General features: G+C 33.0%; 10 protein-coding genes across 12 annotated transcripts in view; 5 read left to right on the forward strand and 5 right to left on the reverse strand.

Moving 5' to 3' along the window:
- The window catches only part of LOC119638058, a 16,012-nt gene extending 8,432 nt beyond the window's left edge, over window positions 1-7,580 (reverse strand). Inside the window, exon 1 of the mRNA XM_038034653.1 lies at window positions 7,261-7,580. Within this exon, the coding sequence (XP_037890581.1) occupies window positions 7,261-7,333 (73 nt within the window). The 5' untranslated portion in view covers window positions 7,334-7,580. The remainder of the gene's footprint in view (window positions 1-7,260) is intronic.
- Window positions 7,581-34,148: 26,568 nt separating this feature from the next.
- Window positions 34,149-35,419, reverse strand: LOC119638052 (THO complex subunit 3). The gene is made up of 4 exons (XM_038034647.1): window positions 35,249-35,419; window positions 35,085-35,180; window positions 34,742-35,026; window positions 34,149-34,672 (listed from the first exon to the last, which is right to left on the reverse strand). Exons 1-4 carry the CDS (start codon window positions 35,336-35,338, stop codon window positions 34,178-34,180), a joined length of 966 nt encoding a protein of 321 aa, XP_037890575.1. The 5' UTR covers window positions 35,339-35,419; the 3' UTR covers window positions 34,149-34,177.
- Window positions 35,420-37,796: 2,377 nt separating this feature from the next.
- LOC119638047 (vesicle transport protein SEC20) lies at window positions 37,797-39,008 on the forward strand. The gene is made up of 2 exons (XM_038034637.1): window positions 37,797-38,073; window positions 38,136-39,008. Exons 1-2 carry the CDS (start codon window positions 37,993-37,995, stop codon window positions 38,733-38,735), a joined length of 681 nt encoding a protein of 226 aa, XP_037890565.1. The 5' UTR covers window positions 37,797-37,992; the 3' UTR covers window positions 38,736-39,008.
- A 2,952-nt stretch (window positions 39,009-41,960) lies between these two features.
- On the forward strand, window positions 41,961-46,561 carry LOC119638039 (N-acetyl-D-glucosamine kinase). Of its 2 annotated transcripts, none has more exons than XM_038034624.1 (5): window positions 41,961-42,034; window positions 45,030-45,095; window positions 45,174-45,384; window positions 45,459-45,684; window positions 45,757-46,561. In XM_038034624.1, the coding sequence occupies exons 2-5, from the start codon at window positions 45,070-45,072 to the stop codon at window positions 46,323-46,325; spliced, it is 1,032 nt and encodes a 343-aa protein (XP_037890552.1). In that variant the 5' UTR covers window positions 41,961-42,034; window positions 45,030-45,069; the 3' UTR covers window positions 46,326-46,561. The 2 variants fall into 2 exon arrangements, with proteins under 2 accessions (XP_037890552.1, XP_037890551.1); XM_038034623.1 differs by lacking the exon at window positions 41,961-42,034 and adding an exon at window positions 42,712-43,005.
- Window positions 46,562-48,671: 2,110 nt separating this feature from the next.
- LOC119638046 (cytoplasmic FMR1-interacting protein) lies at window positions 48,672-54,256 on the reverse strand. The gene is made up of 11 exons (XM_038034636.1): window positions 53,739-54,256; window positions 52,518-53,681; window positions 51,789-52,456; window positions 51,552-51,725; window positions 50,971-51,089; window positions 50,803-50,915; window positions 50,456-50,655; window positions 49,846-50,381; window positions 49,694-49,788; window positions 49,240-49,626; window positions 48,672-49,155 (listed from the first exon to the last, which is right to left on the reverse strand). The coding sequence occupies exons 1-11, from the start codon at window positions 53,943-53,945 to the stop codon at window positions 48,949-48,951; spliced, it is 3,870 nt and encodes a 1,289-aa protein (XP_037890564.1). The 5' UTR covers window positions 53,946-54,256; the 3' UTR covers window positions 48,672-48,948.
- A 557-nt stretch (window positions 54,257-54,813) lies between these two features.
- LOC119638042 (programmed cell death protein 2-like) lies at window positions 54,814-56,769 on the forward strand. Its single transcript, XM_038034630.1, has 3 exons — window positions 54,814-55,061; window positions 55,166-56,274; window positions 56,329-56,769. The coding sequence occupies exons 1-3, from the start codon at window positions 54,954-54,956 to the stop codon at window positions 56,582-56,584; spliced, it is 1,473 nt and encodes a 490-aa protein (XP_037890558.1). The 5' UTR covers window positions 54,814-54,953; the 3' UTR covers window positions 56,585-56,769.
- A 547-nt stretch (window positions 56,770-57,316) lies between these two features.
- On the reverse strand, window positions 57,317-60,371 carry LOC119638043 (F-box only protein 9). The gene is made up of 2 exons (XM_038034631.1): window positions 59,357-60,371; window positions 57,317-59,295 (listed from the first exon to the last, which is right to left on the reverse strand). Exons 1-2 carry the CDS (start codon window positions 60,067-60,069, stop codon window positions 58,560-58,562), a joined length of 1,449 nt encoding a protein of 482 aa, XP_037890559.1. The 5' UTR covers window positions 60,070-60,371; the 3' UTR covers window positions 57,317-58,559.
- An 873-nt stretch (window positions 60,372-61,244) lies between these two features.
- LOC119638056 (histone H1-like) lies at window positions 61,245-62,194 on the forward strand. Its single transcript, XM_038034650.1, has 2 exons — window positions 61,245-61,487; window positions 61,549-62,194. The coding sequence occupies exons 1-2, from the start codon at window positions 61,412-61,414 to the stop codon at window positions 61,974-61,976; spliced, it is 504 nt and encodes a 167-aa protein (XP_037890578.1). The 5' UTR covers window positions 61,245-61,411; the 3' UTR covers window positions 61,977-62,194.
- Window positions 62,195-62,531: 337 nt separating this feature from the next.
- Window positions 62,532-63,807, forward strand: LOC119638045 (ubiquitin-like domain-containing CTD phosphatase 1). Its single transcript, XM_038034634.1, has 2 exons — window positions 62,532-62,780; window positions 62,835-63,807. The coding sequence occupies exons 1-2, from the start codon at window positions 62,615-62,617 to the stop codon at window positions 63,632-63,634; spliced, it is 966 nt and encodes a 321-aa protein (XP_037890562.1). The 5' UTR covers window positions 62,532-62,614; the 3' UTR covers window positions 63,635-63,807.
- Window positions 63,808-63,827: 20 nt separating this feature from the next.
- Window positions 63,828-70,801, reverse strand: part of LOC119638044 — a 17,917-nt gene continuing 10,943 nt past the window's right edge. For both annotated transcript variants that reach the window (XM_038034633.1, XM_038034632.1), the window contains exons 2-9: window positions 70,202-70,642; window positions 69,898-70,087; window positions 68,495-68,738; window positions 66,357-66,537; window positions 66,038-66,251; window positions 65,742-65,966; window positions 64,201-64,961; window positions 63,828-64,135 (exon numbers count right to left, since the gene is read on the reverse strand). In XM_038034633.1, the coding sequence (XP_037890561.1) occupies window positions 63,906-64,135; window positions 64,201-64,961; window positions 65,742-65,966; window positions 66,038-66,251; window positions 66,357-66,537; window positions 68,495-68,738; window positions 69,898-70,087; window positions 70,202-70,610 (2,454 nt within the window). In that variant the 5' untranslated portion in view covers window positions 70,611-70,642 and the 3' untranslated portion in view covers window positions 63,828-63,905. The remainder of the gene's footprint in view (window positions 64,136-64,200; window positions 64,962-65,741; window positions 65,967-66,037; window positions 66,252-66,356; window positions 66,538-68,494; window positions 68,739-69,897; window positions 70,088-70,201; window positions 70,643-70,801) is intronic.

The following is a 70,801-nucleotide window of genomic DNA, read 5'->3' on the forward strand; positions in this document are numbered from 1 at the left end:
TGGCCGATTTAGCTTATTTTCAATATCAACATTCATGCAAGAATTTCCAATGCTTAATCGACATTTAAATTTATGCGACCAAGAGCAAGGCACAATGGCATATATCACAGACAGACAGACAGACAGACAGACATGAGTAGATCAATTTAGCGATCTGATCAACAATATCTGTACTCTTTGAAGTTTCCTTTTTGAGTGTTGCAAACATTACAACAAAATGAGTATATATCTCATTATGCTGGGATGGGTATAAACAAATTTTTATTTAATTTAAAAGAGAATATTATTTGAAATGCTTCGAAAGAGAAAGAGTGAGTTAGAAGAGGAATAAGTGAGAAGGCGAACAACATATACGAATGATAAAATGGTGCTGCACCTAGTCGCAAATACAAGCAGGTGTATTAAGCAAGTGAATTTGTGTGTGCGTGTGCGTGTGCGAGAGCGTGTGCATGTGCATATGCATGTGCTTGACTTGTGTAGCTATTCACGACAATGCCAATAACAATAAAGTTATTCACAAAATTTTGCAACAATTGCTTTTCACTAAAATTGAGCAGAGAGGCATAAAATCAGCAGAAAACGTGAAATCCACTTACTTTATATAAATTTATATATAAATGTATATATATATATATGTGTCAATGTATCTATATCATATATACATATATAATGTATAAATGGATTATCAAGTTATGTACAGAGATTTGTTTGTATGGATTGGCGTATGTGTGCGCCTATGTGTATACATGTGCATATATTTGTGTGAGGACAGGAGGAAACTCTTAAGTTTCTTGTAAATTTATGCATGTGCATGAATGTGATTGCATTGCATATATAGTGGTATCCCGACGAGATTTTGGATAGTTGAAGAAGTAGCATTTTTGTGTGAAAAAGAACGAAGCAAGACACACACACACACCACAAAAACAAAAAAAAAGAAGATATATATTTTGCATTTGCATAGAAGAGAGCTTTGAGAATAATAACACATAAATCTTAAGATAATGTCAGTGTGACTGATTAACATTGATTTACAATGCATTTGGTAAGCATTAGAAAAAAGAAAAAAAAACTAAACGATACAAAATAGATTTACAACTGTTCTCCCACTCAGGTCTAGCATGTAAGGCATCGTATCGTATCGTATCGTATCGTATCGTATCGTATTTATTATAAAAAACTCCAATAAAAAAGCAGAAATCTTTACCGTTATTCTCACACTTAATTAAAAACCATTTGGTTTCTTTACACATTGACTGACTGTCGGAGGATAAGATGTAACAACTACTAACCAGCAGACATATGTACCTTAGAAAATATATATTTTCTCGACTGGTGTTAGATTCCTTGTGGCCCATTGACCTTTTCATCTATCTGAAATTAAACGCAGCAACAAACTGTGACAAGGCACACAAAATGAGCTTAGCTTCGAACGATGATGATTCCCTTCAAAAGTGACCCGCTTAGGCTTGTTTTCTAAATCGTTTCGTGCTGATTGATTGCAATGCTTGCTTGCTCTTAGACCAAATCATCAATGGACAATGGAAAAGAGGAAATTTTTTTTTTGGCGTCGATAGCAGCAAATCTAAGGAACGTGTTATACCTTAGCAAGAGAACAATGCCCGAATAGAACATATACACCGATGCCTCTATATCGTTTGGGTGGTGATGTCTTCTTCAAAGATTCATTGTAAAGCAATGACTTTACCTTTGTATCATTGATCTGCTGTCGAAAACTTTTAACTTTTGTACGTTCGTTGCTTGAGATGATATCGGGAATGGGTAATCCCGTATCCTCCTACTACGACTCTTTTAAAAATTTACTGATGAGAGATGTGTCTACAGCCAATTTAACGCTCATGTACGCAAAACTGCTGCCAAAACAAGTGCTTACAAATTTTCCCACTTAATGTTAGTAATGTATGCTTCAGGTTTCGTGTTATTATCACTTGGCAATCATTTATGACCATTGTTCACTTTAATAGGCATATGCACGATGCTGACCGTATTGCAACGAATTCGTCTATCGCCAAAGTTGCAATGTCGCGAAAACCATACACATGTATATATGCATGTATGTATGTGCGTATGTGTGTATGTATGTATATATGAGACCGAACTAGAGTCAATACTCGCAGCATTTGGAAGAAAGTTTTCAATTTGCCGACACGCTAGCCAAAGATTTGATAACATATTGGCTGGCAAACGTCCCTGAAGGGCACTGATCTACTTGGCAATTGACCTGAATTCTAACTAAGTTTGTGGCCATGACTTATGCGGAAATTGAGACAGAAAGGTGAAATCTAACGCAATTACGTTATTGTTGAGTTAATACAAGTTCTAAAACTATAATAAAACTCGGGCGATAGCCAAAAAATTCGAAAATCATATAAAAAAAAAAAAAAATTTAAAAACTTTATCAATATTTAGTAGAAAAATTTATGCGAAATTTATCTATAAGTTTGATGGAGAAATTATAGGAATGCGAGCAATTAAGGACAATATACATACATACATACGTAACCACGATACAGTGGCTGTAAGGTGTATTTTTTTCTGTTTTATATATTCATTAACATGCAAACTATTAATTTATTAATTACAAAAAAAAAAAAAAAAAAATTATTGATGCCACAGCATAATTGCAAAGAGAAGAGAATGCATGTGTTTGTGCTTGTGTATTGGTATGAATAAAAGAATATATTTTCTATAGAAATTTAAGGGAAAATATTTTTTTCAATTCTTTTTAAAATGACGAGCTTTGCAAATGCACTAGTGCTGCTCTTTAAAACAAGAACAACAACGACAACAACGACAACAACGACAACAACGACGACAACAGCAACATCAATATGCATGAATCGCATTGCATGCCATTAGCAATTGAATGAATTGCTTGCTCTGCTCATGTTTTACTTCGCCATCGAATGAACGAAGTCTTCTACCCTTCATATCTGAAATCAGCGAAAACTAACGTTGGTTGGCCATGCCAGGCTTTTGTGTGTGTAATCTCTATCGCACAGGAGTCCACATATTTAAAGCTATGTCTATGTGTATGCTACTGTGTGACTAAGATTACACATATATATATATATATATATATTTGTATATATATGTGTGTGTGTGGATACATATATATATATATATTTATACTTTATATATATATATAATACATGTATACAAAGATTTGTGTATATGCATATGTGTGCAAGTATTACGCTGCTGCTATATAAAATTCCATATGCGACAGACAGATTAAAAGTGTCGCTGTCGCATTTAATAGAAAAAGCTACATGAAGGACATAGAGCTTGTATATGGATATATGTGGAAGTATGTATAGATATATAGAAGGCAACGCTTTTCTTTACTTTGCCACATATACTTGTATATGTGGAGATCATCATCATCATCATCATCATCATCATCATTATCATTATTCTCCTCCTCATCAAACCCTCTACAGTATGTAACAAAAAAAAAAAAAAAAAACAAAAAACAAAAAAAAAAAAGATAGCAAAACCCACCGAAATACGAGAGATAGAGAAGAAGAAGACGAAGAAAACCAAATTAAATTGAAACTAAAACATCAAATCGTGACTCTTATCTTCTATGCATTCAACTAAATACATATATTGTTTTTATTATTGTTGTTGTTATATTCATCTTGTGGTTATTCTGACAAAAAAAAGGCAAAAAAAAAAAATGTAAAAAGTAGAAAATTATTACATTGCATACTTAATTATCATTGCAGTGCTACTACTTACTATATCTAAGTATTTGGTTTGATTTTACGATCGTAATAAAATAATTTAATTTATGATAAATGTAGAATTATTCATGTCAAAAAGTTAAGTAAAATCGTACTTTCTCCCTTCAATCGGATTTATATTGTTAAGATTTATGTTCAATACGCATAAATAATGTGGAGTAAAGGAAAGTGACAGAATGTGTGTTCAACTTTTCAACTAAAAAAATGTTGTTTAACATATTGAATTCTTTTTTTCAATAAATTATTTAAAACGACATTCCATTGACATCGATATTTTCATCAAATAAATTCTTAAAACTAACAGAGTTTGTTAGTTTTAAAGACATCTCTCTTGCTCCTCGCAACTCTACTACTCAAATTTAAAATCACTTCTAAGGCAGAAGATGAAGAAGAAGAAGAAGAAGAGGAAGAACAAGAAGAAAGAGGAGGAACAATTTTCATATCAGACATAGAACAACATCAATACGATCTAAATTAAGTTGAATTAGGTGAGGATAGGAGCCCGAGTTATGGATAATCATTCCAAAGCCTGCTGGGGTATGGTAAGAAAGAATCCCTAGTCTTTAGCGACAATATCGAGGCACATCTTTTCTTCAATTATTAAGGAACTCATTGCCTTGGAGTCCATAGCAATTTCTCTGTGACGCGGGAAGAAGACTTCAAAGTATTGTGATCCAGGAGTCCATAGCAGTGGGAAAACACAATAAAATATTTCCCTCCCTAGTCCTTTAAATCTGTTCGAGTTAAAGAGTCGACTTTGCTTTATTTTATTACTGTCTCAACTTTTGTATGAGTAGGAAAGTAAAGGATAACGATAAATACCTTGCCCTATGAACACACTTGAGTTTTACACACACTACCGAAAGTCGGAGGCATTTTCAATTCAATATAATTTTTAACACGAAATTGGTAAAAACTATGCCCATGGCAAAATTTAATTTTTTTTTGCTTTTTGTTTTTTTAGTATTTTTTTTCTTTTTGTAGTTATTGTTAAGATGAAAGAGTCGAAGAGAGTGTGATGTGATTTGAGTTGCGACCACAGCTGCGAATTTCTTTTCCTTACTTATTGTTGCTAAAGCTGAGAACTGAGCTCAGAGGGCTTTGTAAAAAATGCCATTTTTTTTAATTTTTAAAAATTATTTCTAAAGTGCTGCCAAACCATATAAAAACATGACTTCAAATATTGTATTTTAGAACGCCGTACATTGCTTATATGAATACCGTTTTTCACACAATAGTTCGGTCAGCTCGCTTATACTACTTGTTCTTCATGGTAACGATTGAAGATTCTATCCCGTAATTGATTAAAAATTCTATCCCTTTCAATACAGTTTAATAGAGAATTCTTTGCCTTAAAAGCCTTTGACAATTCTAATGTAGCCCCATAGAAGGATTAAAAAGAATACGGTTGTGGCTGAATCATTTCTAACCATAAGTTTATCTTAAAGCAAAAGATATGAATTATCAATATTCTATAATATTGGACGAGCGATAATGAGTGATTTTTTCCTTTGATCCTTATAGAGTTTCTTCAAGAGGGTCTCTATAGAATGTACAGGCAAATATATACAGCGTTAGTCAGGCCAACATTGTCTATGTCGGTTGTCTATGGTTGCCATATCGAGCTGATTGAATCCGTGCGAAAAAGTTTTTCAGTATCCGCCTTACGAGGTTTAGGATGAGAACCTGACCGCAGTCTTTCTCCCTCTAAACATAGATTAAAGTTAATTACTTTTCCCGTGTTAGGGACAAAGACATGTTTGTCTTGGTATTCTTTTCTTTATTAACTTAATAAGGGGTGATATTTGATGCCCCGAAATTGCTAAGCAATAGTGCTTTTAATGTTCTCAATATTTATTTATTTATTTATTCAGTATTATGTGCCCATGCGGCTATCGCATTGCAGGACAACGTCTTATGAACTTCATAATCTACTTCGTTCCCCCCGTTGCCGAAGGTGCAATGATATCTGGATTTTATTTGAAAGGGTAAAAAATCGCTTGTTAAGACACTAATATCTTATCTTGGCTTTTATACTGGGTATCATTGCACCTGAGGTAAATTGTTTGTTATTTAAGCAGATTATATTTAGAATCCAAATTATTATTGGATATATATTGTTGTTAATTTTCTATTAGTGTTCATTTACATTTTTTGCAAGCTTATGTTGCTTGTCATTTTATATTTGTAGCAAACACTAAATAAATAAATAAATAAATTTGAGACATTTTCAACACCAACCTGGGCCTATGAAATGGAATGGAACGGGTGTAGGCCGTGTCCTAATTTTTCCGGCGGAGAGAGTGTTTACCATACTATACTATACAGGCAAACACAACAAACTGGTAAACAGACAAATACATGAAAAGACATATAGACAGACGCAGGGATAAACATACATGTTATTGATACATAGACATATGGACGGATAGACGGATGTGCTTACGTAAAGACGTAAATCGATCGAGAATTTGATAGTGATCAAGAAGATATATTTGTAGGATCTTTGAAGTTTCTTTCTGTGTGATGGAAAGATACACCCATAATGTTCGGCAGTGGGTGTAAAAAATTTGGTGAAATGGTATTGTTGTTGTTGTTGACAATAAAAAAATTATTTCAAATTCAAAAAGTCGTTGACTTTAATACTTAAGCGTAAAGGACAACTCAATTTAGAAAGTTATATATAAGAGTCATACACATGTGTGCTTACCTGTATGCATTACGTGTTCATTTTCATCTGTATGTAAATCTGTAATTCACTTTCGCTTGTACTTGATCTGAAACCTTAAAAACACTTTCAAACACACATTCACGCACAAACGTTAACGTTATAATAACGTTGGGGTCGCGTTAATATTAATCTAATGTAAGCACTTGTGTATACTTGAAACTGTGTTAGTGTTTTAAGATGATGATGATACATCCCTCTGATGTTTCGCCTTTTGATAAGCATGTGCAAATAATAACAACAAGAAGAACGACAGTACAAGACGCCTCATGAGAGCGCCTTAATAGTCCCAAACGAACAGTAATACAATCGTAAAGGTTTATATGCATATATATATATATATATATATATATATATATATACATCATTTTTACATATTCTCATTTGCAAAAAGAAGGCTGAAAATGACTGGGTTGCTTTTCTGCTGAGAGATTGGTGTGATGATGTTTTCATTGAGAAAAATCATGAGCCCGCCATTAACAAGTTTTCCTCTACTTTGTTACTGTATGGGTGCTTTTTTCACAATGTATACAAAGACATAAATATGTTGTGTATGCTATTTTTCCCGTTTTCTTTTTTTCTTTCCGTTTTTCGCTTTTACATATCTCTATCTTTTTGTATTCATGCGATATTATGACTTATTTAAGTTGTTGTTGTCGACAATGCAGCTGTTGTTGTCGTCGTTGTGGTTATTGTTGTTGTTGTTGTTATTGTTGTTGTTAGTGTTTTTATTTGTAAATAAAAAAATTTTGTTACACTTACCCGTTGGCTGCTGCTGCTGCTGTTGTGTATTCATTGAGTTTTGTGGTTTGACTTTGGAGCACATGGAAAACATGATGGCAGCTTGCTTTACTGTTTTTCTTAAGTTTCTCTCTTACTTTATGAAAATGAAGCTTGAAAGTTTTTTTTTTTTTTGCTTGCTTTACCTAATGAGTTTTAAGTGTCTAAGCGTAAAGTGTCTGTCGCGGCTGCTTTTTCGTTTACAGAGATTTAGACAATTTCGTATAATTTTCAGAGTGTGAGTCAGGAAGGATGATGCGATGATTACAAGTTTCTACTTTTTTTTTTTTTTTTGGTTTTCCTGGTTTTTTTTTTTTTTTTTTTTTTAACGTTGAAGATTTAAATAAGGTAGGCAAGATCTATACTTTTTTTTTTTTTTTTTTTTTTTTTTTTTTTTTTTTTGTAAAAGTTCTCATGCACGGGTGAGTATGAATGAATATAAGAATGTACGCATACAAGTCATAAAAGTAAAATTTTCAAATATTTGCAAATTTTTTGTAGTATAGTTTTGGGCTTGGGAATATTAAAGTTTACTTTTCGGATCTTTGATGATTTAGAAAATCAAAATTCAATTGATTATAATTTAAGAAAAAAAATTATATCGCTTTTAATTAATTCTGCTAATGATGGGAAATGTTTTTCATCGTCTTTTTTTTTTTTTTTTTTTTTTTTTTTATATGAAAGTTTTACTGCAAATTTATGGCCTTTTGTTAGACACTTAATTTCTTATCCTTCCTGAGTTTTGGTTTCTACTTGGCTGTTATATTTTTAAAAAATTGTAACGTCTCGCTTTTAAACTTAAGAGAGTTAAGTGCCTTATAAAATGTAATGAATTGTTCGTGTCTCAAGAGTAAAGATAAAGGATAGTTGGCACAAGACTAGTAAAGCAAAGTTTTAATTGATTTTCTTTTAATAAAATCTTCTATGCTATAGTTAAAGTTTGTCACTCGTCACATGTAAATAAAAATGATTTGTTTTTTTTTTGTGTTTTTCGTTCTTTTCTTCTGTTTTTGTTTTTATAATTCGAATAAAATTTTTTTTTTTAATTTCTCTATAAACTCAATTTTTACAATGATTTAATAAAATTTTTGTTTTCAAGTCTACTGGGTGTTGGTTGGTTGTTTCTGTGTTTGTTGTCTTTAATTGGAGAGAGATTAAAAACTCTTTTAAGTTTATTGTTCTAATATTTTATTGTAGTAAACGATATTGGACACTTGAAAATTAAATTGTTGATTTTAATAGAAAATTTATTCGCAAAAATTCTATTTAGCGGGTTGTAGGTTATAAAGAAAGAATTTTTCGGTTTTCAGTTATAATTTTAAGTTTAATTTATACAAATTCAAATTATTTTGTTTTATTATATCTTTCTTTATACATATACATATATATTTATTTATTTATTTATTTAAAAAGCAATATTGCGTTCCGCACGTTTGGCACACCTCAGTATAAGTTAACAGCCAAGACTCAACTGATGACTGCTGTTAGATTGTCAGACTAACTGAGCTCAGTAGTGATGGTGTCTGCACTCCTACTATTACTGAAAGCAGCAGCAACAGTAGTTTCACTTTCAACAACAACGGCTGCCTGACGCGGACTGAGCAGTTAAGCTTAACTAAAACGAAATGTTTAGCAGCTGATTGGGAAGGGAACGTAACCTTAGTCAAATAAGTTGAAAATTGCGAATATCTTCTCCAATAAGTTTTAAAGGTTTATCTAGAAATAATAGAAAAACCTAAATGACTAAGAAAGTCTGTCTGCGAGTATCTTCTCTAACATAGTTTAGGGCTCTTTTATATCAAAATAATACGAAAAAATTATTGAAGCATAAGATTGGCTGCTAATGGTGTTTAGTGTTGCCTCGATTTAATTTTCCTTTGGAAAGGAATCAAAATTGGATCGCTTCTCTAAATTCAGTGTTGTTGATAACAAGAAAGAAATCGCTCAAGCTTCTGGGGAATACTTATTTACAATCTGATGGTAACAAGAAGAGAACTGCCAAACTTTACTAGATTGAAAGCTTCTCTCCATCCGTCCATCCGTCCACTTTATATAGCATTTGCACGATCGCCATCTCGTCGTAATAAATTTGAATTATTTGAAAATTGTTCAGCTAGTAAAGTAGAAGTCAAACGTTTACAGGAAAATAGTGGACGAATGTAAAGAGTAAACCCATTAATACATATATGTGTATAGTATTATATGATTCTCGTTAGGTGTTGATGCTAAACTGCGGAAGCAAAACAAAAACAACAATAATGACATCCTTAAAATCATCCAGTGTCAACCTGCATACACATACATACACGCACACGCACACACGCTCATACTGATAATAAAACTTTTAAGGCTTTTTGTTTTGCATAACGTGCCAACAACAGACTAACTAAGGCGTCCTTGAACGGCGCTGTTGTCAAGCAGGTTAACGACGCAGTCGCTGACAGTTTGCTCTTGCTGTAGTCCCTGTGAACATAATCCGATGCGTACGTTACGTGCGACAGCACAGCAGCGCTGCTTTGGCGGCAACGACCCGAAAACATATGTGGCAAGAAAGACAGACAATTTTTTATACATACATATATAGATATATATATATATATATATATATATATATATATACAACTTGGCCATCATATTGTTGTCTTATTGACTTTGCCTACCGCCTCATTGCATTTTATAAAAATCTTAATTTCTCTCTCTTTTTCTCTCTCTCTTTTTCTCTCTCTCTTAGCATATATTTCTCTCTTCCTCCCTCGCTTTCTCTCAAATATATGCAATTGTTGTTGTTAATTGTTCACCAAATCTCTTCAAAGCTTCTCTTGTGTTCACAAAGATTTCAGTTATACTCATATTGTTCATATCCTCCAAAGTAGTTTTTGTCACTTGTATCGTATATCGTTGCCTTGCGTTAGAGTTATTACTTCGTTGCCTGAATGTCCTAAAAAAATAGAAGCTTTTAAGGTTATATTACTCTTATTTTTTTTATTTTATTTTATTTTATTTTATTTTTTTTTTTTTTTGTTATAGGAAACCACGAGAAAAGCTTCAGTCCTTTGTCTGGGTATTGCAGATGATATTGTTGTTCTTGATTGTTATTCTTTTTTCTTATTCAATGTTTATCGTTTTCATACAAGATTTCTTTTCTCCGTATAATTTTTTATGATTTCTCTTTTATATATATATATATATATGTATATGTATGTATATTCCATTCGGTTAATTGATTCTTTATGTACGGTGTGTGTGGTCAATGAAATATTTAATATAATAAATGTTATTGGTCATGCAAATATAAATCCGACTACCAAATACTCCGATGCTTATATCCCACGATCTGTTTATAGTTATAACAAAATTTCCACTGCATTTGGGTAAAACACCAATAATGTCCTGTAGTTCTGCAGTTTATTTCCTTTTTTTTTTTTTACACTTCTCTTAGTGGATGTTGTTAGTGTTTTTGCTTCTCTAGTTACGTTCATTCATTTACAAATATGTTTCACAACTCTTTACAATATATCCCTGCAGTTAGCTACGACACATGCTCTGGGAACATTAATCCTAATAATAATAGCACTAAAGAAGTTAGGTAACGTATTTTCAAATCAATCGAAACATCTTTACGAACATAACAGACAACTACATTGATCGGAATTATAAGCCATTGTGAATTTACTGCAACTTATTTTGGGGAGTGATTAATAAAAATAATTCGCTAATTGCTCCAATGATACTAAACTATTTCCCTTTATTGCTATCACAAATAACTTCATTTTCCAGCTACTTTTTCATTTTGTAATTTGGATTCAATTCCCCCTAATTTCTGTCCTAAAGTTTTCATTACAATTACTTATCATCACATTGTAGATAAACTTTCCTCATTAATTAGAGGAAAGATCTCTTACTCATTATTAGCTTTGAAAAAGTGCTTCATTCGAAGCATACCACAGTTGTTTTAATGAAAGATTTGAACAATTTCTGCCGAAAAAATATCACAACATAAGTATGTTGCATATATATATATCGAAAAGGGATTTATCATGAATTTATTACTAAAGTTGTTGAATAATAATTTTTTAAATTTATGATTAATGATATTTGCCATCGTTGTACCATGTTTCTGTTAAATTTTTGAAACAATCGTTCTCTCAACAATCTGGGGATAATGTGATAATTTTATGTGAATATAGTCTCGTTTATTACATTTCGGCGCACATACAAAAGCAAAAGTGCAAATTGATACAAGGAAAGGGAAGAGGAGTTTTCAAGAAATTCTTCAAATAGTTGCATTTATTGCGGAATGATTGCTGGCGTCGTAAAACCAATCACCTTGATTTCACATTCTTTTTATAAGTTTTCCCTCCCAGTTTCATTTGTTCTAATGGATCATATTGATAAGTCTTCGCAGTTTTTTCGGCGGGTTAGAGTTCTTTACTGTTCCAAACTGTCATATAGTTGATGCTTAGTACCTCCGCTATCAGGGCTTGCATGCCGGTCTTGCTCCACCAATTGCAAAATTTCATTCGACTTTTCCATTAGGTGCGAGGTGCATCTTTGACATTGAAATTTGCGGAACGGTATCGAGCAAACTATTACTGGGTCCTTCGCTCACTTGTTCAGCATGCTCACCGTACACTTCATGAATTTTGTTTTCCAACTTTTCTATTCTCTTTATAGTAAAAAACCGGTCACATGGCGTATTTTTTCAAATATTTCTCTCATTTTCAAATCAATGTAACTTTTTACACGAGCAGAGAATTTGAAAACTATCTTTACAAAAAATGTAAACTGAAATGTCGACTTTTAAGCACATGTTCGTTTGAGACAACCAGAGGAATTTTGACCCATATATAGGCATCAATACCATCTCGCGGAAAAAAACCGCAAAGACTTTTTATATCAACCACTATGTTCTAGATCGAAAAATTCGTCTTATACACCTATAGGGTAATAACTTTGTTAAATAATAAGCAATTTCGAATTTTCGGAACACCTGTTACTGCTCTACTATTGCGTGCGTCAGTTTAATCTCTTTCAGTAAGGCAAGTAATATTCGAAATTTATTTATAGGAAAAGGCGTTGACGCTCGATTTGCGAACGTTTTGTAAATAACTATTTTTACGCGTCAACTTGACGAATAACTTTTGTGAATATGTCACTGTCGCGATAATGAAGATTGAAAGCCAAAATTTTGCCCAAACAATTCCCTAATCGATTAGGAATATATGGTCAGAAAATGGACGTGATCTGGTCACATAGACTGTAGGAAAAACTAAAGCTACGAAACCCATGGACAATTTTCTTAAACTTTCGTCTATAAATTACGATACCGTGAATATATTTTTGAAAAACAGATACCCAAGTATTCGGGAGACTCGCCTGCATGTTCGGTGCAAAAATGATCGCAATCGGTTTAACAACACTTGCCCAAGCGGAAATTTTCCAAGAACATTTCTGGATCGATTGCGTGCCCAGGGTTGACCAATGATCATGAGTTGTCCTTAACACATCCACAGGAAGATAAGAAATTCAAAGGAAATCGACAATTTTTCAAAACTTTTATTGATAACAATTGATCGTATGAGGATATTTCTACAAACCTATTACACAGACATTACACCGGCATCACCTTCATATTCATTCTAAAACTAGTCCCGATCGAATTATTGATGCCTTCACAATTAATGATAAAATTTTAATTCCAACTAATTTCCAATTCTTTCTAATGGACGTTAGCATATTCTTGATCCAATCCTATCTTCATATTTCCGATTATGGTAATTCCCGGGAAAAGGCCGATCAAAGTAATTGCTTCTGGGGGGAATAGAAGAGTGTCGGTAGTTCTAGTGTAAAATAATTTTTTTTTTTTTTTAGTCTTTGCAATGTTATAGTGAAAAGCTTACAAAAAACAGGCAACATTTTCAATTTGTTGCACAGTGCAAACGCATTTAGTGGTACTGTCATGATAACTACAAATAAATTCTACTAAACTTTAATTGAAGAACATACAAAAGAAAAAAACATAAATGCATTGTTTACTGAGCATACTTATGCTCATATTAAGCTTGTCTTTTTTTTATATATATATAATATTTTATTTGGCGTTGGTTCGTACTGATTTGTTATTTTCACGTAAGGCTGATGGGATGGAAACATAACGTATCAATCTTGACCAGGTTGCCAAACACAAGTTTAATTTCATTGAAAACCATTTAGTTAAACAGAGATAACAACTTTTGCGGAAGCTAAGTACACAAGCAATGATTCCGAGTAATTGAACTACGAGATTCGATGCCGTTGCAACTGACATCACAACTTAAACCGAATTAAATAAAAAAAAAAAAAAATTGAAGAATTAAAGAATTAGGCGTTTGCCTCTTGTTTATTAGGTATTCGTGTGTTCCACGTCCGGTGTCCATTCCTGTTTCCGTCCTCTGCAATGCGTATGTCGAACATGTATGAATGCTTCTTTAACCTCCACCTAGTCTGCTATTTATTCTCCCGCCGTGTATCTACCATCAGCTTTCCTAACTTCACCTTGCCCTGCTTTAGTAAATTCATTACACTCTTGTCTATCGCATTCGAAAGCTTTCAGTGAATCACCAATTAATGATTTTTACAGCCTTGTTCTTCAAATTGAGCAAACACTTGGCTTATTTTCAAATTTGTTCACTGTGACCACGATTAGTAATATAAAACCCATGGATCGCCGATATCTACATCTTCGTAGTATAAAAACTAAGAAGAAATCTTTTGCCTGCGTCTTAATCGTTGAATGGAAAGTATAAAAGAATAAAAATGATGATAATAACGATTCGCAAAAACATTGACGAGATGATGACATTGTTGCTTCCCTCTAACGGTATACATTTGCAATATGTTGGGGGGGGGTCTAGGTCTAGGAAAATATGCATCTAAATGGCATTAGGTTTTATATTAAAGAAAATAAATATTTTTCTACAATTTTTGAAAACAAAAACCTTAACCTATAATATATAACTTATGGGATTTTATGGTAATATTATGTATAATAAAAAATTGCTATAAATAATAATAATTGCGATTGTGACTTGACGGGGAAATCAATTAAGAAACTGGGAAAAGAAATTTTTATTGCAACAGGCCTCCTATAAAAGCCTTATTTTTTTACCTTTTTGCATTTGATTTTTGTGCAAAGGAAAAACTTTATTTGCAACAAAAGCTTTAATATATAGAAATAAGACGGAGCCTTTCATTAGCAACATTTACATAAGGATATCGTGATTACAAGTTCATAGAATGTTTTAATCACAACAAATATGCTCAAGGATGTTAAGCGACTTGCACTCAAACGCAATTGAAATTCCGAAATGAGAAGATATTTCTTTTTCAATACTTCGATGACGGTTCACCAAAAGAGAAAGATAGGAAGCTTGCGTAGTCGCGGGGAAAATAAAAGAAAATTTTTGCTAAAAATTATTAAAACGAGAAGAATCACAAAGTTTCTGAGATGTTATATATATGCGTAAAAATTTAGAAATATTTCTCCGTCACTAAGGCAATAAACAATTTCGACTAAGACTTTTGTAGAGGGAATATTTTTTATACTTTATAACTCTATCAAGACTTTCTAAGAAGATGTATCCAACGAACAGAAGGATAGGCATGCCCATGATTATGTTCATCGATTCATCTCTACCGATTCATAATACCTCTTATTAACTTCATCAAGAAGAAAACACCAAGAATAAATCTTGGTAAGGAGAGCAGAAGCAAGCACTTATCATGAGGTTGGCACTCCTAAGGGCAAACAGCAAGAATTGCTTTTGAATGGATTCAATTGAAGCTACACAACATCTATAGGAAGGAGACCACACAACAGAAGCAGCATACTCCAGCAGTAGTCTAACTAAACTCTTTAGAAATCTAACGCCGACCCAGCTTCGCTTAAAGAAAGCTTAATGTGCCGAATAGAACCCCACATCGATGAACGAACCTACGTTTGTTCAACTTGCGTGAATCAACGAAACACTCAGTCGCTCGTGACTTCAGTTTATAGTATACGTAACAGAGTATGTGTAATTATATTTCAAACCGTAGCTCAGCTTACAATACAAGACTTACAGATAGTCGTTAATTGCACATAAGCTAGAAACTATATTTACAAATTTTCTTTTATATATACATATATATATATATATATGGAGTTTTTTTGCTAATTGTTGACGATTAGTTTTCATTAATTTCTTGGACTAAAGATTTTTATTATGGCAAAAGCGATCGAACAAAATTTGCAAATACAAGCAACTTACGGACGTACCGTGAACGGACGCGAGGACATACTTAAGTCAATTTAGGTATTCGTACACATTTTGGCATCGCCAAAACAAAGTGGAATGATTTGCAAACACTTCTCATTGCGTTATATATACAGGCACTTCATCTCCAAGCACCAATGATTTTGAATTTGCCAGAGTGAATTGAAAGACTTTTATCATTATTTATTTAAAGTTAAAACTGATGCTAATGCATCCTTAAACATCTGGTTACTGGTTTCACAAGCATTTACTTAAGTAATTGCAAATATTACGGGATGATGGTTACTTAACAACGATGTCCAATCTGATGTCCAAAGTTGGTGTTGTGTGTGCTTGTAATCAGGTCAGAGGCCAGACAAGTTAAACAATCAGACATTTAATTGTTTATTTGCTTAAGTCAGATTAAAATTATTATTAACTTTGCTTTGTTAACGAATCACAGACTATTGTCCAAATTTGTTTACAAAAGTGTTTAACTTTCTTCTAAGAGACAATGAATGAGTTTTTGAACCTGTTAAAAGGAATGATTTTATTCATTATTCATCATGTTCTTCGATGTAATTTTCTCACATTTACTAACTGCTAACTGCTGTACTACAAATGAGTAAAAATAGTTATTCAACTGATAATTAAATTTTAAAGTTCTATAAGACCACCTGACACCATCACATAATTTAGAGTTGAAAAGCAGTAAATAGCAAGCATGAAATATATTTCCATTTACAGTCAACATTGCAACGCTTCATTTAAACGTACACAACGAACGTACAATTCATCTGTTTACATTGAGAACAGCGAGGAATACAGCAGCTCAACTTCTTGCTTCTGAAGGTATACGAAAGCAATCAAAAAACATTTTTTTAAATTGTTTTCATTTGAAATGTTTTCAAATTTTAAACCCTATGTGGCAGCTAGCACCGATTTTCCAGATCGCGGTGCAGCCAGCAAGTGTAATAAAGGCAATAATAATAAATTCCACACGCAAGGATTGGGTTTGATTACAATCTTGGACTATGTAAGCAGTCTATACGTTTAACCTTTTCCGATGGACTATGGAAAAAATCTATATATTTAACGTTTGTCGAATCTAAACAATGAAGTATTACCGCTTTCGTGACAGCGGAGGCTTGGAACGAAACTGCTTTCCCCTTTTGACAGAGAAACTTCCCATTGATATTTCGAATCATTCCAAATGTCTGATCAAGTCGAAATTTCGTACACATGTTTAGCTAGATTTTGTATATATATATATTACACCTGCATATTATTATATGTTTATATGTCATTTGGAGATACTTATTAGTCAGCGTGAGATTCTAAGTCAACATAGACATTGATTTAAAATTAGTAACTGGAATCTCCGAAATACTGAGAAAAAACATCGAATTTACTCTGAGTCTAATATTAAAATGCTTGAAATATAATATATAATCTTGTATACATAAATGTATAAAAAAAAGTGCATTTATCTCCCCTTGTACGTCTCCTGAATAGTTTTATGCAATTTTTATAGACCTGGCTTTCGATTTTCCCCTATTTTGAAAAATTTTCTGTTCATTCTTACCATATATTCGTACAAGTGCTTGAAGTGCTTGAAATATAATATATATTTATCTTATTTTATTTTATTCAATTTTTATTCATTTTTTATATATAATATATAATATATAATATATTATAAAAATAATAATAATATATAATATATAAGATGATATAGTGACATAGCTTTCCTGTGTATTCAAAATGGCGATCGCTACCACATGACGGATTAGTTATCTTTCTCCTAACAATCCATTTGATCTTAGTATTAAGTAAAAGAGCCGGGGGAACAGAATACAAGAAGCCAAAAAGGTGTTAAGTCCAAACGGTATATTTGGCAGATGTCACGACATAATGAATTAATTTTTTCTTAACATTCCCGATTAGTGTTAAAGAAAGGAACACGAAGAGTCATTTAAAAGTAATAGATAATAGGGAGACTAAGTAGTATAAAATAAATTATGTAAAATGTTTTATTTTAAAAATGTTAGGAAATACGCTTTATTTCTAGCCACTTTTATGTGACTATATATATGTTACATATTAAAATATTAAATGCTCTCAAGTTCTTATGTCTAGTAACATAACATGGGTTGAAACTTATTTTCCACCTTTTTGAAGCACTTAAAAGAAAACTTTTTTTTTAAAACAAAATTTTCATATAATTTTTTCTAATTTAGTTGAACGAAAGTGCCCAAGATCTTATTTATGATTAAATATCAATTGAACCTAATTGATAATAATGAAGATAAATGCTCTTTTCAGAAAGAGAGAAGAAGATGTGACATTGACCTGTGATAAGAAACTGTTGCGTCCCATACATGTGTGTAGTGAACGACTTAAGATTGCGCGAATCCTTTGGAAGACATTGTTAAATTATGATTTTAAGAGGAAATACAAATTGTTTGTGTTGTCATGCTGATCGGAAGTTAATAGGTGGACACGCCCGCTATTTGTATGCGTTGCGAATACTTGATAAATACCATATATCCGCATATAATGCTGTATTCGTTAACTTGATAGCAAATCTTTTAAAAATCCTTTCACCCTTCCATCGTCCAACCGAGGACAAACTTTTCAATCTTTATGTATTCAGTCCATATATCCCAGATAAAATTTTTCTGTTTACACAATAGTGTCCACAAGAATAATTGTATTGACTCGAAGAAGATCGTATATTAATGATCAGTTCTTACCAATTATTTCTTTTAATTGATTTATCGTAATCAGCAACGAATTAAAAGGTATACGAAGAAGAGGAAGCAGCGTATGCGTAATCGTAAATACCTCTAAAGTGTCTCAAGTTTCTCAAGTTGAAAACAAGTCTCGCCCTTCCTTCTCAGTTTAATTTCCCTTTTTATACTAAACTAGTAACAGATTCTTTCGACGAAATTTAATAAAAAAAAATTATTACAGAGCCCGAAATAGGCAAAACCAATGTCCTGATACTTGGTGCTATTCTAATGAAATAACATAAATGAGTACAAATAAAATATTGCACAACATGCAATAAATTGATTCATTAAATCTTTAGTGAATTACAGGTTTCTAGTTGCCGCACTTTAAACATTTCAATTAATTTTAATACCCAAGCAATGCTGGGAACTGTAATTTCATTAGTTTTTCACACCTTTCTCTCATTCTTTATTTTTTTTTTTGCTTTTTTCTCTTTTACTTTGCACACTTGTAGACATTTCAGCCTGTGACATACCGAAAGAAGAGCTTTGCGGATAGACCTTTTGAAAAAGGTCTGCAGAGAGAAAAGAATGCAAATGCAAGAAAAGAAAAATGTATAAAATTTAAATGCTACCGTCATTTTACATTCATGATGGGCTAGCACGCAACAATTTCCCTTCTCTTTATTGCTATACTTGTTTAAGATTAGTATGTATATGTGTATGTTTTTTGTTTTTACCCTATCCGGATTTATTACTGCATGCAGTATTATGGTTAAGACCATTTGCCATTCGAAAAATTTCAATTTTTTTAATTTAATTTTTTTCTCTTCTTTTTTTTTATTCTTTCAGCTAAAACCAGCCTCCTCGTTCCATTCATCCTGAGTTTAATATTAAGGTAAGTGATAAAAAAAATTCTATATACGCATCACTTGCTTCTTCTTAATCATTATCAATGCATTTTGCGTAAATATAGCACTTTAAGAATAAAATGTTAATGCGTGAGCATAACATGAACGGCAAGCGTAAGCAAAGCTCACAAGTAATCCTTAAATCAGGGAAATGCCAGAACAGTTCATTTAAAGTTGCTTTTCTGTTATGACTTTTTCTTATAACCGCCTTGTCACGGAAATTGAAATTAAAACAATTTCACGAATTGTGGGAAGGTGTCTGTCCGTAGGCTTGGTTCCATTCATAATAATATTTTTGGCAAATTAATTTCAAAATGGGTTAAAGGAAAAGACGGGTCATCTCATTAACAATATTTCCATAATGGAGATATGTGAGTGCGGGAGGTAAACGCGCGATTTTGTTCAGAGATATAGTTTTGTACAAATTGACAAATACTTACTCAATCTTTCACTTCTAACATAGCAAAGCAGAACGTACAAGGGTGAACGCATTCTTTTTTTTTTGTAGAAATAAAATGTGCGTGTGTGTGTGTGTGTGTGTGGTACACAAACACACCTTTTATCTACACACGACGCGTCAATGTGAATTTCAAACTGAAATGCACGTCTATTTACTGTAGACTCAATACCGATTTTCCTTTAGTTTATAATGTTAGTATGCATAGTTTTTGATGGTTTACATTTACTTATGTCAAGCTCACGTTCCAGTATTTACCCTTTATATTCATGCATTTGCCATAAATAGAAAATGAAGAAAAAAAGTTAATATGATTTTTTTGCTAAAATTATTAACAAATGGTTATTGTCTATTTGACGGCATAGTCGAGTGTCATACTATATCCTAATAAAATCTAGCGCAATACTATGTTGTTGGACAAGTTTTCTTCAAATCTTCACCGGGCGTGTTAACCAAGATTATTTATATTCAATTTCCAGAATTCAATTTAAGCGAAAATAGATCGCGGATTGGCTCTCAATGACATATGCCCTTACTATGCCACCAAAAGCATTTAACTGATTCTTAACTTAATTCTTTCATCATTTTCCTACACATTCATCAATATATTAATACATTCATCATTAATTATTATTATTGTCTTTCATAGTTTCGACTGTTTCTGAAAAGGATGTAATGAATAAAATTTATTTAATATTCGTATTATTTATACACTAGGCCTAGCCGAAAGTTCTGACTGTTTTTAAAATCCTAGTTTCCGAATATAAACCGAAATGGTTTCCTGAGCTGAATAAAGCCTTTCCGCAAACTTTGACAATTGTCAAAAAAGAATTTTGCTCTAACGTAATCTTGACAGTATCGTCGTCGATCAACGATGATCGCCCAAAGGCTGGCTTATCAGCAATCCTCCTCAGAATGCTCTATCACAGGCTGTACTTTCACCAAACCCTTTCAATAAATTTCTACAACCCTTTGTAGCGTTTCTTCATAAATGGAATTCGTACAAAGTACAATGGCGTAAAATGAGCATTATCACTAGTCATGGGTAAGCGATTGTCTTCGTGATACTGCGTTTGCCAGGTCGGTATGTGTATACATTCAGCGATAAAAAGAGAGGGACAAATATTGGATATCCGCATACCTGATTAAATTTGTTACAACCGGAACGGACAGAATATTTCGATAGACCTGTTATTTATTATAAAATCTTCCCCAATACAACGCTTTTTGATCCTTTTGCTTGATTTCTTCAAGAAAAATTTATTTCTGATATTAATCGCATATGGCAGAAAATACCAAACCAAAAAGAATCTCATGCTATAAAAAAGTTTGTGTTCATGTAATTTGCAAATACAGCGACAGCAGTGTTAATAGAAATGTTTCTCTTAAATGTTATTCATTCACTATTCTCGCTCTCATTTTGCTGAATGTGCAGAAATGTTAATATTTTTGCGCTTTCCTTACAGAAAATGCGAATTAAAGGTCCTGCAATTGAATATTTAAAATTTAGCAATTTAATTAACTTTATCATATTTAGGATTAAGCAGAACTCAATGCACATAATTATTACATATTAGAGTTATAATATCATACATGATAATTACATTCTCTTGAATAGTAAAAATGAATTTTAACGAATGGATTTCATTGATTGGCAAACCCTTAAAACGATACGAACGAGTCAAATCATTTCAAGCGACAATTCACAAAAACTAATTATTTAGTAAAATAGTTTACTTTGCTACTGAGTGTGACGTAGAACGTAGATTGCAAAGAATTTATATTATCAGAATTTAATTTCGATTTCATATATGATTAGTTTTCGATTTCATATATGATTAGTAAATGGAAATCCTTCATGTACAATATTTCAGGATTGCCTTTGATTAATAAAAAATTCAATAACTAAATTCAAATGAAAAAAGTTTAAGAAGAAAATGAAATATTTTACTCCTTGTTTTCCACCCCATTTCCAATACCCCAGAACCATCTCAAGTAACAAGGTGCTTTCTTCTGTGTGATTTGTTGCGAGGCTTAACGAGCATGTTTTATACAACAAGAATGTACGTCTTTTATGACTAGCGACCGATAACAACGCTAGAATGCAACCGTAGGATCAAAGGCACACTTCTGCTCAATTCTGGACAGCACGAATCCGTTATGCTAGTTTCAGTAAAAAAGCATTAGCAATAGTTTTCATATTCTAGGTAATCGTCTTTTGCTTTCAATGACAGAAAATCGATATCCATTGTTAAGACAATAAAAAAAGTTATCTTGGGAGCAGAATGATATTCTGACGTTATTGGCTCGAAATTTTCTATTATCTCTAATTTGTTATAAAACTCTTATAAAGACGACTCTGCTTTCTTACCTATGCTTCTAATATCTGGTATCTATGTTTGTCGCCACAACGATCTGAATCGCTTATAACTGTCGACAATTGTACTTTCACCGTAAATTTCAAGCAACCCTTTACAATCCTCAGCTTTTTACGGAAGTAAAATAACAAACCACGTTAAACATAATAACAAAACAATACGAGTCAGCAAGGATGTATGGATGTGAAGTATGCATACATGTGCGCAAGTTTCCAAATATAAATATTTACGACTTAAAATGTTTGTATAAGCACATTTTCCTAAATATTGTATCCCTTTTTATCGCAAACAAAGACATATTTGGTGAAGATATTCAATATTGAATAAGGAATTTTTCTTCAAAAGAAAGTACAACTTGAGTAACCTAATTGCACTTACGGTGTGAATAAAACCATACAGAATGTAAGAAGAATAAACATGCTTTTACAGAGATGTATATAGGTATTTCTATTTTCACGCGATACATGCATTCCGAAAAAATAATCGTGTAAAAAAAATCGTGCAAAAAAAAAATCATGTAAAAAGAGGTTTATGTGTAAACTCGTGTAAAAGGAAGAAAATTTGGTGTTATGTTGATATTTTAGATAAATTATCGTATGCTTATGTGCAGTATGGTTTACGCGAAACTTGGCTGTGTATATCGATGAACACTCTAATTATATGTAAGCAAGACAGAATACGTTACTCTTGTTCTTCTACAGATTTTGTGAATCCACGGTAGATGACTTGACGTGCCAAATGGGAAAGATTGAGTGTAAACACGAAGTCACCGGTCTGGATCTGTGTCTGAATCTTAGAGATTAGTTTTGGTTATAGTTTTTTTCTTTGTTAGTGTTACTCAAATCCATAAACGCCCATCACGTCTGCATTTCCCTGTACTAGAACCACAATATCATAATTACGTACTGACTGCGGCCAAATCGAATCCAAATATTTTTTAAAACACGATATGTGCGATAGTATATATGATCGAAATATCGAAAGAATATTTGGTCTGTGTATCTTACGATGGAATTTTAAGCTCTTGGCAAGTAATTCAGAGTTCAGTCATGCAATTACTGTACTATTGTATGCATGCATAAAATTAGGTCTTAAGCCCAATGAAGTGTAAATGAAACTACGTACTAAGTATTAAACTTTTACTACCTTGATCTAGGTAATCATTCCGTCATTTCCCTTTTTCTACCTTCGCTTCCCGCTCATCTTTTAGATGTATATAAGCCGACGGTGTGCGGCTAAAGCCGAACATAACATCTTTATTGCTATGTATGTATTACTCATTACACTTCTACTCCATTTAGTTTGTTTTTACTATTTTCACTTACCGTACCTTACCTTACCTTATTTCGTGGCACGTTCAATTTCAAAACCGAATGCAGCACTTTTCCTTCCAGATGAATGACAGGAAATTATGATGAGAAGTTGGACAAATTTGCATAAACTCTCTTGAATTTATTTATGGTCTTTAAAGAGGATTCGATTGAATTTTTAATAAAGAAAAGTTCAGATCAAAATAAAGCTGCTGGTATACTAGAAAAATATTCGCTCAGAGAATTTTGGACTATAACCTTTGTAATATCTTTATTCTGTATGTCACTTAGAGTATCTGCTTCAAACTCACAATCGAATACCGGAGTTCGATATGATAATGAGAATGTAAGCCCATGTTAAGTTGTGGTACAAGAGGATGCAACATTCAGAGAGACTTAAGACGCCTGCAACTTTTATTGTAACAATCGATTCAAGAAATTATTCAAAATTCAAATCGATCTAAGCTGTTTTGTCTGGCCGTCCGTTTTTTTCGTTGATTTCAACCTTCACGCCATAATTTTTGAGATATTTTGATGAAATTTGATACACTGACGTGTTTTGGCTCAACGACCAGCGCTATTGAAAACGGTTCGACCCGTAACATTTTTTCAAACACTTTCCATATAACGTCTTATTTTGAGAAGATAGTGTAGGATATTTGATTGTGGGCCGCGGACCGCTATAATCTTTTTATTGCTTTCAATATATTTATAATATTTCTATTACATCCTAAAGTTAAACTTCATACATATAAAAATTTGACATTTATATATATACATGTGCGGAGAGTAATTTAAGTTATCGGAAAATTCTACACCTTAAGACTTGTTTTCCATGTAACACGGTAAACATTGCCATGATGTATATTATTTCAATGTCTCATATAATATAAAACAAGTTTTGAGATAACACCGTTACAGGCCGCCTTGGTTTTATTATATCAAAGTCTAAGCTCTATTATTCCGATTCGATATCGTGTGGTATGAACTAACTGTTTTATAAGAGGCACTCCTGTATAACATTTTATCCTCAATATGTATCACTAACTTCTCTCAATTGTTTGTAAGTTTCGTAAACGGTTTATGATATCATTTTCTTTCTTGGAAAATAATTTGAAACTTCTAGGAAGAGATATAACGGATTCTTAGATTAAATCTCAGCTTTTTCTTCTTTTCTTCCCTTGCTTTTAATACACTCACAAAGATAGCTGCTACACGCTAATCACGCACACCCGCATACTTTATTATGAAGCGTATATCGAAGCGTGTAATATATATGCGTTGCAAATATGTCGACCATTTGCAATCACTATAACAAATAATTGTGCATGGATTTATGTGTGTAAACAAATATTGAAAGCACTTTAAAAATCTTCAAATATTTACTTAAACGAAATATTAGAAGACTGACTGGTCGAGAAAGATTTTACGGTCAATTATAGCAAAATGTTTATATTGCGGTTCGACAAGCAGCTTAAAAATACTTTATGCGGTCGTTTCTTCATAACATCGCATAAGCCGACATCATACGCAAAAAACAAACACAAACACATATATCGATGGAAAAGTGCTTTTAGAGGTATATGCGAGCTTCTCAATAGAATTGTCTAATCATTGTAACTGCAATTGCAGCAATAGCATGCGGTTACATATGCATACCATTGTAGTTATGGAACAAGCAATGCTTTGCTAATGGATTCGGTGGCCAATTAGTAATAAACACATAGCAAATAACCAAGAATGCATGCAATTATGGGATATGACTATATGAGCGTACGCATATTTATACACAACTAAACCACATCTTAACCGTGCTCATGTACGGATTTTAAACTTTTACTGCCTTACTATTGTTACTAATTGATCCACGTAATGGTTGAATTTTTATTACTCCATCATTGTATTATAATCATTCTATATATATATGTCTTTTAAAAGAGAAATGAAATGAACACAAAGAAACACAATGTATAATGGTTGTGGTTATAAACAAAAGCAAACAAGCACACTAAACATCTTTACCAACTCTACTTGCTTAAGTGAAATTAAAAAGATATTAAAGCACATAAAGGAAATGATTATAATATAAGTTTTCATAGTTAAACTTTTGTTGATTAGAAAGCTTGGCAACAGTGAAATACCTGATGCCTTGGAATGACAGCCATGAGATTTTGTTTACAGCAAATACAAATTATATTTACACCCTACAACAGCTGGGATATGGAGTATATTGGATTTGTGCAGACGATTCAGAATTATTTTTGGAATCGATCTAAGTCTGTCTCTCCGTCTGTCCGAGTATCGGTCTGATGTCTTTCCATCTAAACTTGTCTTCCACCAACGGGATGAAATTTGGTAGACTATGCTGCTTTGATCCAAGGATAAACGCTGTTCGGATTGGTCCACTTTTTCGACCACTCCCCATAAAACGTAATAGCATTTCGACATTCTCAATTGATATGGAGAATTTTCATCGGACAGGAGCGATTTTTCGTTGCTACGAAAAATGAATCTTTATATAGTGAAGAGATCTAGTTTTCAATATTTCATGACCCCACTGCATATAAGATCCCTTCCCAGAAAAACATTTAATTTCTTATACTGTATGATGAAAATAGGTCCATAGTAATAAATTAATCAAAAAAATTAACAGCAGGAAACTTTGATCACGTAAATCTATTGTTTAGACCCCAACATATATAGAGGTTATCACGAAAAGCAAGACCTTCCACGCAAAGAAATTTGAATTTCTAGTTTTTTATGACGAAAATTAATTAATAATGAAATTTTTGTGAAGTAAATTAAACTTGCATCACTCGAATCACCTAATGTGATCTTTTGGTCATCCTCCAATATCCGGCCAGGTGATGAAAAGTATACCTTTGCATGAAAATAATGGGTAATTTTTAATGTATAATAACGAAACCTAGGCGAATTAGTTTAGGGTATTAAATAATCAACCTTGCCCCACTAACTAACTTTGAAAAACTTATTTACCCAAAAAATAATAATAAAGTATAATTGAATGAAATTGAATTAACCTTAGTGAATACACTTTTGGAATAAACTATTTTGCTAACTCAACATTATTTAACAAATCAAAAGCCATAAACACAATCAATACATGGAAGTCATGCCCAACCAATAACTATCACAGAGTTCGTTACAGCATCCCTGTCAAGCTGGTCACCTGCCAACTTCCACATCTGCCTAATGGAAACCTTAAAATGCTCGTTGCCAAGAATCGTTACCCAAATTTAGCTGAATGTTCAATTCTTATCTGTTAGTTAGTGTTTACAGAAGCTTTAAACTTCAAGCTCACTTGTAGCTGTAGTGAGTGCGCCAGTCGATAAAGGCATAATACCTATTGATTGTACACATCGCCATTAGACTGCAGCCATCACTTCCCTATTTTTTTTTCTCTTTACTCGGTTCTTTCTGACAATCAGCATATCTTACGAATAGGTGACCTCCCCTTACACTTCACTTTCGCCAACAATTACATAACAAAGAATATTCGAGGCTATCGAGGTAATGATGTCGGTCCCATAAATCCGATCTGGGCGGATTTTTTGGAAATTTTGAGAATAATAATTTATAACAAAAATGTGGTGAGCGAAAACCACTTCGGAACCAGGAGTTATTATTACCTAAGAAAAACATTTATATAGTTTAGTATGTAAATAACATTTTTATTCGTATTTCGCAAAATTGTGCGAGTTATTGCTCTTAAATATCTATATAAAAATTTTTATATATTGTCTAGCTTCGCCTTAAATTAAAAGTAATTTCCGTAGAAACTTACTTTCACTTCTTCGCATATTTACAAAATGTTTTAAAAATTTTCTTCTTTTTTTTATACGCTCTCTTATTAATATGACTATGATATGATGAAAGCTCTAATGTTATGAATAATTTCACAACAAATCATTGACGCAACATTGTGCACCAAATAGGAAAAACATACTTTTTCCTCATTGTGCTGCGTTCAATGCTATTAAAGGATAAACTTTGTGTAAAGAAACGTAAAAAAGTTGAGCGTAATGCATGGGCGAATAAGAATCGTGTGTGTGTGTGTGTGTGTATGTCTTTCTAATATATGGTTGTATTTCAAAATATATCATAAACATTCGCAACGTTATTGGTTCGCACGTGCGTGCAAATGAAATTGAGTAAGAAACTTGTCGTGACTTTAGGGCGAACTTTAAATGCACCTCACCGTTACCAACCAAGTAATTCGATGACTAAATATGATATAATAAAAATCGTGAAAAATATCTTTTTTAATTATGATCGTGACAACTCTAACAGCGCGATCGAGTGAATTCTTTAACTTGCGTTGATATTTAGTTATTACATCTACCCGCACATCTTAGAGCAATATTTTACTATGTTAAAGTTGAAAGTTAATGATAATAAATTTTTCTTCTTCTTTTCTAAAATCTTAACGTAAGTGTGTTTTACAAACGATTTCAAAATAATTCTTTAGCCTTTTAACTTAACTTTCGACTTGTATGAATGTAAGGACAGCCAGACAGACTTTATTGAATTCACTCAATATGTAATATTGTCCATCTAAACAAGTGCAAAGTAGTTAATCCTGACAGGAATTTGCACAAATGTGATGACGAACCCAGAAGATACCTAATCATCGGAAGTGCGTATATAAACTAAGTGAACATCATGCATTATTATGTTCTTCACGTATTGCACTCATAACATATGATGCGCTACAACAACAAAGGCAATTAATAATGAAAAAAAAAAAAAAAAACAGAGTCGAATATTCGGTTCAAATCGAATACTTTAATACCCACTGCAAGCATGAGTGCAACGAACTTGCACACGATCGATATATGACAACGTTTGACATTATAGGTCATAGGTCATATCCTATTCTTAACAGCATTTCGTACGTGTTCGTATAGGCCAAAAGACCTATATATATATATATATAAACACTTTAAAATCTCCGATTGTATGTAATGAACTTTTATTTCATTGAAATGTCATCATTCTACCCTTCTGAGAGCCAATAGAGTGACATACTTGTTGAATAGCATGAATAGCGGAATCGATTTATATACATACAGCTGCCAATTGTTGAAATGTGTCCGTCTGTTGAAATCACGACGAAAATTTTTTATATTGTAACTCTCTGCTGACTTCCCAAGCTCAGCAGATAAAGTTCAAAGATGGGCAGAAATGGCCTTTCGAGTACTTTGAAGTGTTATATGAAAAGAGAAAAAGTGAAAGCTATTTGGACTTGAGTAGTGTTTTGCAAATTCAGAAATATTACAAGTAAAAGTTTCAATTCAAATTTGTACCTCTTCTTCGCCCTAAACATGAAATAGAGAGCTGTAACCGTGGCGCCAGCCAAATTGGCTCAGCTATGCGCGTAGATCGAGAATGCCTTGCCACTTGCTATACACTTGCCACCGATGCGATATTTCAAATCTCTATATCTCTATAGGAAAATTTAATATACCTCCTGCGATGATTATAATAATAATTTCGCATTATTTCCTGTACATACATATATGGCAGAAAGAAGAAAATGAAACTTTTCAAATAATTGATGATTCCATTAAGTAAAAAAAGAAGTAAAGTCATTATCCATTATATAATATAATGCATCGTACAACATATGATGTTTATATGTACATATAGAGATAAGAATAAACGAATGCGAATTTAATGATCAAATCTTTCAGACAAAGAAGAATGATTCGTTTTTTTTTTTTTCTTTTTAATTAAGTATTAAACGTGGATATAACTTCGACTTTACTTTGCTTGGCTTGAAAAAAATTTCAAAAAAAAAGACTGAACGAATTTCAGTAGATATGTTCTGTCTAGCGGAGCATTTTAACAACCCGAAGCAGCTTAACGTTCCAAGTAGTAGCTAAAGCTTTTCAATTTTTCCTTCAAAATTTTCCACGTAAAACTATTAGAAATTTCAAGTTTTTCCATTCCATTATGATTGATGTTTACTTACGTTTTAGTTCATCTGTGTGAGCGTGTGCTTTAAGTTAGACACGCAAAGCAAAAAAAAAAAAAAAAAAACTATTTATTATACTATCAAGAATGCTATGCGTTTTATGCGTTCCGCTAAACCACATGAGCCAACCGTCAATCATTCAGTGCACACCCGAACTATCTACCTACCTACCTACCTACCTACCTATGTAAATTTTCGAGCAATTGCCTAATCGCTATGAACCGCGCTCACTCAATCACGACAGACATCAATATGTTTGCAAAGTACATTCTTTCATACATTGTAACTGTCGTTCGAAACATAAACTAAGATCGATTTGCCAAAGAAAGCATTTACGCAATAAATTGCATATGGTATATGCAATGCAATGCATTAATAATAATTGCAGCAACAATATCAACGAGAATGATAGAGTTCAATACAAATCATTAAAAAGAAATGATTAGGAAAGCTATAAAAGGATAAGCCATCATCATCATCCCTCTGCAGCGAGATTTGTGTTCTTTTCTTTTTGTTTTTAACCAATATTTTGCTGCTTACCTACCATGCCCTCAATACAGCGCCAAAAGTCAGCTTAGAGATGGGCTTTTGATAGTATTGTCTTCATAAAAATTAATTTCGAATAATAATCTCGTGAACGAGGCTTGATCTAAAGCAAAAAGTTTGGCTGCATTAAACGAGATGAGAGCAAACCTCGCTTAGCAGTACGCAGAGTTTTCGATAAAAATTGGGTTGAGCCTGTCAAACAGCTAAGTGGCTAGCGTTCAAATCTTCAAATAGTACACTGACTTCATGTTTTGTATTATTGTAGTCACACAAATAAAAGTCCGTTATAAAGTTCGTATTGGAAGGACTTAGCTCTTCATGGAGATTTTAGTTAAATAGGGTTACAATTCCTTCGAATTGATCGATCATCGGACAAAGGTCCGGCCATTTTGCGTATGTGTCCATGACTTGGTGCTATTGTTGTTACATCTTAGAGAGAAACGCCTCTTATCGTAAAAATCGTATATCGTATAGATCGAATATCTTATCGAATACCGAATAAAGTGTTTGAAATAAAGACTCATTTCTACTTACATATAAATTGTAATTGTGGAAGGAATCTTAGGCTGATTGAACTTTCTCATAGAATTCTTAATAACAAAATTAGTAAGAAAATTATTATTCTGTCATGACCGAATCTTTTATAGCCGTCACAGTTACCCTAAAAACGACCAAAACAGTGACATAACTAAATTTTCATGCTCTATAATATGGAGTGGGCGCGGCCGAATTTTTTTTTATTTTCAAAATACGAGTATTTATCGCAAAGGCGTGTGGGCGTTGTAGGTGTGCACAAGTTTAAGTCACTTCCAAATTCTTTTGTCGATGTATAGATGATGAAATTTGCGCAGACAGACAGATGAACGCGCGAACAGACGGATATGTTAAGGTCCATTCGAAATTTGAAACAGTCCAAGAATTTATATGCTCTATGAGGTTTTCGAATACCTTAGGTATTAATACACCGCATTGAACAACAGAGGTGTTCTCAGTTTACGTGGTACTGCGGGCATATTTTCTAACCCATTTGGCTGCGTGCAAGCATTTCCAATGTTTCTGCTAATTTGAAGTCGATAGCTTTATTTTTACGGCCAGGAGAATGTTTAGAGCAGACGCATAGACAGACATGCTTAAATCGATTTACAATTTTATTGCTTTGTGCCATCTCTGATGCTTCCTTCTGGACGTTGAAAATGTGAATATACCCCTCATGCTTCAGTGAGGGGTATAATAAAAAAAAGGAAAAAAAAAAAATTTATACTAAACGAAACAATTCTGTCAAGAGAAGACAGAAGCGGATAGTCGTGATTTTAGCAAACCGACATATCTAAACAGCAGACAAGTGTGTGTGTTTACATTAATTTCAATAATCACGCTGGGCAAGTATGTCTATCCTCGATCGGCTCCCTGAAGCATAGAATCATGATAGTTCATCGAAGAGATCTTTGTCTATATTTCCAGAGTTCTTAACCTATGCATAGGTATGCAATTTTCCATCCTATGATCATTTTGAATGATTAATGCATTAAATATAGTAAGATAAAAAAAGGAATTCATAAAGAGGATTAAAACAACCTCGAGAATCAAATTTTTGTACATATTTTTAATAATTGCATGAATTGTATGTAATTGAGTGCTTGAGAGGATCTTTTTCCCAACATGCTTGCACAAATAGGGAAATTATACATTTATTAAGAGAATAGCGAGAAAAAAAGAAAAAAAAAAAAAAAGAAAGAAAGAAAAAGTTCACAACAGAATTTAATTAAACGAGTAACAAAAAAGTTGTGTATGTTTCATTAAAATTGATATAAATCCGCAGACATGTAATATACGAATGAGTGTTTATGTAACGTAGAAATAACGAAAATACGAACTAAAAACAAGTTGTAAAAAAGTAACAACAATTACAAAAATTGCAAATTTTTATATTTATTTTTCAACTCAAACAAACGCAACAAAAATCCCAAGCAAAGTGATGCACTAACAAAAAAAGGTGAAACTTTCCTTCCCAGGTGTTCAAAGAGCAAAAGAAATGAACCGAATCAAATAAATTGAAAAGATAACAAACGAATATTGGACACTCGTTAGCTGAGCTTATTATTACACAGTTCGTCCAGAGTAGTTTCCTTCATCAAGATGACCTTTGCATCGGGCATTATCGCCTTTCAGATTTTAAAGGGGATTATTTGAAATTTTCTCTTCTATTTTCGACTTTCTTTCTTTCATCAATTTTACCAAAAATCGATTAAACTGATTACGTTTATTGCATATAATATTTACTTAGAGATGCTAGAGCGATTTTAATATCATAGCAGTGGCACTTTAGAATACGTGGCAACACCCAACGGATCACCTTCGCCAGCTATGTTTAGAATTTTCGTGTAAAGCGAAGATTTCACTTAACTTTGGAGAGCAAATTTGAAACCATAAGAATCCAATTCATTATATTACTTGGTCCTACCTTACGTCCTATATAATGAAGACATTAAACTGAAATATTTACTTGGAACACATGAAAGTTCAGCGTAGACGCTTGCCAAGATCCAAACACCCTTTAATATAATTTTATAAATAATTTTGTAATTTATATAATTAATGCAGTGTCTCTTTTTTCTTAATATGCCCCTCCCCGCAACACTTATTTCTTAAACTTATCTGCTTTTCGCCGGTAGTGACTGTAAAAATCATTTTTGCGTTCGTTAAACAAAAGATCTTTTTTATATGAAAATTTAATATTTTTGCTTGATTGGTTTTTTTTTTTTGCTTTTCTCAGTTCATTCCAATTTTTACGCCGACATTCCATTTATATTAATTTGGTCATCGCTTTTGTAGCACTCAGGCATGATCCTTAAGTAATTATATATATATATTTTTTTTAATACAAAACACGCAGAAACGACATAGTCGGAACAAGACCGAATATTAATTACCCTAAACCACTCCTAGTCTAGTAAAACTTTTTATTTCTTTTCGAATAAATTATACCTTTTTTTCCGTTTCATGCAAAACGCATAGAAGGTCCAAATTAAGCAAAATCAATTTTCTTATCAAAGGACATGCCAGTGTCTCATAATTTAATATTATATCAAAAATTACGTTTTGTAAGTTGAACGTATACATATATATATATATATATATATATGATATAGATATCAGACGGGCGTATAAAATTTATTCAACGCAAGAAATGTTTCTGAATCGAAAGACATAATAATAAGTGGGTTAATCTTGAGCTCATTTGGGTGTTACATACATTCACTCAAACGTAATATAACACGTAGCACAAGTGATATAGGATGCGGCGAGATCTTCCTACATTGAACTTCTGTCCCAAGAAATTTATTTGAAAAGCAAAAAAATAAATTGGACGCCCGGACTTTCTTATATGCCGAAAAGCGTTCTTCATGAAAATCAGACATAGTATTACTCTGCTTAGGAATTAGGAGAAGGCCATCTTGCGAAAGTTCTGAAATTTGTTTATATCCCATAATGTTCCTTTTTCCACGGAACTTATTTCTTTAACGACGAGCAGAGGGCGAAGGCAACGCTTTACATCCATTACGACATCTGTATGTACCTCTATTGCCTCCCCGTGACTCTCTTGAAATCGCAAGAATTTAGATAGAAATCTGGAACACATATTGTAAGATTAATGCAATCGACCAAATTGAAAAGTGGGCGCGATCCATACATCAACTAACTATCGACGGCAAAGAAAAATCTTATAAAGACTTTGAACTTCGGCAAGTAACTTTTTTTACCCCTCATGCACGATACACGTTTTAATTTTTCCGGGAAAGCGAATCAGCCCCGTCTTTACTCATTGCTTTCCACTGACAGGAATTCTGATACGCTTTTAAACATTGGAGCGATTGATCATTTCATAGATCGATTGTTCATTTAAATATATAAGAGATTTCAAGGTAGATGAATAAATTTGCAGCTACACAAGGACGTTGGCAAAGCCGTTTTAGCAACACGGATATCTGCAACAATTTCTAGTTAAAGGACCCTCATTGCGATAATATATTAATGCCCTTGTATTCATTCATCATAATGCTCCTAAATTAGGAGGACTAAAACTAAGAAACAAATTACGGTTATCTTTAAAACGAAATTGAGAGCAAACATATTTATAGTAATTTCCTCCGTCGCACTATTTTTTAATGCAATTCTAAACATAATGTTTTATTTACTATTTCATAATAAGAACATTGACCAATCGTGATGTGTCCTCATTGTTAAATAAAGTATTCAGGGAATATGTTTCACACACTGTATTTTATTAAAGTCACTCCTGAAATCCATAAACTTTTAAATTACCCGCTTCACGACGACGGTCGTTGCTGTCTTTATCGTCGCATGCATAAGCTAACAAATATTGCTTAGGATGCCAAGCTACGGTGAATGTGGCAGCGTCCACTGGTATATCAGCTACTTTTTCGCCCGTTTCGGTATGAGCGATATCAATCATCAAGTCTTCCGATGCCGAAGCCAGTAATTTAGCATCATGACTAAAGGAAATAGTGCGGACCGGCCAATCCAAACGTGACAGTACACGTAAACAAGCCAGTTCATTTGCATCCCATAGCGAAACCAAAGCATCTGCAGAACCGGTTGCAAAATATTTGCCAGTAGGATCAAATTCTATGCATATACAAGTTGCCGGATGAGCTTTTAGAATATGGTGTAACTCCAAGCTGGGATAGCTTAGTATATGAACACAACCCATGCCGTTTGTCAAAAAAAACAAATCGCTACTATTGTTCCAAGCAATTTCATTGACCTAAAAAAAATAAAAAAATTATTTGCTAATATATTTTTTCTTATCAATAGAATTTATATCAGAACGTACTTCAAAATTAAATTGCTCTTCGGCTCGTATTTTGTTAGTTCGCGTGTCAATAAAAGTTACCAAGTCTTCTTTGTTGCCGACAGCTATAGTTTTTCCATCTGGTGACCAAGTAATATTAATATTTTCACCTTTGGTGTTCGTGTTGGAAGCACATTTCCCAACTCTAATATCCCAAATTCTTACAGTCTTGTCGCCACTAGCTGTACTTAAGAGATCTGCATTGGTAGCATGCCAGCATAATTGATCGACCGGTCCTGTATGGCCACGATATGTGTTTTCCTTACTCTATTTAATGAATTAAAAAGCATAACTAATAATAACTGTACGTATATTGTGAACATACCACACGATCTTTTTCTAAAGTGTAAACTGTTACTGTTTTATCAAACGATCCAGAAGCTAAACGTCGTCCATCACAACTCCAACCTACGGAGTGAACCTATCAAGAAACCGTAATGTTACTCTATGAGAAGGAATAAAGAACGAAATTTCATTTTATTTCTTTACCTTAGACGTATGAGCTTTTTGTTCCCTTATTTTACTATGGCTTTTAAAATATGTTCTTAATTCCTCCAAGTTGGCATTAGAACGGCCCATTTTAATGCCCAGCGAACTTTTAATATTCCTTACTATAAAGACGTAAACAAAAGAAGCGCTTTGCTTAAAAAGAGTTAACAGCTGACATATTGCAAACGACGTACAGTTATTTCAACGTTACTCCACACTGATTTCATTTGCATATTTCATTAAGCAGGCTATCATTTTGTGTAAGGAATTTATTTGAAACTCTTAAATGTGGAAGAAGAAGCAGACTATCATTTTGTATAAGGAATTTATTTGAAACTCTTAAGTGTGGAAGAAGAAGATTTTTGATGATTTATAATTCGTAGTTTCCTTATAAAATGCAATATATTTTTAAAAACGAAAAATATTGATAGTATTAGAAAAACATTTGAAATATTCTCATTTTTATTAATTATAAAGCCTTTTTGCGTGTTCATAATCCAAAAAGAAAAAAAAAGGGCTTTGGTGACCTACTAATTGTTTTCAACGTATTTAACTTAAGCATCAAAACCTCATAGGTGAAAGGATTGATTAGCTTTTTCTTCAAGTCTTGAGGCTTCTAAAAGTTAAGCCGAATTTTCTTAAAAACAACGTAGGCTGCAGATTCAAATTTCATCCAATGATTTGCAGCTGCACGTTTGCACAAACACAAATAAAGTAAACGCAGCTTTTCACTCTATGCGCTCTTGCAGTTATTCAAATGTTTTCAGTCAAAGTGCACATCAACCTGTATAAATTGGACGAAGAACACATGTGCCATATTTCATTGCAGAAGTTATTATTATTATTATTAAAATTGCAGAACTAAGTGTTACTCGTAAAGCCTAATGAACACGCTGAAAATGGAAATTGAAAACTTAAGATTAATTAGTGAAGAGAGCCTTTATATGGGTTATGTGATAAAAAATATACTAAATTCGTCGAAATCGGACAAATCCCTGCGTTTATGTGTAAAAGCCATGCAACGTCTTCATAATTTGTTTCTCTTTCTTAAGTTATCGCTAAAAATATCATCTGAAGGCCCAGAGAGCTATGACATCTTGGTTCAAGCATATACTGATATGAATGCATACGGCACATACCATAATGATACTGAAATGCGGCAAAAATTATGGGATTATTTGGAAAGCAACTACGCAGATGATTTCTTGCGTTCACCACCATCTCACATGCCAAACGGAGATATTAACTTACATCTTAACTGAAGTATTTAGCTAAGTTTGAATATGTAAAGCATAAAACAAAATCGTAATGTGAATTAATAAATTTGGATAGTTATTATAGAATAAAATAAAAATGCACGTGTTTGTGAATTGGTATTAGAGTTGTTATGGACGATATTGAGTCTCTTGTATAAGAACGTAATTAAGTATTTTGCTGGGAGCAATACTCATATAAGATTTAAGCTTTCAATGCATCGTCTGTGTAGTGTGTAATTGTTTCATCAAAGAACTTATTTCAATCCCTTCCAAATATTTCCCAACTCAGACAAAATATACCTTTGCAATACTATTTTCTTTCTTCGTAGCCATTGCGAAAAAAAAATTAAAACTATTTGCTGGGAGTTCGAACGCGTTAAAACTGTACGCGCGAATATATCTAAGCCGTCTAATTTAATTCAATTCAATTCGCTGCATGCAATGAAGTTGAAGAGTGGTTTCGCGCCAATTAGGATTTTTAAATGCTCAGTATTAGTAAAAATCGAGCATACATGCAACATTTTCTCTGCATATGATTTAAAGAGAAAAAAGTTGAAAAACTATATCCAAGGAAAATTTGATTGCTTGATAATTGTCTCAGTTATTATATAATTTTAAGAATTGAATGTTGGCAATAACGTCGACTGCGGCAAAGATATTATTGGAATATATCATAGGCACATCTGATACGATCGTATGTTAGTAATGAAAATTCCGTGTTTTTTCAAATTTCTTGATACCATTGTGAATTTAATTCACTTAAGTATCGTTTTATATCTAAAATAAAAGATTTGTGCATCAAAGAAAAGTTAAGATTTAGGAGAAAATTACAATATTGTCTAACAGTCAACCGTAGTTAAACAGACTGCTAACAGAGTAGCGTAATGAGAGATATGAACAAAAAAAAGCTTTTTTTCGACCAGTTAACAGCTGATTGTTGTAAGAACGTCGCTCTCTGAATAGCAGGTTCGTTTCGGCGTTATTCTACGATGATTTATTTCATATGAAAACGACCTAATAAAATCTATTATACGGAAATGTTCGTGTATATATGCATGTGCATTTTGCTTACACAATACAATTTATAAACTAATAAAAGCCGATAGCCCTAGATGCTAGTGCTTTAAGACTTTAGTCTTAGAATTTATTCTCTGGCTAAATTTATAATAATAATAATAATAATAATAAACTAAAAAAAACTTCAAATTAATAGGAAAAAATGTTGAATATTTAAAGGTCTACTTCATTTTTATAAAAAAAAAAAAAAAAAAATGGAAAAAATATATTCAAGTATTAAAAGCGGGAAATAATATACAAGAAATCTCGGGATACTGGCGTTATTTTTTTTACACTAATTTCTGCCTATTTAGCATCCCTGATTTCGGTGATTTGGCTGTGTTTGATGACTTGTTTTTGTTTTCGTTTAATAATAAAATTGTAAGATAGAAAAAAATTATAAAAACAATTTAAATATAAATAAATGTAGTTATGGAGATAGAAAAGTACACTTTACAATCTATTAGACAACAGTTAATAGATAATAACTTACAAGCCAAAGCCATTATCCAGGTAATGAAGAATACTTTTACAAACGTATCGAGAGGGTTGGAAAATATCATTTCACTTTTTAGGATATTCTATCTTATCGTGGTTCAATAAAAGAATTAGAAGCTTTGAATGAAGCTGGCCGTGCCAAATTATCTGCTTTGAGGAAAAATATCGATAGATTAAATGATTGGGCCCGAGATACCGGTGATCCAGCTTTGTCAAAAGAAGTTGACATCCAGAGAGAACAGTTTTCAAAAGTATTGCAGGCATTCCGAAAAGCTAATGTGACTAGTATGTTGGAAATTGAAAAGGCCAATCGTGAAGAATTAATGGCGATTACGGGAGAAAGTGATTTACGACAGCGACACAGTTCAACAATTCACAATCGCGGCAGTTTAGTAACGCAGGAAAACAATGTCACCGAAAAAATGTTAGCCATTTCCCGACATCTATCTGAAACTACCCAGAAAAGCGCCATTACTCTGGAAACATTGGTGGCATCTTCTCAAGATGTGCAAGCAACAAGAGAGGAATTGCAAAATACAGCCGGCACTATATCGCAGTCAGGAAAATTGCTAAAGAAATATGGGCGACGTGAATGTACTGATAAAATATTATTATTTTTTGCATTTGCTTTCTTTCTTGCGTGCGTTTTTTACATAGTACAGAAGAGGCTTTTTTAAACCAATCAAAACCCATATATAAGCCGGCTAAAATTGTAAGGGTCAAAAAAAAATTGATAATAGCATGGAAGACTCACAAGACTGTTTAGGGATTGTTAGATGATTTTGTTGTGAAGCATTTTTTATATATGTTTAAAAATTTGCATCTATTTTCCTATTAGAATGATATAAGTGGTGATAAAGATGAGTTCCCTCGATTTTATTCTTCTTTATATATAAATAAGTTAATGCTTTAAGCTTTTTTATTCAGTACACGACATAATTTATTGAAACAATATATATATATATATATATATATGTATATATATATGTTTCCTTTCAGCACACAATTACGTTATTAAAAATTATTAACAATTTCCGATTTAATATAATAAAAAACAAAAAAAAAGATATTTGAAACGTTAAGCAAATAAGTAAGCAAATGTTTCATTTTTAATAAGGACACACTGGTACTCCGCCTGGATTAGTAAAACCATTCGTGTTCACCATGCGGCAGATGTCCTTATACGACTTTCCTCGCCTATCTGAAATATGATCATTTTTCGACTTCACACTATGCTCCCACGATGATGACGGCGGCAATAGATTAAAGTAATCATAACCATTATAAAAATTGTATTGCTTCTTTAGGAAATCATTAGCAATTAATTTATGCAACGCGATATATGTTGGCACTTCTAATGAAATATCTATTGTTAGAAAACAACATATAATTAATAAAAATAATTTCATTTTCCTGCGAATATTCTTTAATATTCAACTCAATCACGAACTGTCCATTACTTTACTCATTTCATTATTAATATATACTTATTTAAGGCTGAGTAAAACTGATAACAAGATCTGGCATTCGAAAAAAAAAATTCAATGTTAAATAGATTAATGGCCCGGTCATGACTGAGTTGACAATATTTAATCTGGCAAAACAAAATCGAACAACCGTACGATAGATGTTATACATTGCTTATCCAAATTATATTCTTTTTCTGTCCATTCTTTTATATAATGATGTTATGTTACGTAAACAAGCGAAATTTGATGAGCAGCTGGATCTATGCTGAGAATTACTATTATTAAGTAAATTAGCAAAAAGGAGAAGTTAAGCTATATACTAAAATATATTAGAAAACTAAAAGGCAAAACCAAGTATAGTTGAAGATATTTCGAAATCTTCGAAAAAGTTATACTAACAGATTTTTTCAAACCAAAAATATCGAAAAATTTTCTTGTTTGTTAGGAAATATTTAAGTCGTGATTTTTATTACGGACAAGAAACCGGTAAATCAAAATCATTCATCAATTTCCACGAAGTTCTTTGCCGTCTAAAGTATGGCAACTTACTGTCTAATGCTGGAGTTAAAACAATTTGAACGCGCTTGTTTTAAAAAATGAAGGGTCAGTTTTTAGTCCGTTTAAGAAAAATCCTTTTTTATCGTTCAAAAGCCTTTGTATCCTCGGAAAGTGGTGAAACGTGTTCCACTTGCATAATATAATATGTGATGCGACTGGTGAGTGCAACGGTGGTGGTTATAATATATATTTATATATATACATGTATGCATAATCCCGTAGTGCTAAGAAAATCACATGGGTCGGTCAAGAGCTTTCATTAGCCATACTTAGTACCGGGAGCGCTAATGGGAATATATGATGACTCACTTATATTCGACCATCTGCATCAAAATTTTAACTAGATGTAACCTGTGCACATTGACGATCTTTCCATGCGTAAGCTTTTCGGGGTAACAATTGCATTAGAAAGACTTGCAAATTCTTCATTCCTCGCATAAGTATTTCTTTTTATTGAGAAACTTTGTTAGTTAAGTAAATTGTAATAATAACATAATTGGCATAATTTCTGCATCAAGCGCCAAACCCAACTATAGTCAGCTGACTCTAGAAATCAAGAAATCAACTTAATATTGATTTAATGGTGCCACACATAAGTCATCATGTAAGCATTGCAGGAATTTTGAGACGTTAATCGAACCTACCAACGCTGACACACTCCCTATTTCTAGTTGCTCTGATAATTCGGTTTTTATCTCTGTATATTGATTGCACGACGCAAATAACAATCAGGCAAAACATTTAAAGATTTGTTACCATTAGAATGAAGAATCACATATACCGTCGATGGTGCGAAATAAACAAAACTTCAAGTTTTCTCTCGATTTAACGGGGAGCACAAAATGCAGTTATATTAATAATACGAGAGATCTATATGTTTACTGCCTTCCTTCACTCATAGCGTTCATGCATTACATTAATTGTCGATTGCTTCTATCAACTCATACCCCTTTTTTTCCAGTTAGAAATAAAGGTTTTTTTTTTCTCTTTTACTAACGCGCTTTAGTGTGTTGCTATGTGATAATCGCTTTCGATTTGTTATCGACTTCATATTTCTTCTCATTTTCTCATTATTGGATTTCTTAAGACAGACAGTGGTGGCCTAACACAGTACTTGCACACAAAGTTTTCAAGAATTATAACATGGTTTGGATATAGCACGATTTCAGAAACCCGAATATACGTTTTTTCAATTGATCTTTGCTTTTATTTTGATTTTATCGCTATAAAGGACAAACGAAAATAGATTATCTGTAATTTTTGATGAAAATTAATTTTGTGATCGTCATCATTACTTTTTGATAATATTTTTAATTTTTGTATTTCATCAAAATGTTGAAATTCACTTTTTCTATGTAAACTACAAAGTGGACTTACTTTTCAATTTACATAGTATTAATACAACTTTTACTATAAGATTGTACACTCAGGCTGGAGACTCGGTTTCGATACAACGCAGCGCACATTACACTGAATCGCATTATTCATGGTACCTTATAACATGATCTTGACACACTCTACTGGGGTTTCGATACAACACGGTACACATTGCCTTGAATCTTGTTACTTCAAGGTATCTCATAACACGGTCTCGATACAGTACGGTCTACACTTTTTTGAATAATGTTATATCATAGTTTAAATAACTTCGTTCGAGATGGTATTCTAGTTTAGCAGAATAAAAAGAGTATCACATGACAGTCGGTCTCGATGCAGCGCGTTATGAATTAACCGTGTTGAGTGAGAGATGATTGAAATTGAAAGATGTTTGTAATCTTAACTCAACAAACATTAAAGTAAAAAGCCACAAACCGGCAGAGAATGTCGGCTTATAATTGTCATAGATAATAAACTCAATTTACTTATTCTCTACTTAAGTGAACATGTTCAATGCAAAGCAACGGCAGTCATTGTTTTCGATTGAAACAGGGAGTGTAGCATAGCAGAAAGTGAGTTTTGGATAAGTATTAATAAAAAGTGCAAAAAAAACAAAAAATTGTTACTCTGTTGCAAGAATGCATCGAGTATAAGATTTTATATTGCAGAAGTAGAAGAGGTATCCTTGAAAATTATGTATATATACGCTCTCTAATAGAATTGCTGAACAGGGCAATAGCAAATAAACAACAAAAATATAAATCAAAAAGCATTACAAATTGTTAATTAAACGGAAAATGTGGTACATAGCAATAACACTCTGTATATTCGTAGACGCTTCTACACTGCTGCTCTTTAAATAACAAAAAAAAAAAAAAAAACTAGTTCACGCTCATTTCAATTATCATAAAAAAGCCAAATGATCGTAAAAGAAAAAAGATTATAATAATTTGTAACCTCATATGCATAGTTATAGTCAAACTCCTCTCTCCTTTCTCTCTCTCTCTTACATAAAAACAAAAAGAAAGTTTTGCCAAATTTAATCTGATTTTCTATTTAATGTCTAAAAATCTCAATTTATTTACCTGAATTAACGGAGTTTACTAAACTTTTGCCGAATTTAATCTGATTTTCTATTTAATGCCTAAAAAGTTCAATTTATTTACCATAGTTAACGTAACGGCTGTTTCTAAAGCTTCCGCAACTTTCTTATGACATTTATCCAATTGCATTTAGTGAGTAAGAGAGCAAAAAGAGAAAAGGAAATGTACGCATAGTATTAGTAAAGAGAAGGCTTCCTTTCTATTTCGATTGTTTGATATTAAGAAAACAAAAGAACAACAAAAAATCATATAAGAAATTTAAAATATAATCATTGGTTTGTGCTTGTCCGGTGTTTGCATTTAACTTTTTCATTCAGTCTACGCTGTGCGTTCGTTAAGTGAAGCGTTATTATTATTTAACATTAAAGGTATAAAATATCAACATCACATATCGACATTATATTGCTTGGAATCCACTAAACATAACAGTAATAACATCCGTAAGTGCTTTTCAAAATTATTTACGGGTACGATGAGAATACGAAATTAATACAAATTTTAATTTAAAATGAAAATTGTGATAAATGAATGTAAATGGATTTTTGTGAAATTTCAAATAACGTTGCATTTATATTGGTAATAATATGAATCAGAGAAACTGGTGAACGCGAATGAAATATTTAACCCTAATTTTACAGATGTTTTGTATTTTTACTAAAACCTATCAATTTGATGGGCAATTTGATGATTTGTGAAGCATCGCAGCTTTCAGCATTTCAGTTGGCACATACACTCCTTGATCGACATGTGCAGAATATGCGGTTAAGAAATGGGGGCGATCTCTTCACATACACGGCCACCACATAGGAGAAGTGGAAACAATCCCGAAAAACCCCAACAATTTTTTCATATCTTTGTCTATAATTTTCGAGACGATGAATACGTTTCTATATTTAAATATTTGTCAGGATCACCGGCATATTTGGTAAAAAAATGGCCTCGGTCGATTCAATTATATGTTCACAATTAACTGTTATATATTATTACATATTAGGTAATAGTAAAATTGACCAGAAAAGTCGCCTATTTGTATGCAGAATTTTTCCAGGTAATCAGTAAACAAGTTTCCGTAAAAATAGATATACCACATCTAGAAACAAAAAAAGTGGCCTTGTTTAAGAAAAATGGACTGACATATGTCTATATATTTGCTGCACTGAATCATTAAAAACCAGTATACATTGAACATTTGAAGATATCTACTTACTTGTGCCGAATTTTTGAGCTTGAAATCACAAACGTGTTAAATTTACCGGTGCCGTAAGTCTAGTGTTAACAAGTTTATTATACCCATTACTGGAGATGTGTTAACATAACAAAACCGTTATACCAGAGAAAACGAAATGCTTAAATATTGAAATTAAGAGATTCTTGGAGACTTGCTGTGTGTTTGTTATTAACAACAGTAGTAACTGTTAATTAGTAGCCTAATTGTATGCTTTCTCTTTCATTCTCATTCGTTGTAAACGCAAAGATTCTGTTAATAGTTTATAAATAGTTTTTAAATAAACAAACTAAATAAAGATAATAAATTTTTTTTTAATAATACAATATTTCCTTATATGAAAACGAAAATGAAAGAGCAAGTGCATACCAATGGCTGCTACTTAACAGAGTTACGATTGTTATTGATAATAGACACATAAAGTCCCTAAAAAACTCTTAATCTCAATTTTGAACAAAATGATGTTGAAATTGGTCTATGTGTTTCGTTGTCTCTGCTGGAAGCGTTTTTTTCTTTCTCTCTCTTTCCCTCTCTCGCGCGCGCGCGCCCAAAACCACTCACTATTAGAAAAAACAAAGTAAATAAACAATTAATTTCTGCTCTTTGCTTTACAATAATAAGTTTATCGTTAACTTCTCCGATTGTACCGATCCCCACAGCGCTAAACAATTAAAGCATTCTAACACATAATTGTATATTCTTTCGTAGAAAGTCTTTATCCAGCTTGACTAAATCTTAATATATAATGGTTATTATCAACTGATCAAATCGATGTAAAAAAGTTAATATTTTTGAATGTAGTAGTGCTTACAAATTATTCTCTAGAATATTACTTTCGCACCTTCGCTTCACTTTTCGGGTATGTGACTTGTTGGGGGCGAACTTGGTCAAATTTTAATCATTTTTCTCAATTTTGCGATTGTGAAAGCTACAATAAATGCAAGTTGGCATCTTACCCTGATCTGAAATGATATAGTTATCGAATTTTTAGTGTATATTTAAGGGATACTATTAGATATGATAATATATTCCAGTATACTTGATCGTCTTTGTTAGTGAAGTGAAAACTGTCCAATTTAATTGAAAAATAATGGCAATAAGCAAACTTTTAATCCCATCCCATCCCTCCTCGCCCTTATAAAGTGAAACAAATAAAATGAATGGATTTTTGGGAATTTTTTTTTTTTAACTTTTATTAGGATACTGTTACAAATTGTTGTCTTTTTTATATGTTTTCAGTTGTTCCACCGAAACTGATAAAGTCTCGCTAAAAAAAAAAATGCCATATTTTGCTGGTATTGAAGGGTGAGTGACCGTTAAAGGGAGAATACTTGTTAAAATCATACAATATTTTTCTGACCTTTTTTTTTTCACTTTCAAAAGTGGGGCTTCACATTCCACTTGTATAATATGCGATGAGACGGGTGACTGTATCAGTATACTCGAAGGTTTGGGAACAAATCATTGGCAGATTGGTATGGATTTAACGGTCGCACGTTTAGCTGAAATGGTGGAACGTGCAAAAGAATTGGCAGACATATCGGAAGATACACCTTTAGACGTATTAGGATTAAGTTTAAGCGGTCTTGGACAGGTAATATTATTGAAATTGAATCGAGTGCAAAAAAAATGATATGAGCTCCGCGTTGTGGAACTTTCGCTTTTAAGAAAGACGTGCAGCAAGAATTGAAGGATCTCCTGAGATCTTCATTTCCAGATTTGGCCAAGAGTTATGTATGTAGTGAAGATACAATTGGTAGTATCTATACAGCTTCTCCAAATGGTGGTATGGTCTTGATTTCGGGTACTGGTTCGAATGCTCATGTGATTAATCCGGATGGTTCTTCTTACAATTGTGGCGGTTGGGGTCATTTTATGGGCGACGAGGGCAGTGGTGAGTTCCATAATTTTGAGCAATTTCGAAGGCATGATGACAATTAAATATGCAAAATAATAAATTTTAAAGCTTTTCACATCGCTCTTCGGGCTGTAAAAATCGTTTTTGATGATATGGATGGACTACGCAAATCACCATATCCAATAGAACTCGTTTGGAGTTTAATCAAAGAGTATTTTAAAGTTGAAAATAGAGGAGATATGCTGCCACATTTCTACAAAAAGTTTGATAAATCATTCTTTGCCCGGTTATGTATAAAACTATCTCGTGCGGCTGAGGAAGGTGACCGGTTAGCAAAATATCTATTCGACGAAGCTGGTGATAATTTAGGCAGAATGGCTGCAGCTTTGATACCTAAGGTACAAACAGACGATCTGAAATCGGATCCCTTTAAAATAGTGTGTGTGGGCTCAGTATGGTTGAGTTTGCCGCTACTTGTAGCAGGATTTCTAAGCGGTCTTCAAAAGGCTAACATAACATTCGATATTAATTTGGTGCGACTTAAGAAATCAAGCGCGTTCGGCGCTTGCTACCACGCTGTCGATGCTGTAGGTTTACAACTGCCACGTCATTATCCAGATAACTTTGATGTTCTGGTTCAATACAATCACGAATCGAAATGCCTCTGCAATCAATAAACCGCGTTATTGTTCCTGCAATTAAATATAAAGATAACCATAATAATAATAAATATTCAAGGGTGTATGGACTCGATTAGGTATTCCAACCACTACGTAAACATACAGATAATTTTATTATCTCGTTCCAATATCGATCGAAAAAGAACTAATAATTATTGTGTTTCTGCCTTTATATATATCAATACCCGAATAAATATTTCATATACTACGTATAATTTTGAATAGTAAAAAAACGATATTTAAAATATTTTATTTGAAAAAATATTTTTACTGCATTCAGAACGTGTTGAGCAAAAGGGGAATCTACCTTGTCCTGGTGGCAATGGCTCAAGATTGCAAAGGTCATCGTACTTCTCCGCACAATTTTTTATTTAGAATCCTGGTGTAGTAATATGTATTATGTTTTGAGTCAGTACCTTCGGATTAAAAATCTTCAAAATATTTGAAATCAAATTAGCTGGTGAGACCAGAGCAAACCAAGCGAATTCAATTTTTGATCGGACAAGGAACTTGTATACCAAAAGATCGCTACACGTATAACCTATGTTATTCATAACATATGTCGTGAATATCGGGCCAAGGGTAGCTGAAAGGTTAGTGCGGCCGACATTATTACTAGCATTCAATTTGCAAAATTTTTTAATAATTGAGACAATTATAGCTCATTACCTTACGGGTTTCCTACTACTCCTTCCTCTATAAAAATCGTTTACATAGCAAAGATTGCATATATATTCACCATCATTAGCGCGAAAGCATTCTTTAACTTCATTATAAGAATGAATTAATTGCGTTAAATTGAAGTAAATTGAATTAAATGAAACTTCTCTTTAAATTACATAATACATAATGAAAATGCCCATGCTAAGGATTACAAGCGTATCGTGTAATACTATTCTAACACTAATCCATAAACCTGCGCATTTATTTTATTCTATACTGGTTCTCCAAATATATTGATTCACATGATGCGATGTAGTTTTACGCTCTGCATTTTCAACATTAGTTAAATACATTAATTAAGACGTAAATTAAACCGTTTGGCATGTGAGACGGCGATAAACGCCAGAATTCATCTGCATAGTTGCTTTCCAAATAATCCGATAATTTTTGTCGCATTTCGATGTTATTGTACTCTTCATCTGTGTTGTTCATATTCGCATATACTTGAACGAGCATGTTGTAGTTTTCTGGGCGATCTACAAATATTTTTAGCATCAACTTGAGAAATAGACGCATATTTTGAAGCAGTTGGGCGGCTTTTTGCAACAAATATTGGAAAGCTTCTGACTTTAAGTCGTGTATCGACTACTCAATCACAATACTGTATGCAGCATCGCCTCAGCAATTAAATTCAAAGTGTTGACTACCATTTCCATCTCGTATAATATATTATATATATACAGTTCTCATAATAACAATATATCGACCTCAAAAACGAAATGTGATACGTGGGTTTTGTCGCAAATATGTGCATCAGCAGCGCTGACCAAATTTAAATAACTGTAAATTGAAATAACGGATTTCACGAACAGCAGGGCAGAGCTGCAATCCACGTAAAGGTTTTGCTTTCTTACGCAGCTCTCTCTCTCTCTTTCTCTCCGACCTTTAGTTAAGGCCAATAAAAGCAACAAGTGAAGAAATTCCTATATTTATATATTGCTTTCAATATCTTCAATTAAAACGTGAAAACCTTATAAGCAAAAGAAGCTTTCCTGGGGTATTTGTAACAAATCGAAAAATATACTCACATGTGAGGAGTGTTGGAACCTGTGAAAAAAACCCAATGATGAACAGGGCAGTTTGGACGAGTATAGCCTCGAATATGCATAATGTGGTATAATAGTATAAGACAATCTGCTTATGAGTCGATGACCACACCCCCACACAAAACCCAAAAATTTAAAGAATGAAGTGTCAAAAAATCGATTTACGACAGTGCTTATTTAGCCTCAGGAAATCTAGCCTGACTCTTCATATATAGTTTTGAATTTCTATATTTGGGGTTTATGATTTAAACATTGTGTCAAGAAGTACATGCCCATCCGCCTGTAACAATTAGAAGGCATACATGCACAACCATTTCTTTTACTGAAACACTGCGATCACCTTCCGGCAGTTGAAATCATATATTTATACTTCTTTGGTCTTCATTTGAAGACGTAATCGAAAGAGATTAGGTCATCTTCTTCTTTCCGCCTCTGTGCATGCAAAATATTCCCTTATTTCTAGAATATTTGAAATATCATCCAGGTCGTGTAAGTCGTCTTTATTGCGTGTATCATAAAGAAATCGAATAATTTCGAATATCTAAGATTGCATTGACTGTATTTGTTTAATAATTATAATTATTATAAATATCAAATAATATCAAAATATAAAAAACATTGTATTACAATTCGTTTTTATGTGTGGAAAATCATTAAAGTATTTTGGATTAGAATACTATTGATATTTTAATTATTTGCTTAGAAATAAATAATAAAGAAAAAAACCGTTTGGTTTTTGGGTCTTCGACTGGTGGTGAACAATGTTTTATAACTTATTTAAATATACTTTGCTTACATTGTTACATTTGTATATATATATATATATATATATATATACATATATATATTATTTAATTATTCATGCTTTGCCGCAATTTATTTGGATCTTGGTAATGTGACGATATAATAGAGGGATGTTGCGGCGGTGGGAAGCACCGTACATGCTCCACATTGGATCCTTCAATGTCACTACCTTTCAGATATTTGTTCAGTATAGCGAAAATTTGCGAGTTCAATACTTGAAAGCGTCTTATACGGTCTACCATACGTTTAAGTTTCTGCATAATTTCCATATAAATGAGGTATAAATAATTCAGTAAGTATGAAACATTAAGTGACTGGTAAAAAAGACTAATGCTTACAATTCCTTTAACATCTTCATCTTTGCCATCGACACGCTGCACTCTTAAGATGTGATAACAAAAGTCCAAAGCTTCGAAACGCCTTTGTTGACCCAATAGAACAATCATTGCACAACCAGCCCAATTTAAACCTTCACCGAAAAGTTCTTCTATGGTATACTCAGTGCCTCTTACCGGTATACAATAAACAAATTGCAAAGCCGACCATAAACGATGAAATTCTGAACATTCATCAACATGAATAATGCCATTAGCTGGCGATGGTCCAGTCCAGACGGGATCGTCCAAATAACTTTTAATTCGATTGAGTATAACTTCGAAAATACTAAGTCCGCAACAGAGGCGCTCGCGTGTCAATAAATCACCTTCACGTGCAATCATAGCTTGCTAAGAATAAGAAATCATAATGTATTTAAAATAGTTTTAAGCAAAAATTCATTCTCAAAGCTTTTACCTTAGCAGTACCCAATTTCTCAACATTTGAAACAATTTGTAAATTTGCAAATTGAGCCTCCAAACGTTTTTGCTTGGCTTCTGGCTTTTCATTTTCTACAATTACATCAAACATTACAACGCGTGAGTATTGTGAGTATTTACTTTACTTACCCTTGCAAAATGGTCGGGGAAAAATATTTTGAAATAAAGCGGCATGTAGTAAATCGCATACCTCCTCTTGCGACAATGCCTGTTCAATTAATAAACAAAATATTATGCAATTTCCGAATTCGCGAAATGATTGGAAAAGTTCAGTTTTTGTATCCGGATATTGAACAATGTCCGTGAGATGAGCTTGATAATAACTTAATACGCCAGGTGAACCATATTCACAACGGGGCAATTTACAGGATTTGGGCATGGCGCTCATTAAAGTTTTCGTAAATTGCAACAATGAACCTTGTATTAAAGGTTTAACTATGTCCTTTAAAATAATATCCATAACGACTGCAATGCCTTGATAACCTAACAAACGACACATGGCATGAAAGTGCGGTGCTCCAACAAATCCCGAATATTGACCGTATTGCGTTGAATAAGCAGCATTCAATTGCTTAGAACCCCATAAATAATAATGAGACATTTGCGAAGGCTTTTCACGTTGTATAGGTTGCGCAGATGCCAAATTAACTTTGCTGCGTACAAATCTAAAATTTATATTAGATTAATTAAATACACACAATACACATATTTAAGTTGATTTATAAAATTTATAATTTACCGATTGGTTGCCGCATTGTAGCAATAATTGACCAAAAAATCATAATTCAATTCAACAAATACATGCAGAGTGATGCGGCCGTAGGGAGCTAAAACGTTGTGATTCGCTTCTTTGACCATCGCCTCAAAATTGTCCAAAGCCAAGTATTTACTCAGTAATTTATGGCAAATACGATTACATTCCAATAAACCTTCAAGTTCCTTTTAAATGTTTTTTTTAGAGGAAAAATTAATGATCGATCCGTTCACATTTTTTATTTAATTTTTTTTTTTTTTTTTTTTTTTTTTAATTTAACATTTTTCGAGGCACTCGTTATTATTGTGTGTATATACTCTTTGTGTACTCACCACAATTCCAGTAATGTCTGTACCCTCAAAACGACTGATGGCTAGTTCAATGCTTTTATGCATATTCGCATTAATGCGTTGGGTTATCAGCTTATTCAAATCTATGGAACGACCTGAAAACCGACCCTCACATTAGTACTTATTATTTGATCAGCTTATTTTACTTACCCAGCAATTGAACATGTCTTTGTTTTAATAAAGTCTCATAACGATTATTGCGTGGACATGATTGGAAATTAAAACCTAGGACCTCACATTCCAAACGGAAACGTTTATCCAAGAAAATGCTTCAAGTAAATTGTGAAATGTGAGAAATTTTGTATTCTTTTTGAGCGAATCTTGCACATACCCATCGTCTAAACTATTACTTAATTATTTGAAAACGTGTCAAAGGATTAAAGGGAGCTTGTTCTTTACTTTGCTCAAATTAAAAAGAAATCTCTAGTTTATAATCAGTATCAGTTATTGTTGTTGTTGTTGTTTGTAAAATGTCTAGTTTTCGTTCAAATTACATGATTTCTGCAGGTTTTTTCGGTCGGACAGTGGTAATGTTTGTACTTGATTGGTATGAAATTGATTCAAAAATATGTAGATGGACTGAGAACTTTGTATCTCAATAATTGCGAGCTCAGGGTGATGCATGTACTTAGTACGCCCTACTCCTGGTTGTCACAAATGAAATAGAAAAATTATCAAGCGTCCGGCGTTGGGTATCTTGCACACCCTCTATCCTGCTTATTATGATTTACCTGCCTGCCAATTGTTTATAATGGGCAAAGATCTGTTCGCTTAATTTGTAAACGAACTGATCAAAGCAAAGATTTACTTCAGCTTCGACTTCATCGTAAAGGAATTGTTTACGGAAAACCGTTAAAGCATAATGAGCCGAATCATTATACAAATCCAATGGATATAAAACAAATCTACGGAAGAATTATAACAAATACTATAATTTTTCAGATTGTAATTATAAAATCATTACATACTCCATCATCGAGGGTTCCTTGGTTTGTAAAATGTGATCCGTTAATATCCATGGCATTGACATTTCAATAGGGAATTGTATACGCTTCTCCATGGTAATTAAATCTTTACACTCTTCATTATGTTGATGCTTAACAGTACACTTATTCACTCTACGACCCATGGTCATTTCCAAGTAGAATTCACGATACCATAGTTGGGAAAGATCGCAACATTTTTGCAATGTATCGCTAAAATTTAATAAATAGCTCCAGTAGAAGGAAGTCTTGTGAAACGTATCGATTTGCATTAAACAATTGCCGTCAATGTCTTTGCGTAAAGTTCGTTTACCGCCACTTTTATCGGCAATAAGTGATTCCAGCATTGTACGGACCATATACAATTGCGTGGAAGAGGGTCCAACATTAAGACGTGGCACATGTATGCGAAAACCGCCATCAGGATCTTTTTTCCCTTTAGTGGCAGGATCGTCGGTTGGCTCGGATCCCTTCTGCCAATCGGCTGCCGTTTCACGTACCGACATTATTATACTGCGTATTAAATCTTTTTTATTTTTAATAGCTTTACGCATGGGCTCTCTCAAAGAAAGTTGCACAAAATCTTGCAATTCGGAATATATATTACGACGTATAGCTTCACACAATACTGTCTCAATCCGAGCCATTAGAACCTGTAATTCAAACGATTTTAAAAATTCCTAAATTAATATCAATCTTTCTTTTTTCTTTGACCTGCAATCCTTTAATCATAGCAATAACTTCGATTAAGGCAAATTTTTCTTCTGAAGTATAGTTATAACGTGTTGCTCTTTCATATTCTTCGGCCTCGACGGGACATTCTTTATTGAGATGATGATCGGTAGGGTGCAGCAATTTCCAAGAGTACAATTCCGTTACAACGCTAGTCCACTCGGATAGCAATTGCAAACCTCTCAACGCTAAATCGGCGGTAGCTCTATTTTCAGCATCTGTGGGATTCTCCTTAACGGTTGTTGTAACTTCGTTTGTATACCGTGCCAGCTCTGATATGTATTTAACATGATCCTCGCGTATTTGTGGCAAGTGAACCATTAAATCAGCTTGGGGGCTCGTAGCAGTTGAAGTCGACAAAGGCCATTTGCTTTGATCGAAATGCTTACTGCACTTAATATAATTGAAGGGAGCTATTTGCATATCGCCGAAAAGTGGTACAACTTCTAAATTCTTGAATATACGATCAATGCGATCTAAACGTACTTTTTTCTTCTGATCTAGTTTATTGATATTGCACGCCTCACTGTCCATGAGAAATAGGCCGAAACCCATGACTTTCACCAGCATGTGTTTTTCTTCTGGTGTCAAATACATTTTCGTTTCGAACATATGAACGCATATATTCACTACATCCGACAAAAGGTCTTCATAACCTACAATCTTCTCTAGCGTATCTTTAACAGTATCACGTATTTTGTTTTGTGTTGCCAAGAATAAGGAGAGATTTTGTGACTCCTGGAGAGTGTGCGAGTCCGACATGACTTTAAGAAATTGAGCAGCACGACGATAGGTACTGTAATCATTTTTCACACTGGATTTCATATTCTTCAGCTCGTCCAAAACCGCGAACATATTGATGAATTTTCCCAATGTTAATAAATACGCCTCGGAAACAAAATCCTTACGTTTCTCTGCATGGCAAAGACGTTTGACTTCTCCCGAAAAGGCTTCAATCGCCTTTCGCTGAAAATACATGAAATTCAAAAGTTTATTCACTTCGGGCGCTAACACTTCGACAGTTTTCTCGTAGATTTCTACACGGTTCGGTTGTTCATTTGATTTAGGCTGCGGTATAGCTCGAGAACAACATCGCCAAGTATAAAGCATTACCGCATGTTTTTGACCTTCTTCCAGTAAGACATTCTGAAAATAACAAAACAAAATTAAAACTATTCATTAGCACAAACGGATCTTGTTTACCAGATTTGCATGGGTAGTGGCCTCTTCAATGTATTTGGCTATACCCGTTACAAAACCATTGCGGTCCTCAAAATTTGTATCAAAATTGGCTTTGTATATAACCGAACACGGTTGAGCCTCTATACAGGGCTGTTCATCTGGCAAGGATAATTCATCAAGAACTTCCACATTGGATAGAGCGTCAGCTAATGTAATTTTCTCAGTCATTTTTTGCGTGTTTTATATAGTTTTTAATTAGCTTTCATTAATGAAGGAGTAACTTTAATTATGCTAATAGAGTTTTCACTAGACTGCGCCCATAGAGAATATTTTTTATGGGTGGGTCAAGCGGGTTAACGTTTAAAAGCACTGGAGAATTCTCCTACACCACAACTTTTTCAATTAAATCTTTTGTATTTGATTTTTTGCTGCATTTCAGTCGATTTAAAGTCAATTATTAAAATATTTACTCATTTGATGAGTAAATAATGACCTCAAATCAACAATTTTCTCTTCATGAACTATGTATACATAACACACGCAAATAAAATCCATATAAGAATTGTCATTTCTGTGATTGAAAGAACAGTGCTGTCAGCCCACCACAGACGAGAACTGAATTTTATACTCACCACTAGTAGATAGTAACTAATAGTAGTTTGGCGAGTTCGATGTTCCGCTCAAAGAAAAACTTCGTTAGAAAGAGTGCCATAATTCCTTTTAAATGATCAACATATTGAGTGTATTCCATCAAAAGCAGTATTAGTTCCTACAACGTAATTTTTAATTGAAAAAAAACGAAATAATCTTCATATAAAGGAAGGAAATAAATAAGCAGACATTTGAAATTCCACTCTTAACGAATTATCGACGAATATCTAAAGTTTTTCCATTACTCCCACTTTATTTTTATTTCTTTAGCATTTTTCTGAGCTGTACAAACATGAATAAAATTCCGAAGCTTCCTTTAGCTTATGTTTGTGTGTTTCTTGATTTTTGCAGTGCAATTAATTGTAAACGTACATTTTCTTTTCCTGGCAAAGAATTTAAGTTTGTTATTTTTAATAATAAGTTTGTTAACTTCAATTACTTGTGGTGCAGCAATTAGCATCCCTGTCAGATGTTAATACCGTTTTTGCTTCTTCCTGCGGTTAAGAAAAGCCCTGGCAAGTTTCGTATAGAACTTGTCTGCATTAAATCGAATTTTATGAAGGATTGACTTTTTTCAAAGGAATTATGGCAAAAAATAAAAGTACGGTTTATTTAGGATACGAAGATGAAGAAATAACGGATAAGCATGTATCCCTCTTAAGTAGTAGTTTAAATAAAATTGGTGGAACTCCGGTAAGTGAAAAATTTCAATGCGTGGATGGTGAAATGGGTGAATAAAATTGATTTTTCCCTCTTGACTATATGCAAATGAATAAATAATTGATGCGCGGTGACAGGATTGGCCGAATGGTGATATTAAAATACCAGCATGCTCTTTGTGTGGAACAGCTAGGCCTTTAATTGTTCAATTATATGCTCCATTAGAATTATCCCAGTTTCATCGTTCTCTGTACATATTTGCTTGCCTTAATCCGTCATGTTCACAAAATTCGAAAAGTTGGCTGTGTGTACGCACTCAGCATTTGGAGACAATAGGCCAATGTGATATAATGAAAGGGCTAGCCTCGTCAAAGCCTATAAATGGCGGTGGTGGTAAACAAGGCAAAAAGAAACAAGTAGCAAAACCAACTAATAAAATTTCCTGGTGTAGTGGCGCAGATGACTGGGGCGGCGACGATAACGCTTTAATTGGCACTTTGGAGAAGATGGATATCGAGGCTGACGAGCCTTTATTAGAGCAACATGAAGAGGAAAATGGTAATATTATTCGAGCAAATAACGATATTACCCCATTGGATAATGTAGTCGAAGAAGAAATTGCGTTAAACGAAGAAGATGATGAAGACGATAGCAATTCCATGGATAATGAACTAATCAGCGGTTTCCATCAAATTGAGATGACGCCTCAGCATCAAATAGTTGAAGACCCGAATGCAAATTGTGCAGCGGCCGCCGCTTCAGTTGAAAAGGACGGTAATTATGCCTGTAGTGGCGCTTCGGCCGCAATATGTGCTGAAATTGAAGGCCCCGAAACCGATGTAGTGCTGGTGGAAACACCAGAAAAACCGGAGCGCGATTTAGTAGCTTTATTAAAACATACTCCTACGCCAACTTCCTTTGGGCCTTTAGCCAAATTATCAGAGGTTACTTTGAAACCGTTCTTCTTGGCAGTAGAGCTTGAAGTGCATTCTCAAAGCAAGGAGTATGAAAATTACGATGGTTGCCTATCGGCAGAACACATTAGAGACTTATACCAGGAATACAAAAAGCAAGATGAATCCGCCCACTCACCAAATAATGGACAACAATCTGATAACGATTGCGGAGGAGTGGTTAGAACTCCCGAAGATCAAGAATCATATGAAAAAGTTCTGCCAGCACATGGCGATGTTATGTTCCATAATTTTCTTAGTATTCTGCAACAAAATCCAGGTCAAATTTTAAGGTATAATAAGATATTGTTTGGATGCGTGTAAAGTATTTATAAATTCTCGTTTAGATATTCACGTGACGCTCTACCGCTTCTAATTGCTCCTTTACAAGAAGCTGTGCCTAAATGTCCTAATTGTAATGGTGAGACCATATGTGAAGTTCAAATACTTTCCACTTTAATACCTAAACTTAAAATGCAACAAAATCGTGAATCGGCTCCAATTGAATACGGCAATATATTGGTGTTCACTTGCCTAAAAAGTTGCTGGGATACACCAGATAAAATGCGATATGAACGCGTCATAGTTCAGGCGGAAAATTAGGCACTTTTAAGAATACGTAAGAAAAGTAAGCAAATCAGAAAGGAAGAAGGTACCTCGAGATAATTTTTAAAACAAGCAACTAAACTACTTCAGAAAAGTCAAAACTCTTACGAATATTATATTATAATGCTTCTCTCCTTTCTCCTTCTCTCCCTCAATTTTCTTCCTATTATATATCCCAAGCTATATTTTTATATTTAAGAATATTGTGCAATTTCCTGCTAAACCACATTCAGTAGATGTAAAAAGAGCGGATTTCAAATCTTACTCCAACGCGTTACACTTAAGTTTTTCCAAAACAATAAGTAATTAAAAGAAAACTAAACTATTAAGTAAAAAAGGGATTTTAAAATGAACTTAGGAGAAAAATGTAGATTTCTCCAAAAAGATAAATAGACAAACGTAATCAGCTTAGCCTGTCAATTCCAGTCCACTATTTGATAATGAAAATGCAACATTTTCAAGTGATTATTATTTTCTATTTTAAATTTTTAAATAGATTTTATTAAAAGGAAAATTTGTGATTATTATTTAGATAACGTATTTGGAAAATAACGTTTTTCTCTCTTTCTTTTCGAAGAGATTTTATTGTTGCTTTGTGTGTGTAAGTCGTTTTATATTATTTGTGAAACAAAAAAAGAAACTGAATAATATAGAAATGAGTGAATAAACTATAAGATTAGATGCTGATTAGAAAGAAAAGAAAACAAATCTATTTTTTTTTTTTTTTTAACTAAAGGAACGTAAGTTAAAAACATTTATGATATGTAGTTCCAAAAACTCATCATTTTGCCGGATATGTGGATACCAACGTCTAAAAATCGACTTCATTCTCATAACGAAACGTATACAACAAAAAAAAAGGATAAATTTGGACTGTCAGCGATGGTTTGGAGTTTTGTTCTTTAAGTGCAAAAGAATACAATGGAGAAAACGGATGCTATGTAGTGCTGTATAGTGCGTTGTTTGCTGCAAAATATCAGATCTACTATCAGAGTCAACTGTATTTTCAATCCTTCGTCTTTTCTCGTCTTTGAGCCTCCAAAAACTCGTGGTGATCAATAATATGCACATATTATAGACTGCATTGGACCCATGTTAATATTACAACCTCCTTAGGAGATCTATTTGATTTACATTTGACACTAAACGAAAGTACATTTTTCGTGCTATTTCGCAAACACCGTGCAAAAGTTCGTAGCATGTTTTAACTGATTCACTCGCAAGCCGTTATCCTGTTTCTTTTCTTTTCATCTTATTCGAATTAAATTCCATACTAGCATCTACTTTGATATATGTTTAAACAAATTGTAAATTCAACTATATTTATATGTATATATATATATGTAGTTGCAATTCACCGATTCCACCAATAAAGCAAACCTTTCAGCCAACAGGAATTTATAATGATAGACAAGATCTTGAGGTCGTAATTGCAATGTCAATTATGGGACATATATGTGTATACATATATGTATATATTTATAATGACCTTTCGCTGGCACCTAACAAAATCCTATAATAATCCAAAATTTTTTTACTATTATTTCAATCAATGAACTGAACTGATCAAATAAAAGAGAGAAAAAAAACAATTGAAAACGAAACCGATTCGTTGGCGCTTTAAAAATTCTAAGGTGACAAAGCGGGGAGAGGGAACTTTTGCTCTCGAAACGAAGTAATAGCATGAATTTTGGGAAACGATGTTCTACAATGTCGACCCTTCGACTTTTTATTATTATTTTTATTAATTAACCAGAGAGTAGTAAATTCTAAGACTAAAGTCTTGAAGCATTGCATCTAACGCTATCGGCTTTATTGAAAACTCTACAGACACCTATTGAGTTCTTAGTCGAAACTCTCTTTGTCTACCCGGGGGCACTCAAGCATTTTATTGGAAATTTGAATTTTGAAATAAAATCGACTTGTATTAAATGTAAGGTTTTTAGAGCTTAGTTTATAGAGATAATTTTATTCAAATAAGTGGTTTATCAGCATCCGAATGATAACTGCGTACAATAGAAAACCACAGAGGTGGATATTTCGACGGACTGAGATCGAATTCGGATGTGGTTTCATGTTTATTACGAGTCTGTACGATAGAATAATGTACCCACATTAATTGCCCGAACTTGCGTTTTGTCGTATTCAGTATACGAAATTCTAAACAATATTTAGTGCTATTCCCGGCATTGTCGTCAGCTAGATTTACATTGTTGCGGCGTTGACGTCCGTAAATCAACGTAGCAGTTGACGGTAAATTAGTTGATGCAGATATGAATTTTGTTTGCAATTGGGGTTGTTGTTGCTTCTTCAATACAATCGATAAGGTATTTCCATACAAACGATATCGACCTTTCAGTATTTCGGTTTTGTTTTGATTTATATTTCTTAATCGACTAACTGCCTGGGCGGGTTCATCTGCGCTAGTCATCATAAAGACCGTGCCATCGGTTAGAAATCTTAAATAACGATAATATTCCACCAACTGTACAGGACGATAATATTGGTCTTGAAAACTATTTTCACCCATTCGCAGATAAGTTGTCTTGCTTATATAACAGCCATTGAAGAGAACACGTTCACGTTCAATAAACATTTGACGCCATGTTGTATAGCGTGGTATAATAGGGCAATCTCCGACTTTTGTTGTAGCGCTTGTTTTATCCAAATCAGTATGGCTTAAAGTGCCCACATTTGGACCCCACACTCTGTAAAATAGAGGAATCATCATCTGTTGTATTTTTAATTGTAAAAAATAAGAAAACCTACTTTACGCAAGCTAGGCGCCAAAGCTCTTCATCGCGAGCGCATAAATATAAACCTTTACATACTGCAGAGCACTGCTCTAGGGAACGCATATCCAATTGCGCGGATATTACCCAGCGTAATATATAAAGTAAGAGCTCCGGCGGCAAGTCAGAAATGTGCATTTCCGTACTAATTGTCCCGGCATCAAGAGTGCTTTGCATAAGTTTACCATGATAACTATGCGACAAATCCTTTTGAAACTTCTCATACAAATCTTTACACATTTCCAGCTCATCTTCAAATTTTACCAATTGAAGATTTTCCGAAGAGTTCGTGTGTTGTTCTGGCAACGCTCTTTGCTGAACTTTAAGTTTTTGATATTCATAATATTTAAACTCAATGTTGGGTTCGATTTGGACTGCTCTGCGGTAGTATGGTATTGCATCGTAAACTTTACCTTTTTGCTCCAAATCTACCGCTTTGCGGTATAGATTTTGAGCTAAGTTTTCCTTATCAATTTCATTGCTGTCCGAATGAGCATCTCTCTGAAGATCTCTGTTGTTAAGCTCCTTTTCATTTGGCTCAATTTTTTGTTTAATCTCTTTTTGCCAATCGGCTCGAAATTCGTCCAAAGCCGTACGAAATTCTTGCGGCATATTATTTAAAGCCAAGGAAGAAGAAGATTCCGCAGATTCATCATCTCCTCCAGGCGTTTCAAAATCGCCACTAGACATAATTTTGTTGACACTAGAATTTTCTATTTAGCCTTTTAGTTACAGAATAATAATACGCCGTCTAGTTCACGGTCAGAAAATCTTATAATGTAAGGTGGAGTATACTCTTGTTGGAAAAAACCAGTTTTCTTGAAAACTTTTAATAACTCTAAGACTTTATTAATGAGAAAAATTTGTTGATCGTCTTTAGTATAGTTTATGGCCATCATAGGCGTTAACAACTCCACTTTAAGTTGAAAAAATTAAAAAGTGCTTTTCTTTTGCAAAGAGAAATGTAAATATTTTCCCCCTTTTTTCGTTAAATTAACTAATCACTGCACTAAATCTACAAATTTTTTATATAAAGTATACGAAAGTCCTTTTACCCAAAAAAAAAACGCAATTTCAATTTTTTCTCGTTTTTTTTTTTTTTTTTTTTTTTTTTTTTGCTTGATTTTCTTTGCAAAATATTCAACCTTCTTTTATAGTCACCATTTATTTACGTATTTTGCTTCTTTCTACTTGTTTTCAATGCACCGGGTGTGTTTGGTATCCATGACTTTAATTCCTTCTTGCCTGAAACAGTAACATTGTTTCAGAGAGAAACAGCTGTAGAATGTAAAGAAAATAATCCGTGGTAGTTGAATTCGATATGCAAAACCAGCTGGATTTATTTTTTATGATTTTACTACTGATAACGATTTGTATAAATAGTATATTCGTATAGTATATTTTTGCAAGTTGGGTAAATGTTCCAACGGCGGGTGGTAATCAGCTGATTTTTAGAACACTCTGATGTAATATGAAAGCAAAACGTTTGCTTTTATCTTAACTGTTTTATTTTGATTTATATGGCAGCTAGTTAGCTTATATCGCAAATACCTTGGAAATGTACCCGATTTTTCTGTTGATTTATAAAATACTCCAAGTGTTTCTAATCACTGTATCCACATAGATTTCAACTTAGCTTGAAATATAAAACAATGTAGGATTTGCAATAATTTTCGTTCATGTTATATTTAAAAATCGAATATGAATTGTTTTGCATATATATGGCAATTAGAATGGACGTAGCGGTATGCATCTACGATTCGTCTTGACGTGAACATTTTCCTCTGCTTGTTCTTCTTAGAAAGTCAAACTTCATTTAAATGAGAAGCTGTAGAATACCGTTATATATTTCATTAGCAAAAAACATCAGCTTAATAATCAGCTTAATATTAATATTAGCAGCGTCGTTAATATTAATATTAATATTGCTCGTAGTATATATTATAAAAGTCAAAATTAAAGTATGTTTCCTTAAAATCGTTACTAAAATATAACATGATTATATTTTTGTAAACGATCATTGAAATTTAAAATGAGTAATCGAGAAAAGCTGCCCGCAACTAAACAAATGACGCGGGCTGCGTTAATTAATTTACATGGAAAAAACGGTAATAAGAAATTAATTTTCGTAGAAATGAAATTTCTATTAATACTTATATAAGTAAATAGGAACAACGTTGGTTGCTGTCAAAAAATACATTTCCGAAACATACAATGTTAATATTACTACAGCTCGGAAAAATATGATTAGAAATTATTTGCATACTCTAATTGAATCGAAGGAATTGTTGATTAAAACGGGGAGAGGTTTAACAGGTCATTTCGTGTTGAGAGATATAAAAAAATTTACGAGCGGAGATCAGCCGGCAAAAACCAAAAGATTTGTAGTTAAAATTACCCGTGAACTTCGAAAAAAAGCACCACGTGAGCATGGTCAAACAAGTTCGATATTTGATACACCGGCATTTTCTGGTACTCTAGCTGGATCTACACCAATTGACGTTGTACCCAAAGCTCCAGCTAGGAAGGCTAAAAGAATAAATCGTCAAACGGTGAACCATGACGAGACTCCACGAAGTTCTACACAAGAAATTTGATTTCATTTATATACCGTTATATAATGCTTTAATAAATCCTCCTCATTATTTTTGTTGTTTTGTATGTGTATTGTTACTTATGTGTTGAATTATTTGTTAGGTTTATAATACTCTCATAATCGTGAAATAAGAGAAACGATAATATTTACTGTTATCCTTATATATACTTCGTAAATAACAAATGATATCAGTGAAATAAATTCTTTTTTGTTTAACTATCCCATAAGAATTGATTTACTGTTAGTTTGTAGTCTATATTTGATTATTAAATTTCTTCTACTTCAAAAAAGAAAATTAAATAGTGATATTCTAAATTCACAGAAAGGAAAGGAGAACAATGCATTGTATATTTTCTGTCACTTTTTCTTTTAAATTTCGCGTTTTGATATTACAAAAAAACAAAAAAAAAAAACAAAAAAAAAAAAACAAAAGAAAAAAAAGCTAAAGAAACCTTTGGCAAGCACTAAAATTTAAATGAACCACTACGTTTAACTTCGCTTTTTTTCATCTCTGATTAAAAATGAACAGTTGGCACCACTTTAATTGTGCTCTCAGTAGAAATTTTGACAAATGAAAATTAAAAAAAAAAATCGTGCGTGCTTTTGTTTATATTTGCAAAAAAAGTGAAAAGCATTAACATGACCAACATTAAAGAAGTTTCCATATTAGTGAAATGGAGTGGCAGAGAATATCATATTACAGATTTGACTGACCAAGATACTGTGGCAGTATTGCGTCATGAGATTTTTAAAAAAACTCAAGTACGTCCCGAAAGGCAAAAATTAATTAACTTGAAATATAAAGGCAAGTATAGCAGATAATTAAGATTCTTTATCTGATTGAACTGTCTATGCACAGGTAAAGGAGCCGAGGATAGCGTAAAGCTCTCAAATTTGGAATTGAAAACTAATTTCAAGTTAATGATGGTTGGCTCCACAGAGCAAGACATTGAAGATGTTTGTCATAAACCGGAAGATATGGTCGAAGTAATTGATGATTTCGACGATCAGGATGATAAAAAGGAAGAATGCATAGAAGAGTCCGCTATATATTTGGCGAAAATACAGAAACGCATTAAAGAATACAAAATCACTGAGATGAATCCGCCGCGGCCGAATAAAAATTTATTGGTCTTAGATATTGATTATACGTTATTCGATCATCGCTCAATCGCTGAAACGGGCGCCGAATTAATGAGACCGTACTTGCATGAATTTCTTACTTCCGCTTATGAACATTACGATATTGTTATTTGGTCAGCTACCGGTATGAGATGGATTGAGGAGAAAATGCGTCTATTGGGTGTTAACAATAATCCCAATTATAAAATTATGTTTTATTTGGACGCTAGTGCTATGATATCAGTTCACACTTTAGATTATGGCGTTATTGATGTGAAACCCTTAGCAGTAATCTGGGGTTTATATCCGCAATATACTGCTTCCAACACAATAATGTTTGACGATATACGTCGCAATTTCCTAATGAATCCACGTTCCGGATTAAGAATACGTCCATTTCGTCAAGCGCATTTGAATCGCGATAAGGATACGGAACTTTTGAAGTTATCTAAATATTTAAATGATATAGCTATTCATTGCAAAGACTTTACGAAATTAAATCATCGCAAGTGGGAGCATTACGAACCGCGTAAATAGTGAATGCTTGCAAATGTGAAATTTTATTCGTGTTTTCTGTTTTTAGTGATCAATTTAAATGCATAAACTATTTTTTTTTTTTTTTTCAAATACAGACTACCCTATGACCATATATAAATTGGTAAATTTGTTCGCAACAAATATTGAAGAATTCGTTGCAAAAATTTTACATGGTAAGTGATATGAAACAAAGTACTAACAGGAAAAAAAGATAGTCAAAAAGAGAAATTTGTATTGGTATAATATATTTGTTAATTAAAAATGCAAATATTTAAAGCGTATAACCACTCTGATCAGCCCAATGAACACGTCTACTGTCTATATATTCTAGACTGTCACGTATATTGCGTTTCTCTTCATCCAACATTGCCAAACGTTTGTATTTTTGAATAACATAACAGCAGCTAAACATTAAAGCTATTTGAATTATTAGCCAAAATATCAATAATGCTATTAAAAGACTTTGGTGCAAGCAAATATTATCAAAATGAAGTTGATCATCTAGAGAATAATAAAATATGTTATCAAACACTATTAACTAACAATAATAAAATAAGCAAATATACCGATTGTCGCTATCAATAGAATTCCCCGTTCACCATAAATCAAACTATTGCTGTTGGTATTATCTGGTCCTCGTACATGTAAATTAAACGTCAATGGCATGCTATTCATATCTAAATCGTCACTTGTTGAATTGTTTGAACTTTGATTTTCTATTAAACTTGCCACATCCATTACCGTCGATATATAAACGGGATTTTGTATTTCGAATTTTGCCATTAGTTTCTCATTTTCATTCGTTTCCCTTCGTTTTCTAGTCACTGGTTCTTCAAGAGTTGAGATTGACCATGGATTTGAATGGCTAGAAGAATGTAAGCAATTCTCATCTGGACATTGATGGGGACAGAAGTGTATCTTCACTTCAAAATTTACTAAAGAATCACCGGCAAATTTAAACGCTTGAAATCTTGTCGTTAATACGTTTTTTGAATTTATACGCTGCCGTTTCAGCGCGGGGAATACGCTAACATCCGTTGGACAACCGCGTTGATCTAAAAGTTGTACAAAATTTTGCCGATCTAATGTACGGGCCACAAGTGAGGTAGCTCTAAAATCTGGCAATGGTGGCAGTTGCAGTCCATTAAATTCCCTTAACTGTTGTTGGGTATATTCTGCACTTATACGTAGTTCTAAACTTTGACCGATTTGCACGTCATTTGTCTGATGATTTCGACTTAAATCGATAATTTGTAAAGTAATTTTTGGCATCGGATGATACGAATCGCTAATATTGTAGTGTAAAGAGCCCTCATTGAGCAGAAAACTGAAAAGAAAAGCAAAGAGAAGAAAAGATAATCATTTAAATAATTGTGGTTTTTGGAATCGAGTTTTGGTGAAAACTTCCTACCGAGAAGTAGTAGTTTTATTTCTTTTTAATTTCTCCGGGTTTGGCATTGGAAATCGTATAAATATATATACATATTTATATATATTTGTCAGACAAAATTCACATCATGAATTCGGTTGTTTAATATTTTTATGCCTATTTTTCTTATATGATGCGTTCTTCTTCGTATATGTCCTTGCAGTTTCCTCTATGGCTAACAAGCTTTGAAGATTTGGCCAAATGATCATAGGGAGTGAAAAGGAGAGTCGCGGACTTTTGTTTTCGATAGATTTTGTAGGCTTTTTTTTTATCGTGTCGTATGAAAAAGTCCGAAAGGAAGACAGAGAGTGAGGGATGAAGTGAGTTAGTTATCTTTGAAATGAGAATAAAAAGAAAATTGATAACCGCATCTGGCTCTTTGGATATGTGAGATTGGATTCCCCGCGAAGGATTTAAAAGGAAGAACTAACGTTCCTGTTTCTAACAAGACTTATTTGTTTATGAAAAAAAATTTGGGCGAAGGAAATGAAAGACATTTGTATTTTTGAATGATTTAAATATACTGTTGAGGGCAGTTATATGCTGGGCGACCTAATATCTAATACTAAATGTTTTTATGCATATTTTGAGTTGATTATGATTTTGACAATGGGTTATCATCTTGCTTTCTACTTTGTTTTTTTTTTTTTTTTTTTACTCTATTTTTATATTACTTGCCTCCTTGAAAAATCCAAAGATGATTCTAAGGCTATGGCGTTCGGCATCATTTCTTCTTCGGGTTTCAGCGTATTTTCATCGCGATTATTTGCTTTATCGTCATTTTTAGCAGAGAACTCTTTCGCAGTAACGTTACTCATAATGCAACCAACTTTTATTAAACGATCTCCCTGCGTTTGAACGTTTCGATTATTTTGTATAACCACTAAAGTTGAGATAAAAATTCTACAAAAAAAATCAATAAAAAGATAAATATATGTTTTATTAAATCTCTTGTATATAGTCCTATCCTCTACCTTTGATAATTTTTTGTCACTTCATAAGCCCTTAAGATGCCGCATTTATTTTCTTTTGCTTCGCTACCAATTGTTAAACGTAGCAGCGTACTTTTCGTTCCATTGCCTTGAATCATGCAATCTTTCGAATGCTGACTGACATACATTTTCCCGCGGAACCAATCTTTAGGCGTGTACTTGATAATCATCTCATCGTGCGTGCAGATAACATGTACTATCCAAAATATTTATAAATTTAATGTAATAAAAAAAAAAAAAAGAAAAGAAATATTAACAATAATATAACAGTGTAACAGTGTAACATCTTGAGAAAATTTACCGTCCAAACATTTCACTCTCCTCATATAAACTGAGTTTTTTCGCAATTTTAAACTTCTTGGTCCCAGTGAAATTATATCTTCAGAATGGAGCAAACATTCAGATCTATCAATATCATCTTCATAATGAAATGATACGCCCTGACAATAAAACTTTGTCTCACGTGAGCACAACGATTGACACTAAGATTAGAAAAATTAATAAGAAAATAATTTATAGTCGTACAGTATATATATAGTAACCAGTAAATATATAAATTTCTCATTCAATTTCCAACTTTTTAAAATTAATCCTACAAATTATTGATTGGAGTGAAAAAAGTTGATCCACAATAAAAAGTTGACCTTGGCTATTGACATAGGAAATTGACATAAAATTTGGAAAAGCAGTAATCCTCATTGTAGAAGGGTATTTATTAAAATTTAAAAATTTGAATTTTAATCTTATTTTTGCATTTTGAAAATATTTGTAATTTTTCAAATTTGATTAGAAAATTTGTTGATCTTTCTAACAGAGATATTGAGAAAATTATTAAATAAAAAAAAAAAACTAATTTCGCCTTTTTTGTAACGTTCACGTTTGTTGGGTTAAGGTTGTTTGAAACTCGTGGCTGGCTGGTAATTGGTAATGGAGAGAGAAGAGCAAAAATATATATTATATTAAATCTTGCATTGCAAAGAACTAACTAAAATTGTTTTGTTGTTGTGTATAGAAGAAAATAAAAGTTTTTCGCGCTATGCTGTTTATCACGGTTGTGCATATAAACTTTTTAAGTTCCCGGAGAGTTTAAGTGAGCATAAGTTTTTAAATTCACGACACACAACAGCCGTTCCGAGGTTTTGTAGCCTACGAGGGAAACAGCTGGCGATAGTTTACATTTACTATTGCTTTTAAGTTTAACGCCGAAATTTAAAAAACAATAAACAAATTGTATTCAGTTACCAGAAACCCTACTTAGTGTTATTACTTAGTGTTTGCAAAAATTTTCATCACTTTTTCATTTGAAAAAGGTATTTATTGTGGCAAGTTGGTACAAAATCTATTCTAATCAGAATGTCTTGCAACATTTTCTACAACATTTTTGGCAATATGGCGATATAATGTCGAAAGAACTTATATTGCTTTCACAGCGACCCATCCGCCGACCCATTTTGATACTTCTTCTTTGCGGATCCGCGTGCCAGCTGAGCCACGCTGCACCGATCTGAACAGGCGGCACCATGTCTGGTGAGTACGCTAGGTGTGGCGGAACTTCCCATTCCAGCTAGACAACTCTTGCAAAAAGTGGCCAACAACTAGCATTTTCAGGTAATTCGTGTTCGCGTTGCACCACCAACACCATAACCCTCTTAACGTTTAGCGGTGTTTGGTGAGCTTCAGCAGCAGACTTCTTCAAATGAACAACAAAATTAAGGAAATTGAAAGAAGAAGAATTTGGACCCCCAACGTATGCTGAATAAATCAATGATATTAAATGGAAAACTTATTTTATGTAGAGAAGATCAAAACCATCCAATTCTACCGTTATATGCATTGGTATTTCCACTTCTTTACCATTTTTTCCTAATGCATACTTAATGCAAGAAGCATACTCGTATAGTTCGATTCTTAAGGTAATATCTGAGCAGCATATCCGGGCCGAGTTGAATGCAACACTATTATCCTGCTATCCTTGTCTAGTTTTAGATTTTTTTTTAATATTTAACAAAAAAGAATTTAATTTAACATAACATTTGTTTTTTAATACGAATTTTTCATTTTCTTATATAACAATAAATAGATTGACTAGCGTCAGGGGCAAATATTGAGAGAAGGGAGCAACGAACACAACGAACCTGTCAAGAACGAAATAGTTTTGGAAGCATAATATTTTCTTCTTAAGAATGTCCATAAGTTGTGGTATCTCCCTTGAATATGTCTGATTGTTTGTTATAAGCGGAAGAATAAATTTACAATAACTTGCCATTTTGGCAATGCGTATACCCAGCACAACTTGGCAGAAATTAATTTTGAAAAAATCGCTTAAAGATTCAAGTTCACTGTTTTCTTAAACGATTGACAACTATTGTCTGATAATAAACTACAGGTTACTGGGTATAGACAGGTTACTGGGTATATAATTTTTATACTTATTCTTACCTCGACTTGATTTAATCCCATCACTTTGACTTCCGCATAAATAAATGTACTGTTCGCATACAGCTCGTATGAGCAATGATCGTTTTCAACTGGTCGATCAAGACATTGATTTTCTATGTATTCCTCATCGTAGGGGGCCGCTCGAAAGGCATCCGGTTGTATCATTTTGTCCTTATCACTAAGTATACACCGTCCTAAAGTGCTTTGATGTTGTTCCGTTGGTGATTGATATGCTTGTGACAATCTTAAAGATATTGTAAATTTAATTACTATTGAAAATGATTTTAATTATTGAAAAAGAAAAATTTTATCATTTTTCTATATTTTTGAAAATTTAATGCTATCGCCGAAAACTTTGAATTTGATTGCAATACGCTCGCTAAGCAAAATATATTTTTTATTATCTAAGATAAGTATGGATAAATGGCTTTCCCGTTTATTGTTGTTAGCCTGTCCGTCATTTGGGTCTTTGGGACTTGTCAGTCACATAAAATGTGAACTTCTCCGCTCGATTGGACGCTCATCCACTAGGCCGCGACCTCTATCTTTTTTTGAGCACAGGACATTCCCTAAGCGATTGGTCATATAAAAAAAATTATTTAATTTGATGAAGTCGCTTTAAATTGGAACGGCCATCTAGACACTGTACCTATTTAAACTGGAAATGTGCTCATTGTCAGTGCAGGACGGAATTAAAAATTTTTGAACATGAATCGACAATTGAGTCGAATGCTTATTGGAAATAAGTCAATGTCGATAACAGAAATATACTTCAAGGTGTCTAAAATTTTATTATTCTTTTTTTTTTTTTGTATATCCATCCATCCACTTGAAAATGTTCATATATTTGATTAAACTGAGAACCGCGACCCGTTGTTCCCTTTTACATTTCCTAAAAGTCAACTTTCTCACGAACGTTATTAGGCTTAAGTTGATGCGAGTGCACGTAAAAGTGTTTTTCATAAAAGTGCTATTGTAAGGGATCGTCATTATTCTTTCCAAATAATGGCTATATGGCAGAAAAAGATATGAGCGGGCGGAGATAGTGGTGAGGGGTGAAATGTACTTTTTTTTTTCTTTTTTTGAATTAGTTGGCGTTCGCTTTAACTATTTTCCAATAATTTAGAGATGACTTCATTAACTAAATTTTCAATACAACAAAAACATTAAATAACACAACAATAAATCACATAATATAATATACAGAAATAGTTGAAGTCATCCATAAAATAATAAAGCAACAGTTATTATGAAAAAATTTGCTTTTTTTTTTTGAAAAATTCATAATATTTGTAATATTTTCTATAATGCGTGTGTTGTTTATGCGTTTTATGATAATCTGTCGTAGAAAATTTTTCGCATTTTTATTCCCCTTTACATATTATCTACCAACCATTACCTACCTTTCGCGATTGTTACGATACGATGGAGCAAATGAAGCAGATAAACATTGGAATTCACGTTCAAATAAACATCGCTCAGCACATTCACGTCGCGTAACTAATGTTGTTATTGTTTTTTTACCCTGAAAAACTAAACTATTTCCGGGTATTTTAGTTAAGGTCCATGATCGATTTTTACAATTCTCAGGAACTTTATTTTGTTTTTTTTTTTTTAAGAGAGGATGGAAAAAAAATACATATATATATATATATATAGATTGTTTTAAAATTTGTTTTTGTAAATGAATGAACGTTGCATACGTACCTTTTAAACAAGTTTTCTCATAAAAAATTGCTTCGGTATCGGTTACTAATGGTAGTTCATCGATTATTGTCATTAAATTTGGAATTCTTTCGAAATATGTATAACCGTAGCATTCATTCGTATCCAATAAATGCACATAAGCTATGCAGGCGTTATCCTGATTGCAAATACGCCAACATTTCATGCTCGTTGTATCCTCATATTTGTGATGCATTGTATTATTTTGTTCTTGCTGCGGTTGTTGCTGAAAGCGACTATTGCTGGTTTCCAATGTTGTGTAGCCTTCCCGTTTATAACGATTTTGCGCAATATTGTTGTTATTATTGTAATTTAATGGTGGCTTTAAGAGATTTTCTGGTCGCATGTAATCGCTGGGCGGTCGAAAACCAACAATCTTTTGTAAATGCATTTGATAAAGCGGGCATTTTAGTAATATTGCAGCTGAAAATAATGCCGACAAAGCGTTGTGCATTGTTTCATTTATAAATAATAAATCAATTGCGTGTATTAGGCTTTGCGACAACATGAAAGCATTTTTCACTCAATTCAAAATCTATATAACCATTAAGGCTGACTAAGAATTATTTATTATTTCAGTTT

The sequence above is a fragment of the Glossina fuscipes genome, unplaced genomic scaffold (assembly GCF_014805625.2).
Source record: "Glossina fuscipes isolate IAEA_lab_2018 unplaced genomic scaffold, Yale_Gfus_2 62, whole genome shotgun sequence".
Lineage (NCBI taxonomy): Eukaryota > Metazoa > Arthropoda > Insecta > Diptera > Glossinidae > Glossina > Glossina fuscipes.

Excerpts from the sequence above, each read along its gene's own strand:
- LOC119638052 (XM_038034647.1), bottom strand. The coding sequence starts at position 35,338 with ATGGGCCGTTCTAATGCCAACTTGGAGGAATTAAGAACATATTTTAAA. Across the intron at positions 35,181-35,248 it reads AAAAAGCTCATACGTCTAAG|GTTCACTCCGTAGGTTGGAG; the intron begins GTAAAGAAATAA and ends GTTTCTTGATAG. Across the intron at positions 35,027-35,084 it reads CTTTAGAAAAAGATCGTGTG|AGTAAGGAAAACACATATCG; the intron begins GTATGTTCACAA and ends TTCATTAAATAG.
- LOC119638047 (XM_038034637.1), top strand. The coding sequence starts at position 37,993 with ATGGAGATAGAAAAGTACACTTTACAATCTATTAGACAACAGTTAATA. Across the intron at positions 38,074-38,135 it reads AAGCCAAAGCCATTATCCAG|GATATTCTATCTTATCGTGG; the intron begins GTAATGAAGAAT and ends TTCACTTTTTAG.
- LOC119638039 (XM_038034624.1), top strand. The coding sequence starts at position 45,070 with ATGCCATATTTTGCTGGTATTGAAGG. Across the intron at positions 45,385-45,458 it reads GTTTAAGCGGTCTTGGACAG|AAAGACGTGCAGCAAGAATT; the intron begins GTAATATTATTG and ends TTCGCTTTTAAG. Across the intron at positions 45,685-45,756 it reads TATGGGCGACGAGGGCAGTG|CTTTTCACATCGCTCTTCGG; the intron begins GTGAGTTCCATA and ends TAAATTTTAAAG.
- LOC119638046 (XM_038034636.1), bottom strand. The coding sequence starts at position 53,945 with ATGACTGAGAAAATTACATTAGCTGACGCTCTATCCAATGTGGAAGTT. Across the intron at positions 51,090-51,551 it reads TATAAACAATTGGCAGGCAG|CATTTTCTTGGATAAACGTT; the intron begins GTAAATCATAAT and ends ATTTACTTGAAG. Across the intron at positions 50,656-50,802 it reads CAGACATTACTGGAATTGTG|GAACTTGAAGGTTTATTGGA; the intron begins GTGAGTACACAA and ends AACATTTAAAAG.
- LOC119638042 (XM_038034630.1), top strand. The coding sequence starts at position 54,954 with ATGGCAAAAAATAAAAGTACGGTTTATTTAGGATACGAAGATGAAGAA. Across the intron at positions 55,062-55,165 it reads ATAAAATTGGTGGAACTCCG|GATTGGCCGAATGGTGATAT; the intron begins GTAAGTGAAAAA and ends GCGCGGTGACAG. Across the intron at positions 56,275-56,328 it reads AATCCAGGTCAAATTTTAAG|ATATTCACGTGACGCTCTAC; the intron begins GTATAATAAGAT and ends ATTCTCGTTTAG.
- LOC119638043 (XM_038034631.1), bottom strand. The coding sequence starts at position 60,069 with ATGTCTAGTGGCGATTTTGAAACGCCTGGAGGAGATGATGAATCTGCG. Across the intron at positions 59,296-59,356 it reads TGGCGCCTAGCTTGCGTAAA|AGTGTGGGGTCCAAATGTGG; the intron begins GTAGGTTTTCTT and ends TCTATTTTACAG.
- LOC119638056 (XM_038034650.1), top strand. The coding sequence starts at position 61,412 with ATGAGTAATCGAGAAAAGCTGCCCGCAACTAAACAAATGACGCGGGCT. Across the intron at positions 61,488-61,548 it reads TAATTTACATGGAAAAAACG|GAACAACGTTGGTTGCTGTC; the intron begins GTAATAAGAAAT and ends ATAAGTAAATAG.
- LOC119638045 (XM_038034634.1), top strand. The coding sequence starts at position 62,615 with ATGACCAACATTAAAGAAGTTTCCATATTAGTGAAATGGAGTGGCAGA. Across the intron at positions 62,781-62,834 it reads AATTAACTTGAAATATAAAG|GTAAAGGAGCCGAGGATAGC; the intron begins GCAAGTATAGCA and ends GTCTATGCACAG.